This window comes from Protobothrops mucrosquamatus, unplaced genomic scaffold, assembly GCF_001527695.2.
Source record: "Protobothrops mucrosquamatus isolate PMUCROS unplaced genomic scaffold, P.Mucros_1.0 scaffold549, whole genome shotgun sequence".
Taxonomy (NCBI): Eukaryota; Metazoa; Chordata; class Lepidosauria; order Squamata; family Viperidae; genus Protobothrops; species Protobothrops mucrosquamatus.
In genome coordinates this window covers 5,157-66,295 of record NW_015386853.1, presented here as the reverse complement: position 1 = coordinate 66,295, position 61,139 = coordinate 5,157, and the positions used below count along the sequence as shown (strand labels likewise).

The following is a 61,139-nucleotide window of genomic DNA, read 5'->3' as shown; positions in this document are numbered from 1 at the left end:
CTACAACTGCTGTTGTACACATACAGTGTTACAGTTCCATTTTCAGATGATCTCGTTAGTTACTGAAAGATGACAAGATCAAACACAGGATCTTTTTTCTCACCTCCCTGCTAGCCCCCAAAGTTGGTAGAAACCCCCAGAGTGGAAATTACAACAGGAGCGACTGAAGAATCCTAAACCCCATTTGACACATCCAAAACCCAATGACAAATTTGGAACAGCTCTAAATACAGAGAGGCAAACATTTCTGCAGCCAATAGAAACACTATGGACAACTGACAATTAGCCTCCTTCTCCTTCTTCTTCTTCCCTGTTTATCCTCCGGGCGAGTCAAATCTCTTGTATCTGTCTCTGGTCTTCTTCTTTTGCCGAGTAATTTTCCACGTTGATGTAATCCACTTACCCAGCAGTTCCTGTATTTTTTTACAAATGTTGTTGGGAATACAAAAGAGGAAGTAAGTAAGATAAATACTTTCTGTCTCCCAAACTTTGATGGTTCTCCTGATAATTCCATTTTTCTTGTTATATCAGAACCTTGAAGATTTTTTTCCTGTTTGTGTCAAATTGTAATTCTTTTCCTTTGTTGTTTCATCAATTTGATCATACTCTTCTAATTTGTAGTCTGCTGTCTGATTTATTTGTCCCTTTGTTGTTATTTCCTGGGTGTTTTTAATTGTAAATTTAGATTGGAAATATGTTTATTTAAATCATCAAAGTTGTTTCGGATTTCCTTGTGGTTTGAGTCTATTGTCATTTGTATTTGTCCTAGCTTTACATATATTTCCTCCTGGAAAGTATTTATCTTGCCTTGAAGTATTGCTTCTGGAGGCCCTTGATTTTCCAGGCTACGTCCTTCAGGAGAAAATATTCAATGTGGCATCCTGTCATTTTTTGATACGTATGTGATATCCATGTTGTGTCCCCCCTTCAAATAATCTTTCATCAATATTTTAATTCAAAAGTCAATTTATCAGTCAGTCAAAATTACAGTTTAGTATGTAAAGCCACTTTAAATCCTTCCTACAGATTCTCCTCTAAAAGATTACCCAAAAAGCCAAGGTTTTTCTTTTCCATAAACAGTTCTTAGATTTAAGCAAAAGTCCAGGTGGGTTTTTTTTTTCCTTTCAAACATTTTTAATCTTACAGCTGGCTTTTCCTTTATTCCCAGCTGTCTTCAAGTTTATTTGCAATTCAAAGGAACAACTTTTTCTTTGTTTCTAGGCATTCTGCCAATTTCTGAGTCCTTACTGTTAGTGTTCTAGACTAGATGTCAGCAGTTATTTCTTTTTTCAGTTTTTCTTTCAATCAAAAAGTTATTTTTGTTATATATTTGTATAATTCCATCAAAAAATTTGTAGGGTATAATCTTGACAGTTTTTTAGTTCCTAAATTTGTCCAGACTGAAGTATTTTAAATCAAATTTTAATATATTTCTTCCTTCCTTTAATATTAATTCGCCGCTTCCATCTGTAAGGGAATGGGGATATAGTCCCTCCCTTCACGTCTGGAGGTTTTCTTGCTTTGGGGATCTTTTCAAGGATTTAGATAGTAAATAGAAGAAAGAAGATCAGTACTCTCACCAATTCCAAGCATGTTGTTCACCAATGTTTAGGTTCGTGCTTTGGGACTTCGGCTGCAAGCAGCTTGGGCTAGACGCTGATCTCACGCTAGCCTTTCTCCTGTCGGGTTCGGAGGGCTTTCCCCAGATCAAACGAAGTGATTGCCATCACTTCGTGATCAACGGGGTACTCCTCCTTCACGGTCACCTCTCCGGGGCAACTTCAGACCCATCTAGGGTCCCCCAAGCAGGAAGAAACTAGCTGTGGGGAGTGGAGGTCCGCTTTCGCATGGCCATGCACTGCGGGTGCAAAACCGGAAGTCTCCTACCATGGATACTTTAGACTTCTTTTCCCGTGTTAAGTTAATTCCTGACAGTCATTTGTAGTAAGATATAAATGTAACAAATAAATTATACAAAATACAAACCCAGAAAAGTAGTTTTAAAAATCACCTTTTCTGTTTTTTTCTTCATTAATTAATGAAGGAGAGGATCTTTGTGATGTCCATTTAACTGAACAAGAAAATAATTATTACAGACAATACTGCTTAACAGTTTCATTTAAACTATCTACTAGATAACTGTGCTTACCTGTTTATCAGTTTGTTCTGTCATACTCTGTTGCTGAGAATGTTTCAGCAGCCAAAACTTGATTTAAGGGAGCAGTGATACTGGAAAGTTCAGGTGATTCTGTCAAGCTTCCAAAATGAGATTTTGTAGATGTGACTACATTTAAATCCTGTTTGTTATCTGAATCCACAGCATCTCTTTCTATATCTAAGGGGCTGAAAAGATGTTCATCTTCTCCCACTAGTTCAGGGTATGATTCAGAGAAAGAAATACTATCACAATATCCTGGTTTTTGGATGAGAGGCCAAGCATCTGAAAGATCTCCACAAGTGGAATGTGAAAGAGAACCAAGAAATGCTGGAATCATTTCTCCAACAGAATTAGAATTCCTGTAAAAAGTTGAGAAAAAAGTCATTAAACAAAGATTCATTTTAATATCATTTTACATCATGCTGTCAGTTACAATTATTGCAAATGACAGGGGAAGGAGAGAAGATCAAAATGCAGGAAATATGCAAAACAAAATCATGCTTTTCAATACTAATCAAAATGCACCAGAACTGAACATTTTAAAAACAACAGTTTCTAGTACAGAGTAGAATATAGTTAGAGAAAAGACACACATAGTAGACATACCCTTATCTTTGATAGAATACAAAGATGAGAGATAAATCTTATTTTAAGATAACATATCTGCATCACTCCCATGAGTAAACTACTCATATTTTTCAGCATGAAAATCAGGAAATAGGCATATAACCTGAATTATCAGTAGTGTTACTTTTAAAATCAATATATATAATCCTGCATGCATACAGCAACAATGAATTCCCACAAGATTTTCAAAGCATAAAATGAATAGATTTTGTATGTGTTCAAGTAGTGTGCGTATAATCCTATGTCTTACAATTTTGTCAATGAAAACTAGTCAAATTCATTTAGATTATCTTTTGAATGAAAGTTATATGATATGGTCATAAAAATTAACTTTTTGGAAATTGCTACTAAACATCTGTCCAATAGCTCAAAGTCATCAATTTATTCTGCTGGGATAAATGGGCTAACTCTCATTTACTTAAATTGGTTTTTGCCTGCATATTGCACAGTCCCCTTTCCCTTTCCAATTAGTGACTGAATCTGTCAGAAAAGTCTATTCCCTTGACTGAAAACTCTATAGAATATACTCCAATGCATCATGTAATAAGGACAAATAAATATTCAGTAGAAAAGTTAGCAAAAGGCAGAAATTTAAAACCTGAAGTACCTTTCATGAAGCGTAGACTGAGAGTGAAAAGGACAGCTATGACAACTATGTTCAAAGCTACAGGACTCGTCACAGCATAATGATGGAATCAAGTGCACTGGGCCTTGAAAAAAGAAAAGCTTAAATAAGAAACAAAGTGCATATTTTTTCTAGAAATGCAAATAATTTATACTTGTTGAGACTATGAGCTCGTTCACATATCCCATAGTGTATAGTCAACACATAGTGAAGAACAGCTGTTGGCCTCTGGCTCTCGCCTCTCTGTTATACAAGAAAATATCAACAACAAAAGGAGTTGTTTAGGTCCCATTAGAATTTAATGCCTAGTCAAACAATCCATCATCCACCCACTTTGGAGAGAGGGGCAAGTGAGGGATGATCGTATGGGATTGTGTTCGACACAACAATCATATGTTTGAGAATGCCATAGCATAGGGCTCATATCTGCTCTTACACAAAATCTTCATAACACATTTAGCCTTTGCAATGGTGGTGTTGCATTTAGCCTTCATATAAAGTTTTAGTCATAGAAACATTTATATAGTTATATTTTTAATTTTGATTTGCTTTATATTACTAAATGCTAGTAATTCTATCACTCTAGCCCTATTGTTTAATGGACTCTATGTTAGTGTAACATCTTGCATATCCATAGTTACTTTTATATGCTTTATTCAAATTTCAGCTTCACTATGTTTCTCCTACTTAGACTAACCCAGCAATTAATTTGAGATCATACTTACCACACATCTGTAATGAATCTTGCTGGCCCTGGCAGCATGTTTTATGTTCATATATATTAAGCTGTGATGTATCAAAACATGCAAGTTCTGAACCTTCATAATGAACATCCTGTGATTGTACAGACCCTTTAGAACAGAGGAGATATTGACACTGGGTGTTAACCCATTTTATTTATATTTAAATTATTCTATAAACATATCTGGTAACATTACACTGTCATTTAACTTAGAGCACTTATTATAAAAGTTTTTGCATAATATGAATTAAACCACTTTCTTGGATCTTGTTGCTTTATGCCTATTTCAACATGATCTACATTCTTGACCCTCATTATTAAGAAAAACAATTAGAAATACTTGACAGAAGATATCTGAAGTTCCCACAAGAGCCTAAATTGTTGTTAAGGGTTTACAATAATCCATAATTCTGAATAATATATCTATTTCTTGTCCATAATTTCCTTACTAAAAAAATCTAAATACGACTTCCGGTTCCGGTACGCGGCAACGCCAGTTGTGTCTGGAGACTTGTCTCCGCACCGTCCGGATTTTCCTTCGCTGGTAGACCCCTAGGGGGTCGAAAGTCGCCCTGGAAGGGCGACCACCGAGGAGGAGGCTTGCTGGTATATATGGGAGGGTGGCAGCTTCTCCCGTGACTCCAGCTATCTCCTTAGGGCCGACGAAGCAAAGATCGTCCTGCAAGATGGCCGATTACCCTGCTGCACCAGCCGAAAATCACACTTACATCTAAGCGTAATAGATCCACCGCGAATGATCCGGGTGAGACCCCTTTTGTTCCTCTCTTCACCCTATGCTGTTTTTGCCTGTAAAAGCTTCGTTGGAATTATCTCCCCGTTTTGATAAAGCGGATTTTGTATGCGTGGGAACAAAGGCATTGTATAAAAGGACAGAATAAATTTTTTTAAAGACTATACTCTATCTTTATTCACATTGAGGTACAGAAAAAATTGTTTTTGGGGAGCGGTATTATTATCTTATATTGGAAGAGTATTTCTTGTTCCACTCTTTCCTTAAAAAATAGAAAAAAGGAAAAAAATGGCATTTGAAAAAGACTTCTTAGCTTACTGAGGACATCTACTGGTTAAAAGTTAATATTGTAATTGTTGACTATTTGGAGATGAGATGGTTTTGGCCTTCAAACTATTTTTCAAGAGAAAAGATAACTTGATCTAGCTGTGGGAATTGTGGGGGTGGATATTCTTCAACTGTTATTAGCTATAGCCTCCACCAAAAGAAAAAAAAGGATTTCTCTTCAACTATTGCTAAAATGGAGAAGCCGCACTCACATTTAAATTGTAAATTTATACTGGAAAAGATCTATGAGGCTAAAGAAGAAATATGTGCTACAATGAAAGAGTTTACTACAGAATTAAGAGCCGGAATCTCTACCTTAAACTTCAAAACTGACTCTCAGATTACACCGGACTATTTTACAAAACAGATTATACAAGAAGAGGACTTAACTGAGAATAAAGAGAAATTTATTTTGCCTTATAAGCAGTTCACTTATGGCTTTGAGGACCAAGAAAAGCAAAGACTGAGATTTGAACTTTTAAAGCAACGAGGCTTTATGGATAAGAGAAACAGAGGGCCAGTGCAGAGGCCAAGATGGTTTTCATCGAATCAAATGATATTACAAGCAACAAAGAGAGATTTGTCAGCTGGAAGGGAAGCCCTGCTATGGAAACCTGCCCGGCATAAGAAGAAGGCTAGAATAAGATTGAAAAGTGAAATTTAAAATTTTATGTAATGGATCAAAGGCAATCTAGAATTATGGATTGATTTAAGGACTAAGATTATGAATTAGAAGTAAGAGAAAAATTGATGGATTAATGGAAGATATATATTAAATTGACTAAGAATGTATCTTTTGGAATGATAGATTTATCTATATGAAAATTACTATGTAATGGAAGGAAGAAAATTGAAGAGATGTATTAGACTTGGATTGAATTAATAATTATTTGAATGTTAATCTAATAAGATGATTTGTTTGTTTGATAACATGGTTGTTATTAGCTATGATAACTAACTGGTTGAAATTTGAATTCTGCCCAATGGATTGAAATGATTTAAGGTTTGATATTATCTTGTCAGCTTAAAGAGATTGATTGATGGATTAGATATGTATAGATCAATATTTTAGCTTAAAAAGGAGATATTTCTATGTAATAGATTAAAGGCAATCTAGAATTATGGACTGATTTAAGGACTAAGATTGTGAGTTAGAAGTAAGAGAAAAATGGGTGATTAATGGAATATATATATTAAATTGAGGTTTATCTATATGAAAATTATTATGTAATGGAATGAAGAAAATTGAAGAGATGTTTTAGATCTGGATTGAATTAATAATTAATTGAGTTAATTTAATAAGATGATATGTTTGTTGATAACGTGGATGTTATTAGTTATGATAATTAACTGGATGAAATTTGAATTCTGTCTAATGGATTGAAATGATTTAAGATCTGATATTATTCTGTCAGCTTAAAAAGATTGATTGATGGATGGATTAGATATGTATAGGATAGATCAATATTTTATTTTAAATAGGGGATATTAGTGGAAGAAGAAATAAATAAGATTTATGATAAAATTAAGGAACTAGAACATATTTGGAAGGGATACCTGAATGTTTTTATTTAAAGTTAATTTGATTACGGTATTGTAAATTTATAAAGCTTTAAAAACAGGTCCAGGCTGAATAAATTTAAGCTAGAATTGGATTATTTTAAATATACTATGCTATTTGAGGGAAAAAGAGAGGGAATACTTGATGTATTGATTAATTATGTATATATGTTTTGTTTTTGGATGTTTGATTACCCCAGCACCACGGTGTGTCTTGAGCACTTTGTCTTAAGAATTAAAAAACCAATAAAATTTGTTCCCCCCCCAAAAAACAACCTAAATACAACTGAATAGCAATGCTTGAAAAGTAGCTGTAGCTAACTGCTACCTTTCTTCTGACTTTCACAATTTTCACACTGCAACATGAATTTGGGATATTAATTTTTGATGTATTTTTGTATGATCTTCTGAATGGTTCACAATATACCAGGCAAATTAAGACAGGTATCGATCAAGTATATATTCAATATATTCACATAAACGTATTTATCCTCTTTGATGTAATTGATCAAAATTACATTCGGGAAACTGAATCAACTCCAGGTTACACTTAACTTACAGTTAGTTAAGCTCAAATAAATCTTTTTTTTTTTTTGCACAGACATTTATTAGGTGGTAAAACTCATCATAAAGGAGACATGGGTAAGCAGTAAATGTAAATGTGGTGGTGGGGGTAGGAGGAGAGAAACTTACAGTTTGGCTTCTTTTCCATGAATTGTCTCTTGCAATAGATAACACACAGGATGAAGAGCGCTGAAAGTACAGTTGCCAGTGCACTGCATATCACAGCAGCGAGTGCAGTGTCTCGTGGACTGGAAACAGTGGATGGGATTTTCACCAAATTCACTTTTGTGGTGCCTATATATAAATAAAAGCATACCTTTTATTGATTATAGGCAGAGAAGAGCAACAATTCAAAGCTTTTTAGGCACAGATAAATTATTTAAAGAATTTTCACTGCACAGCACAAACAGAATTGGAAATGGCCAATGAAGTCAAACCCTACTAAGTGCATGAAACCAAAGAAAAATATCCTTAGTGATTACTACCATTATTCCATTTCACTACTCTTAACAGCAAAATGCTTTTCCCTAACACTCAAATGGAGTTGTCTTGTAACATAAAACTGTTATTCTGTACACTTTACACTTTGAGATGACAGAAGAAAGCTCTTGTCCTTCTTCTCTGTGGCATCTATTCAGATATTTGAAGAATGTTATTGATCTCCTCTCAGTTATCTTTTCTCAAAGGAAATCCTAACCAGTTCCTTCAATCTCTTCTCATATCGGTTAATTTCCAGTCCCTTGATGCTCCCCACTGTTATTCTTTGCTCTTAAAAAAAATAATAATCATAACTGTAGTGCCCAGAACTGAATACTCTGCTTGATATGGTGAAATTGTAATTTTGCCAGCAAGCTATATACTGTAAACATGTTTATTGAAACTAATTCTTATACGGAGTATCAGGTGAAATTGTTTTCTATTACTGTTTCATAAGTGGATAAAGAACAGCAATCCAGACCTATTAATATCATCAAAGGGACACCAATAAGCTCCTCCATTAATTTTATGCTATGCTCTGAGACCATTTAAACAAGGTCAAAGAATCTATCTACTGCTCAATCTGTCCAAAATTCATTAAAAACAGAGTCAACAAGTATCAACTGAAGGTATATTAAATACAATGGATAAAATCCAGTCTTCCAAGAAGTGGTACTATAGTAATTAACTAGTCTTATGAAAAGAGAAGCAATTTTCACCAATTTCCCCAAATATTGTATATCAAATACGTAACAGTTAGGAAAATTTAATAATACATTAAAGACTTTTTAAAATATTTTGGGAACCTTATTTTTTGTCTGATTAGCCTTGTTTATCATTAATGGGGATACATTAAATGTTTGTATAGGCCAGGGATAGGCAATCTTGACTCTTTTATGACTCATGGACTTCAACTCCCAAAATTCCTGAGCCAGCCATACTGGCTCAGGAATTCTGGGAGTTGAAGTCCACGAGTCATAAAAGAACCAAGGTTGCCTACCCCTGGTATAGGCCAAGAAATATGGGAGCTATCTCAAAATGGGTCTATACTATATATGTTTTTTATATAATACATGCATACAATGGCTTTCTACACATTATAGTAAACAAAATGCAAAGGCAGAGCCTATCACTATATGCATTCTTTAGGAATTATGAACATCTATAGATTATAATTATCTGTACTCAAATATGTTTTTTTAAAATTACAGAAATCTACAAAACCTGTTTATCTGAGAAAAAAGTATAATCTGTCTGTAATCCAAAAACCCCCCCAAAGAATGTACAGTATATCTAATGCAACAAATGATATAAAGCATTTAATGCTTATAACGCTACAATTGATTATTCAACAACTATAGATTGCCATATTTATGGAATTGCATAAAAATCACTGGCTTCATCTACAAACATCCACAAATATTTAATGTAATAAAAGATTAAAAGAAACTGTTCCAACTTATTAGCTTCTGAAAAATGTTAAATCTATTACCACAAGTTGGTCTAGACAAAACTAAAAGCGTATAATTTGCTGAAAAATTATATGTAAAGACATAATGGCCAGTTAAAAGACCAAACACTGACAAAGTATCTCCATACATTTCAACAATATTTCTTTAATCTGGGACCTAGATATGTTGGACTCCAATTGCATTATAGCAGCTGAAGTCTAATGAATCTGGAAGGCAAAGGCTGCTCTAACATGTAAATAATGTTACTTCAAATTTCCAAAATATATTTAGTAGAAAAAAAATCAAACAGTTTTCATTATGCTCTCTCCTATTTACTTACTATCACTTTACATGGGGGAGAATAAAGTTTTATATTTGGAGAAAACAAACAGTTCATTTAGTGACCAAAATTACAACAGCACTGAAAAAAAGTGACTTATTTTTCATACTTACGATCATTGTAGCATCCCCATGGTCACATGATCAAAATTCAGATGCTTGGCAACTGACTATTTACTGACTTTACATCGGCTATCAACTGTGGCAATCCCACAATGGAGCTTTTGCTTATTTGATAGGTTTTCAACTGTCATTTCATGTCATTCGATAGACATTGAATGCTAAATACAAAATATTCTGGGCCCACTCTTTTGTCCTGTAGCCACTAGCACAGTGTTTTCTTTTCTTGCCCCCTTATTATTTCTGAAAAGGCAATTTACCCCACTATGGTACATTCATATATTCCAAATACCTTCTATTTTAATTTATTCCTCTATTGCTAGAAGTTTGTTCATCTACAGAGCCTTTCAGATTGCTCTGTTTGTTACACTAGTTCAAGAAATGGGTTGTAAGTTTCACTTTTATTGTGTGCACAATCAACACAGTGGCATATTGAATGGCCAACACAGCAGAAAAGGAAGAGTACACTTAAATGCAAATATGATAAACAATATTTCATCCTTTATCTAATTTTCTGGGAGGTGAGGACATAAGGAATGTAAGCAATGCTTGTTATCGCTTATAAATTGATCTTCTGGTTATAACCTAAATTACTTGATTGTTTACATCTTGAGTAGAATGGGTTTTTTTAAAAAGTATTCTATTTTCTCAAATGGAACAAAAATGAATTACTGAAGTCTATTTTCATTATCTGTTAACAAATTTTGTGTGTCAATAAATTCTGAGCAAAACTAATAAGGCCACCAAAGCATATACAGATCACATTCCTGTAATCTAGTAGTTTAATGAGCTGTAGCCAAATGTTTAGTTAGTAATTAATATCAGGTGTAAATGCTTTCACTGTCCTTAAGAGTTAGCTGTTTTAATAAATATATAAGAGAATCCATTCAGTATAAGTTAATCATTATCTATACACCATTCCCTCTCAGGAATTTCAAGTTCACTTAAATCTGATAACTAAGCAGCTATTTCTTTGTTAATAAAAAGTAATGATTAAGTTAAATATCTTGCAGACATCCTATATGTAAAATAAACACTCATTCAGCCCTTGGCAAAGAAGGATCCTAATTATGGGATTGACTCAAAAGATGAAAGACTGGTTCTAGTATTAACTTGTGTAAAAAAAAACTGGTTAAGAGAAATACTGAAATTATCAAATCTCATGGCTGAAATTAACACTTTCTTTCCTCTCTCCAGAGAATAAAGCTTAACTTGTCTCTAATAAATATGTTAGACAGAAACATACCACAAGTCGAGAAGGAAGTCACCACACGTGTGTGACCACGTCTACACGTGTTATCCATTGACATTCCTTATTCTTTAGAGTGTCATAGAGTGTAGGGGTAAATTGAACAGGACTTCCGTCCTGCTCTTCGTTGCCCACCTTTGACTAGTTCCTCTCTTCGTTGAATCGACTAAGGAGAAACTTCCTGACAGTTAGAACAATTAACCAATGGAACAACCTGCCTCCAGAAGTGGTGAATGCTCCAACACTGGAAGTTTTTAAGAAGAGACTGGACAGCCGTTTGTCTGAAATGGTGTAGGGTTCCTGCCTGGGCAGGGGGTTGGACTCGATGACCTACAAGGTCCCTTCCAACTTTTTTATTTTTTTATTTATTTATTTATTTTTATTATTATTATTATTATTATTATTATTATTATTTAACAAGGAAGTGCAGCTCCATGATTTTTCAAGAGAGAACAGGAGGCCCACACAAAACATACTTGCTTTATAACCATTCAGCATAACTAGGCAGGTAGAAAGGGAGAAAAAACAGGTGAATATTCCCATGGAACTTAAAGGTAAAGGTTTTCCTGTCCAGTTGTATCGGACTAGGATGCAGTGCTCATCTCCGTTTCTTGGCTGAGGGAGCCAGCATTGTCTGAAGATAATTTCTGTGGTCACATGGCCAGTATGGCTATATGCCAGCTTCATTGCCACTGCCATACTGCTAGCTGCAGAACAGCTGATCAGAGATTGGTGCGTTCCAAGACAACTTATAAAAAGTAAATGCAAACTCAAAACAGAAATAATAAAAATGATCTATCTTATGACTTGATTAAAAAGAGCATTATTTTTTCTCTACACCAACTTTTCTATAGTTGATAAACAGAGAAAACCCATCGGTGGATTCTCCATCTCCTGTACTGGAGAAAGAGCATTATTTTTTCTCTACACCAACTTTTCTATAGTTGATAAACAAATGCTAAAAATGCAAAATATTTGATTTGTGTAATGGAATAATGAACCCTGAGTTTTACTCATTAGGTGTTTGTTCAGAAAGGACGCCCAGTTAAAGAAAAAAAACCACCAAGAAGCATCTTAAAATAAATTATAAGCAGAGATTGATTAAACAATATCTCTTAAATTAGCTAGCAAGTTCAACCATAGGAGGGTATCTCCAACTTATGAGCCTGGATAGCAATAAGGTAAGTAAAAAGTATATTTGACTACTGGAGTCAACAGTTTAAAAATACAGCTTTTAAAAGGTTAGTCTTGCTGAATATGCCCAAATGTCATTTTTTTGTGTAGAGAATAAACTAATTTTGATATTTTAAAAAAACTGGCCAGGGGTGAACCAGGACTTCATAAAAGAAATGCTGGTATAATCAATACCGAGACACAGTTCATTAAGTATGTCTAGAAACTTGTTTTGTTTCATATAATATACTGCAATCAATATTTGTGGTAAAAAAATGAAATAACGATTCCCATCCCATTTCCTTGAAAAATAAAACCAGGAACAGAGGGAACATAAGAAGATCCTGGAACAGAATTTATTAAACAAATGTTTAAGGGCCAAATTATGGTCAGCAAAGAAGCAGTTCAATTCCTTTAATCAATATCTTAGTGTATACTGAGTTGGCATCTGCCTCTATAGCCGTACGCGAGGTTAAAAGTAATATGAGAATGCCTTCAATATCACAGTTTTAGATTCTCTGTTATAAAGAGTAGAAAAATAGTTATGTTTTTAATAAATTTGTATTTATTATACAAGTGCAGTACAGTATTTCGTCTGTAATATCCCTTGAACTATCTTTCTGCCTATTGGCTCTGAGGGACCAGACAGTCTACTCTAGGCATTACCACTTTGTCTGGACATGAAGAAGACAAATTACTATTGAGACAAAATGTAAATGGAAAATTACTTTAAATCTTATTATGAATCCTCCTGATTTAAAATAACTACTCCATTCTTGAAAGGCTGTTTTTAGGCGTATGCATCTTCCAAATGTAGAAATACATTTTCCATATTTCATCTAGCTACTTTATCTAGTGATAAAAAAGACTCAATATGTGCTGTTTTGGCATAAATGTTATATTTGATAATGTTAAAGAGTCATGTTTTTTTTAAATATAGTATTAGAAACTAGTTTGACAGTTGATGAATATGTGATATATACAGTATAATTAGTTTCCCTTTTGTTGTTTTGGTATTTTTTTAAGTTAGTTGCTGATTCAGAATTTAAAGTATTTTCTGTTTTATTGTTTTTTGTAAAATTTGTTGAGGCAAATAAAATAAAAAATAAAAAGTCTTAGCAGTGATTTAAATTGCATTTTCACAAGAGCTAAAACTTATTATTCTCCTGAAATAGTAATCGTAAATATACAGGTAGTCCTCAACTTACAACCATTCGTTTAGCAACCATTTAAAGTTATGACAGCATTGAAAAAAGTGATTTACCAATGGTCCTCACAATTGTTGCATCTTTCCCATGATCACATAATCTACATTTGGCTGCTTGGCAATCAGCATGTATTTATAATGGTTACAGCGTCCCAGGATCATATAATTGCCATTTGTGACCTTCCCAGTTGGCTTCTGACAAGCAAAGTCAATCAGGGAAGCCAGTTTTGTCTATTGACCATTTGATTCACTTAATCACCACAGTGATTTGCTTAATGAATGTAATAAAAAAGATTCTAAAATTGGCCATGACTTACTTAACAACCACTTAACTTAGTGATGGAAGTTCCGATCCTAATTGTGATCATAATTCAAGGACTACCTGTACTTCATGCTGATTCATATATTTTACTTTTTTATTCTAAATCTATAACTAAAATTTATTTACATGCTTTTTTTTCCAGGCCTTCAAATTTCTGAAAATCCAGTACATTATATCCAGAATACAGTATTCAGAAGTGCTTCATTTAATTTCTGCAGATTTATTTGTTCTTGATTCCATTTCAACATATGCAACAGCATTATTTGCTATTACTGAATAATGCAGAATTCAGTGTTTATCATAAATGTTTACTCAAGAATGATTTCTCTTCTTTTGCTTTTTATTCCCCTTTTAAAAAAACTTTTTAACTTTCTGATGGTCTTTTTACAATCCACAACCAGCTTTTTCATGAGTAAATATTTAAACCATAACTCTGTTTTAAAAGGTCTACTGATGGAGAATAGATTAAAGCAGCCCTGAAATTTATAGCTAGCTAGGTAATAATCAACTGCTATCAACATTCTCTGATCGTTATTAATGTTGCTATCACATTATATGATCATAGGATTTTAGCCTGGGCAGTTTATAGAGCCAATTTAGCATTCAAGAGAAAAACAGTAATTTGCCAAAACACACTTAATATAGTGTATCAGTGTACATATTTTATTTGGAGAAGTTCTAAGAAATTGAACATGCTTATTAAACGTTTAGAATTTTGTCCACATAATTATTGTGACAGTTTTATTTACAATATGCTAAAGTTTCAAAAAACTGGAATAAATTAGTTAATTTGTGAGGCAATTCACCTAGTATTAAAGTATTATAAAAACAGCTTAATATCAGTATTCAGCAATACACATAATTACCTACAGATGTAGGGAAATCTTCAAGCAACATATTTCTACTTGATGAGAACAGCAATAAGTTTCATATTACTAAGTCCTGATTGTTGTTATCCATATGGGATCTTTCATTAAATCCTTCAGTTTGAAGAGCTACTGTTTTACTCTCCCAATTAGCAAAGTTATTTGTCACAATATTCCTCTCTTCACCGAGTTGTTAAAATGTCTCTTTCAATTATTTAAACACTTAAAAATATGCATTTCTGCTAAAACTGAGGTTTTGTGAGTCTAATAATATTTATTTATTTATTTCATTTATTTATTTATTTATTTATATACCTTATTATATACCTAATTTATTTATATACCTTATTATATACCTAATATACCTCTTCCTCAGTTTGTTTAAAAGGCTTTCACATTTTGTTGAGCAAAAAACTATATTGACATAAAATTTATTACCCTTATTGCCAGTCCCTAACCTATCACACACAAATAATGTCAAATTGGTCAGTCTTATTTACTATGTAAATAGAATGTTTTAAATCAGCACCCCCCCAAACTTTCCAGCTTGGCGGTTTGGGGGGGTGCGGGGGGAGAGGAGATGCTTCCATGTGAGTGGCTGGTGTGTGCTTAAGTGTGCACAGCTCCGATTGTGCAAGTGGCATGTGTGCTGCCCACTGTTCGCACAAATGGAACTTCGCATATGAGTGTGAGTGCCTGCTGCTCATGCAAATGGAGCTGCGCACAGATGTGTTTGGCCACAGCATGCGTGAGCTTCATGCGCTCGGCTGCTGCTTGTGAGGCCTGGTTCCGAAGCACAAATGGAGCTTTGCATGTGTGCACTTGCCCGTTTGCGCTATCCGGTTCTGAACAGGCTGTGGCACGGTAGTGAGCCGTGTCCCAGAGTTGGGGACCCTGTTTTAAATAAAGATATGGGTAGATTCCATTAATTTTGCTCCTTCATTTTCCATAAAAATCACTTCTTTCATGTATTTCCTGTACCTACATCTATTAGTCAGGCTATTATAGTAACAGTACTACATTATGCTTAAAAATAGTATGACTTAAGAGCTGCCACAAAATGAAAACCATGCCATATCATGCAAATATCTCACTTATTATAGCAGACAGATGCATAGGGAACTATGCATAGTGCAATAAAGAGCTGACCCCCCAAACTGGAAAACCCTCAATATGTATGTCAGCTGTTCCAAATAACACACCCATGGGAGATTCATGATGCATTAGCAATAACCTCAGCTGAACACTTCATGAGAGAGATTATGTGGAACAGTAGGAGGAAACTTTCACCTTGCACTGCATAACTCTTGAACCTGTCACCTCTTGTTTTACTATGTAACCCATTAGCTATTACAGTAATACTCAACTTATGACCATAATGGAGCCTGCCATTAATGTGCAGGTTGTTAAGTGGAGCATCAGGTGCCTTAGGGCTGGGGCAGACCCTTAAAGGTCTAGTGAAGGCCCAGGCCAACCTGTCCCAGGCCTCCCAAGGCCTATCCCATCCTGTCCCTCGGGAACCCCAGGCCTTATCCTGCTCTCAAGTTGGCCATTCAGCCAGGCAAAGGAGCAAAAGTGACCAGCACATGGAGGGCATTTACAGTCACCTGGCAATCCAAAGGACTTGCAGGACTCACACTGCTCTTCACTCAGGGCCAAGCAGTACCTATCTTATCTTTTTTTGTTTTTTGCAGAGAAGCCTGGCTGATGTGACGCAAGGCTCAATTCTCTTGCACAAATTGCTGGCCTTGTGGAAGCCTTGTGCTATTCTAGCAAGTAGTACTTCTCACAAGAATTGGGGAGCTCTGTTTTTTTAAGGGGGCTTCACAAATCCCACAAGTGGATGGAGCTTCTTCAGAATTACATGTATTGTAGCTCTCCAGAGAATAATTATAGGCATACAGGTAGTCCTGGAACTATAACACCAGTTGGGGATTGGGACTGATGTTGCTAAATGATACAGTGGTAAAATATGACATCATGTGATCACATTGCTTACTGATAGCAATCCAGGCTATCCAGGTTTTCATAGTAACCAGGAAAATGCAGTTTATATCATGAATGTTCTAACATTTTAGTATCAGAAGCACTTACAGTGTGGTTCATAAGGAGGAGGTGGATCACCACAAGGAATACATTCCATATCCTGAAAGCCCCCAAGCTTTGTCTTTCTATAAAATCTGGAAGACAGAAGACAAATATCACATTTCTCATATCTGAAAAAAACAGCTCAATATGGAATTATGCTAATAAAAATCAATAAAATGATATTGAAATAATAGGTGAGATTAAGCAAGAGTTTCAGGTAGTGACACTCTTCTGATGGGCTAGGACACCAATTTAATGCTTTATGGGACAGAAAATTGAGGGCAGTGGTGAGCACAGCACTAATGAAAAAGGAGCAGATTTATATCAAATGCATACGAATGGGCAAGATTTTCCTTTTTCCTAAGTTTTTTGAAGATTCTTTTTAAATATGGTGAACAGTACTGTACAGAACTAACTAAAAAGGGCAGGAAACAGTGTGCCAAATTTTGGCAATCATAACATTGAAATCCAGCACTGCAACCCAGCACATTCTGGGGGAAATAAAAAACAGTTTTTTAGATTCACTGCCCCCACAAATTCAAGCCTTTGGCCTACTATCCTGAGGTGAATTTGGTGAAACTTTTATTTTGTCATCATTTGTTTTACTATAGCTTGTTGTTACTCACTGCTACTTTCTGCCCTTTCATCTGTTCAATTAGAAATCTGATGGGGAACTACACTTGCATTTGCTTGAATGCTAGTGCAATTCTTCATGTGATCTGCAAAATTAATTCATTAGACTCTTAGATCGTGTTGAGAGTTATAGTTAAACTGAAACCAACATAAATTAATTCTGTTTTCAAATTTCCAACTCATCACTGGGAGGTCAGGGAGGTGGGAAGGCTATGTGAGCAACTCTTCTTTGACCATTTTTAAGATCTCCACATTTCCACCTAAACAGAGCTTATGGTATTTCTATCTCTCCTTTACACATACAGGTAATCCCCGAGTTACGAGCATTCACTTAACGCTCGTTCAAAGTTACGTGATGAGCACCCCCTAGTGCTTATGAGCAAGTCCCAAAGTTACAAATATTGCAGCACCATGGTAGTTGTTCGCCCTTATGAGTGACTGCAGTGGCTCTGCAACATTCACCCTAGTTATTCCCTCCCTCCCCTCCCCCACCTGGGTCTCCCTAGGCACCAGGCCTTCAATATTCAGCCTGCGAAGATCGAGATCCTTCGCTTTCTTGGTGCTCCAGGCCTTTGGTGCCTTCGCAGAGAATGGAGGCCTAAAGTAACGCAAGATTACATGAGATCAGTGGGGCGAGATCTCACGCTACTGATCTCGCGTGATCTCATGGTACTTTAGGCCTCTGTTCTCTGCAACAGAGAACGGAACTGAAGCTTGGGGACGCTTCCACGTGCCTCCAGAGGCTGGATTGGGGCTTTTCATTAGAACGCCCTAAAAGCAAGGCTTCAGTACATAATCACCTATCACATCTGGAAGAGATGGTAGGAGGAAAATCTTAATTTAGCAGACTTTGATGTAATAGACTTAATATCCAGTGGACAATTTTACATATCAATTAACATCAGTTGTATAATTAAATTGTATAATGATGTAAACTTCATCATTTAATAAAAAATAAATGTATTTACTATTAATATAAATATTCATAATATTTGGAAACAACAAACATTCCGTCCTCTCAATATAAACAATTAAAGCAAGTTTTCACTGCAGAGTACAGAAGCAATTGAACAATTTCAAGTAGTAGAGCCAGCTAAAACCAAGAATATAAATTATTTACAGTTCTTCATAATTCCTTCTATAACTTACCCAGGCAAGCAGTCTCCACAAACAGCATTGCTAATGGCAGAACAATTGCTTTTCTGAAATCGATTTACTGAAGCACAGTCCAAACATTGTTTGCATTTCTGAAAGCCCCGATCCTCTTTGAATCTGTTTGGCCTGCATGTCATGCACTGGGCATCCTCGCCGTATCCAAAACCGCATTCCTGTGGGATTAACAAACACTACTGTGACACTTAAGAGACATGAATAATGGGAAATGACAAAGATGAAACGAGGTCTCAGTGTAATTATTTCTGAAAATAAAAACTTTCTAGAGATAAAATAATCATCTCAGCAGTTCCTAATGTGCTGTCCATTGTTAATAATCTCCTTTACTTTTATAAGAAATACTAACTTATCCACTTTATCTGAAAAACTTCTAGTATTTGAATGAAAATGGGACTCAGTGGATTCCCACTGCTACATTATTATAATCTTATGGAAATTGCTGACATGTCCATTTTTAAACTATGCCAACAATATCAAAATTTAGAAGCTAGCCTATGAAGTCCTTCAAGCAATTATATGAACATCAGAAAAATAATTTTAATATAAACTTGTTGAGCTAAGCTGAAAGTATACAGTATATGATCAACAAAAATGCTTACAATGATTATTTTATATAAACAATAGAAAAAGCTATAGAATTAAACATAATGTTAAATGTAGTGCAAAATATCTAATTTAATATAATATAATATTCTGCAATATATGGGGGCTCACATAAAAATACTTGACAATTGTACATAACCAAACAAAATATCAGAAAATATAATAGCAGCATAAAATTCTATCAAGTAAAAAAGTGGGAAAACTTAAAAAAATATATTAAAATAACCCTAGTTTCTCTAAAAAATGCTTCCTAATAGCTGTTTACAAGAAGGGAAAATAAATTTGCACAATAAATAAAAATAATCTATTGCTAGACAATTATCATATAGGCAGACCCGGTTGAATATAGAGAAAGAAATATCAGTCTGGTGTCCTGTTACTTATGCAGTGCTACAGGGCTCAGTTCTTTTTACCCTATATGAAGCCACTGGGAGAAGCATCTATCAGTATGGGGTGCAATATCAGCAAATTGTTGATCATATCCAAATGTACATCACAGTCTGACAGTGTGGTCAATGTTTTGATTCGATATCTGAAGATAATTAGAATCTGAATGAGACAAAACAAGTGAAACTAAACTCAAGCAAAATAGAGTTGTTGTTTGTCCACTGAGATTCTCTACCTACTCATATATTGTATTTCCAGGAAGTGATACTAAGAGACAGGACCCATGATCTGGAGATCCTCCTGGATTGCTAGGTACTACTCAATTGGCAAATAGAAACCATGACCAGCTGGTCCAGCTTCAGCCTTAAATGAAATAGAAGCATGATCATGTCTCACCTATTACAATGTACACTAAATGAGGCTGCCTTTAATTGCTGGAAAATGCAGCAACCTGTGCATTAATTTCTATGGGACATCATGAGCACAATTAGCCTATGCTGTGGCCCTGCATTGGCTTAAGTGAGATGGGCGGCCATAGAAATAAAAAAATATGTATGTATGAATAAAAGAATGAAAAAAAATTCTCTAGTAAATAATATTGCAACTTCCAAAATAGTTAATTTATAAGTGCTCTTTCAGTGCTATGTGTAGTAGAGAAATATATTTAGTAATATCATATTTGAAAAATCAAGAGAATAATGTTCAGAATTTTATACGAACATACCTTAGATAATTCCATTCCAGGGCCACACTGTTCACACAATATACAGTTTCCGTCATGATCTCTGTACTCCTGCTCTCTGCACTCTCCAGTTTCACAAATTATAACATTTAACTACAAACAAGAGGGAGGCTGTTAAGATTACGTTATTAAAGGAATGAATCTTTGAAGAATAGTCCTATACATGCTCAGAATTTGCTCCCAAGAAAATACATAGCAACAGAAATGTACTTGGAACTGCTGATTGATGTAATTTCTGTCAATGGCAATAGTATTGAAGTTGTGCTCTAGATGTTTTGAGATTGCACGCAAGTACTATTGGCACTGTCTTTGCTTTCTTTTGCCATAGTCATTTTACTTTTATTTGCAGATTTTTGTATTTTGTGATTTTCTTCAGTTCTTTCTCTTCTCTCCTGAAATGTCCAGGTATTACCATGTTTTTTGTCTTTCTTATCAACAGTTGTTAATTCTGCAGTATTATGAATTCTGATGTCCCATGACATTTTAGCTTCTGCATTTTCTATTACTTTGTCATGTTTTGGTCCCACCAGTACTTGCTTGCAGACAAATAGTATTTTTTGTAAATATCCCAGTACAATGTTATTATGGTTTGTTGCAGTCAGCCAGATGCACCATTATTATTACTACTATTTGTCACACAGTCAGCCAGATGTTTAAATTGGACCTGGCACTTTTTTCAATCCATCAAGTCCTTCCCAAGGACCTGGGGATAGACAGATGTTCTATTATTACAGTAAGATAAATATATATTAACTTAGCTGTCTTTAGGTTAATGCCAACTTGTGTTAAACAACTTGATATTGATCAGATTAATCTGATATAGTATATAATGACATCTGGTCAGTAAGTCAACATTTATAAAAGAGTAGTTCCCTTGCTGCAGTGTAAGAAAACAATACAAACAAATAATACAAACTTTATAGTGCTTCACATACTGGTTTGCAGTCATAAACCAACTACCTAATTATTTAGTTTTTTGAGTGCAAGAATATTTACCAATATGACATATAATACATAAGAAAAATGTTTATCTACTTACAACATATATCAAAAGTATCAGCAATCTAAAGATGAAATACTGCCACTCAAACTTTTGTGTATGCATTTTTCCTTTAAGAAAGAAACTGACCTGTAAAGAAGAAAAAAATTAATTCCTGAGGTTATAAAGTACACATGCCTATGATACATAATAAATAATAGGCAGTAATAATGTTATGCCTGGATTTTATATCCGATTTGAAATTTCAATGAGAAAGTTCTCATAACCACTATTAGAATGCTATCTAAGCATTTACTAATAGAAGAATGGACAAACCCATAATTCTTAATAATAGTAGAAGAATGAAGAGGAAACATTATTGACCAAAATGTCAATGTGCTTGCTTAAAAATCTATTAACTATAACAACATTTACAAAATAACTTATCTACTTTGCAAACTAGCATCATATTACATTTCCTAATTTAGTTTCAACTACAAGTAAACCAGATTAACCTCCACTAGAGAAAGAATGATATAATTTATGAAGATATAAACAAAGACATTTTGATTTCCTAATTCAAAGAACTTTGATTAAACATTAGGTTTCCACCTATTAAAGGCATTTCAAGTAAACTTACTGATAAATCCTCTCTCTCTAATAAAACTCCTGTAGGAAAATTTTTGAATTTGTTTAAATCAGAGACCAGCATACCTTCATTGAAGATACTAATAGTTACTGAGGCAAAGACAAGTCTAAAGAGGAAGAGTTATAACCCTCTTTATAGATGTATGCAATTAATGGGTTTTTAATTATTTATTGACTTAAGCATATGCATGTAATAATATGGTTAGATATGTGAGCTAATGAGCAAATATGTCATCTTTGAATTGAAACAAAGGGCTATATCTGAAACCATGATATTCTTCTAGCCACAATCTAAAGCTAGCCATTAGTTTCCAGTAATATTTGTTATTTCTTAGCTACTCTAGTTAGCATTCTTGCTGTTAACACTTTCACTATCTTGTTACTCAATTCAACTTTCTTTATATCTGAGTTTCCTGGCATTTAATTGAATATATTTGATCTTAGCATTTGTTTTTCTGGAAGATGTACCTAAGCTAAATGTTTTTGCTTGACCCCAAAATCCATTTCGCTCTCCATAAAGTATCAGTTATAATCTGAAGTCACTGTGATATTAATCCTATTGAATCTATCCTTTTCTGTACCAAAAGGTTAACTTTCCGAACTTTTCCAAAATAGAAGATAAGTATATGTACTGTAAGTAAGAAGCCTAGTTTGTGTCAGATATCAAGTTAGTTAAATAAAACAATCAGTTAAATAAAACAATTTAAAACATCTCAAAAGACAACAATAGTAAACTTCTATAATGTTGCCAATAAGATTACATAGATTCAGTCACTTAATTCAACCCAAAATATATTTACTTTCAAATTGGGCTTTCAAATTTGGGAAAAAATATTTTTAAACAATAGCAATGATATATGTAATGGTTAAATCAGAGCTCAAATCTACAAAATCTACAATGTCTCTTCTTTCCTTTTTTCCTCCCTTCTTCCCTCCCTTTCTTTTTGCTATCTGCTAATTCTACTTCCTTAATAATTAACCATTCATTTGTTACCTTCTTAGACCAGGCCTTTATGGCTTTGAAATAAATGGAAGTAAATGGAAAGTTGTTTAGCCTTCTATTTAAGTTCTACATTAAACACATGCAATAGGATTATTACAGACAACAGGTAGTCCTCGATTTACAACAGTTTGTTTAGTGATCATTCAAAGTTACAATGGCACTGAAAAAAGTGATTTAGGACCATTTTTAAAATTTACAACCACTGCAGCATTTTCATGGTCATATAATCACAATTCAAGCACTTGGCAACTGACGCATATTTATGACCGTTGCAGTGTCCTGGGGCCAAGTGATCATCTTTTGCGACTTTTTGAGAAGCAAAGTCAATGGGGAATCCAGTAATGTTACTAACTTAACTGTAGTAATTTATTTAACTGTGGCAAAAAAAGTTGTAAAATGGGGCAAAACTCACTTAACAACTGTCTTGCTCAGCAAAAGAAATGTTGGGCTCAATTGTGGTCATAAGTCAAGGACTACCTGTATGTTAATACTAATTACCCTATTGATATCGCTGGTCATGAGGCAGTTAGGATACTGCAATGCAAAGTAATGTATATCATAACTATGTTATTCCTTTTTCCCAATTTATTTTAATACACTTTTTAAAACCTGAAAAGACAATGAACAGTTTTAGACTATGTAAGTATTTTATAACAAAGTATACCTTCATTCATTGCTCTAAAGAACAAATTAAAGCTACCAACAAGAAAATATTAATGCAATTTAATTTTGTTTTCTTTTTATGACCCTTTAATCCCTTTATTCAGGGTGGAGTTGGGTGACTGAATGGAGCTGAGTGTTTACTGGCCAGAAGTCTTTCTTGACGCCTACACAGAGTTTGCAGCAGATATTTTCTCTTTGTGCCCCGATAAACATCTGCCACTGCCTACGGTTGAACTCTCAGCCTTCCGAGTGGGAGGTGAGCATCTTCACCTCTAGGTTACCACACCGCTTGATAAATGAAATTTAATAAATTACAAAAATCAATTTAGATATACAACATAGAGATTTCTCTCTCATGTCAGTGCACGACTGCCTATAATTGCCTAATACTTTCAGAAAGATACAGCTTTGACAGATCTCAATAAGGAAAGCAGTCAATGTCATGGAAGCAAAACATGCTCCAGAAATATTATCATGGGTTTAATATACTATGGGAATAAAATAATCTGTCAATTATACATTTTATTTATTTATCTCAACTCCCCCAATCTAGCAAGTATCCTTCTATAGCAGTCAAAATTTGCAGTAAGAATTCTTGGAAATTGTAACCCACCATATTTGGACTATGAGGAAAAGCTGGCCTGTATGATCAATTCAGGTAAATAGATAGTTAAATACACTAACAATATTTTAAAGAACTCACCAGGGAAAGTGAATAGATAACACTATGTATATTTTCTAATACAGATTTTCAAATTGGTAGAAAAATATATAAATGTATCTTAACTAGTGTTACCTAGACCTCTCCTCTCAGCCTATATCATATGACAGCTTTCTGTCAACTGTTTTGTCTGGGTTTGCCTTCAGTGACCATTATATATACTTACCCTAAATTACTTTTAACATGTTTTTAGCACCCCAGAACCACATTCATGAGATGGGTAGTAATATAAATTAATTTAATAAATAAAAATAAATATATTTGAGAATCAAAATATAGGCAATAGGAAGAAAAAAGGCAGAGCTGGCTTAACATCACATTAATCATGGTTTACTGACAATAAGTTCATACAAGATCATACTGAGCCAAAATCAAATCAACCATTTTTTTACTTAGCATGTGATATGTGAATCCAGATTTATAGATTCACTTGCATTTTGACATGCATTATCAGTTTTAAAACAGTTTATCAACTGCTAAGAAAAGGATAAAATTGTTATAAATAAAACTGCTATGAAAAGGATATATTTAAGATAAATAAAAATGCACCATTGTAAGCAATTATTCTTGTTTAACAAAAGTAAACCACAATCTATATAAATAAAAATGTAAATGTTTGTTTGTTCAAAATCTTAAATCTCCGAAAGTTCTTCACCGATTGCTTTGAAATTTTCACAGAACGTTGCACTCGAATACGCGCGTGTTTTTATGTACCTATATTATATAGATGTCACACCTGTGACAGGTAAAAACATGTTTTTGAAAAACAGCGCCATCTGTTGGATGTAAAAGCAACACACGCTTTTACCAGACTGAGCCACAGCAACGCGTGGCTGGGTACAGCTAGTACTAAATAAGTTTATTACCATCATGTATATGCAGTATATTATTCTGCATATTTTTGTCAGTTTTTAAAAATATTTTTCCTAACGAAAGCATAGAAGCACTTTCCTACTGTATTCAATAATATAGCCAATATTTTCCTATTTAAATTGCCAAACCGTTTGAGAAATTCAGTAAATTTAAATGTCATACTAGTTTTTAACATTAAACATTTCACTTGAGATGATTCTAGTATTAGTGCAATACATCTTCTCAATTGCTATGATAGAAGTAAGCAGCCTCATTTTTGCAGGAAGAATTATTCAACCTTCTGACAATTGCAATCCATCAAATGGTTCTAAGGTAAATTTACTGCTGTACTTTGAACATCTGGATATTATATTTCAAAGAATATGTAGACCTTCAACAATTGCAAATTCTCTGAACTACTTCATAGTAGATAGAGTTGAACTTTTTCAAAGACCAGACAAATTTCATATGCTTTCCCCATTTTACAAAAATACCCAAAATATAGCTCAGCTAATATAAGTAGAAACAATTATTAAGCTATTGATTTCTCAACCAGATGATGTACTAACACTTTACTTTTCACACAGAAAATTAGATTAAATATTAAAGTTTTGAAACATATAAATAACTGACTTGCCTGGAAGCTAGTCTTGAAAGAAACAAAACTGTGCCAACTGTTTCTGTCTCCAGTACAAATATTTCTGTCTTATAAACAGTCATTACTAAACTTAATTAATAGGCTGTTACTGAGCAAATTCATTCTCTGCTGGTATTAAGAGGCAATGTACTTATCGTATATACATTATCATCTGGAACCAAGCCATTCAACCCTTTTTCTGTGCATACAGAAAAAAGTTATTTCCAATTTGATATATCCAATTGTAGAAATTATTTAACAATTGTAGAAATTATTTCTGAATTGTATGTATTAATGTCTGAGACTTTTTGTACAACAATATGTTATTTAAGAAAAAATATACTGTACTTAATTACAAAATCTTCAATTGAAAAGCATTGTTTAGGGAAATAAAAAACTGTAAATAATAAATATCCTTGCAAATTCTCTCCAATGTCTAATACTTAAACTTTAATTTATTAATTACATTAAAGTGAATATCTGTACAATATATTGTATTCATTCAATAGAAACAGGACAAATAAATGATATAAGTAGTAATGAAAGCTTAAAGTAGGTAACAAATTTGGAGACCTATTAAATATTAGATAATGTTAATCCACATGTATCATCACTACATAGCATCTAACTAGTTGTAGCATATAAGATAATATGCTGTTTTCATATGTAATAATTAAACACATCCTGTTTTGTCAAATAGCCTCTATGAAGTGGGAGACTCATTTCTAATTTTTGTTGTAAAATTATACAAATTAAATAAAATATAACCTTGGAATAACTAAATTTCAATTGACATTTAGGGAAAGAAAATAACTAAAAAGATATAGGTGTTGTTATAAATTACATTAATTAATAATAATAATAATAATAATAATAATAATAATAATAATAATAATAATAATAATAATAATAAAGTTGGAAGGGACCTTGGAGGTCATCGAGTCCAACCCCCTGCCCAGGCAGGAACCCTACACCATTTCAGACAAACGGCTGTCCAGTCTCTTCTTAAAAACTTCCAGTGTTGGAGCATTCACCACTTCTGGAAGCAGGTTATTCCACTGGTTAATTGTTCTAACTGTCAGGAAGTTTCTCCTTAGTTCTAAGTTGCTTCTCTCCTTGATCAGTTTCCATCCGTTGCTTCTCGTCCTGCCTTTAGGCGCCTTGGAGAATAGCTTGACTCCCTCTTCTTTGTGGCAGCCCCTGAGATATTGGAACACTGCTATCATGTCCCCCCTCGTCCTTCTGTTTGTTAAACTAGACATACCCAATTCCAGCAACCGTTCATTATATGTTTTAGCCTCCAGTCCCCTAATCATCTTTGTTGCTCTTCTCTGTACTCTTTCTAGAGTCTCAGCATCTTTTTTACATCGTGGTGACCACGATGTAAAATATATATATATAGTAAATATTTTACTATAAATTTTAATATGTAAACCTAAAGTAAAATAACTAAAATAAGTGATCCCTACTAAAGAAATAGCATAAAATGGTAGTATAAATCACCTTGTCAAATTGTATATCTTGCTCCATTCATCCTGACTGCCTAAAATGAAATTACACTTTGCTGTTACATCTTGATTCCTTCTAATTATTTCTTCTAATTATTTAATAAGTTGATGGAAATAGGGGAAAGATTCAACAGAAACGTGATTGATAGCTATAGATGTAAATTTCTCCATTCATCTAAATGAACTTTGTACTAGATCAGTAGTATTAATATCTACTATATATAAACAAATTTTAAATTTTCTGATTGCACCCACCATATATGGAAAAACATATTATTTTCAACATCAGGATGCTCTGCAAATGGCTGACAGGTGTTAGGCATTTGCTACTAATGCTGCATCACACACTTGTTGATTTATATAAAGATTTGTTCCAAATCTTTCCTTTTCTAGGCTTTCCTTCGTTTTCTAATGAAATGTGTGAATGCATATCAGGTGGAAACAGAAAATCACTAACTTTTCGAAAAAATATTTTACATATCAATGAAATTTACCAAATGTTCAAGTAATGCTGGATTTGGGGTTAAATTAATTTCTTGCTTAATTTTAATATATTAATGAATAGTAGTTGCAGCTTTAGACAGATATATGCCAGCTTCATCTTTAATGTCATCAGATACTGTAGTTAGCTGCCAACTTTAAAATGTTCCACAACGCCTGAGTGACCTGCTATCAAAAAGCTACTTCTGATATGAACTTCCTACACAATTAAAATCTCAAGCTCACTCTTAATTGGCATCTGCATAGCCTTTTTCTATAAATGCTAGCAAGAAGGCTAGGAATATCATGAATTAACATAAATGTTGTGTAAACGAGATCTGGAACACTAGGCTTCTCTCTGACATAAAATTATATCCCACAGCCTGCAAGTAACATAATATCCCCCCCCCCAAAAAAAATGACCTAGAAAGAACAAGAAGGGGCAATGAATAGTGTGAATGACAGGTTTTAGTCATGTCAAATTCCCCTTTAAACATCAAAAATGGCATGAAAAGGTGTCATTTTCATTTTTCCTAAAGACTGAGGAGGCAAACTATTTATAAGATGGGGCAACCACACAAAAGACCTGGTTCCTCATTTTCATTCCTCTCTAGGAGGAAAAATATGGAGCAGCTCTTCCTGATCTGAATTCACAAATTCAACTTGGAGCACACAGTTCCCAGATAACCAGAACCAAAGTGTTTCTTCCAACACCACAAAAAATTTGAATTAGAGTATTCATTCAAAGAATAGGGTAAGGAAATCTTTATGCAATGAAGGCTTAAGTATATGGGATAGAAAAAGTAGCTGAAAGATCATATATGTTTGCCAACAGTTTCATCATACAAGTAAAGCCACAGCAACAGAAGAGAATTATTGAACCAAAACAAAAAAATCCTATTTTATCAACTGAATGCCAGTGTTTCTGGCAAAGAAACCCACTTGCTCCCAACCATCACATGTTGATCTTAGTGTAGTTGCTGAATTTACACATATTTACAGACCAGAGTTTGCAGATGATAAATAATATTAACAATCTCTTTAAGAGGTCTACATTGCAGTCCTATAGAGATATTCTTGGCAACAAACCTATTATTCCAAGGAAGCACAACAGGATTTTAGTCTTTTACTATAATTCATTATTTCACTTGACAGATGCCCTCAGAAAGTACAAAACCTAACAGTAACAGCTAAAAGAATCAAAACAGGAAGACAACAGTTGAATTCAGCAAACATTTAAATGCAGCAGATACAGTTAAATGTAGCAAATATTAATGAAGAAGAGTTTTCTTTAACTCCAAGTTGGATCTTCTTGAAGTTAGATCGGTTTAGAGTAGACAAATGACAGAAAATAGCACTGAGGATTGAAGATCACCCTTAGTAGTCCTGTTGTTCATTCTCTTGAGCTATAGAAGGTGAAAAACTATAATTTCTTTTTTTAGCTGGGATCCGTTCATATGACAGACTGGATCACAAAAACAGTCCACAAAATTAATTTGGGTTATGTATTATATCAGTGGTTCTCAACCTGTGGGTCGGGACCCCATTTGGGGTCGATCGACCATTTCATGGGGGTCGCCAAGCAAGGCTGTCCGCCATTTTTTTTGTCCGCCATTTTTTTTTGTCCGCCATTTTTTTCCCCTTTTCCGGCGGGTGCCTTACCTCCCTTGGGCTGGGCCAGCTGGTGGTCGGCCTGTTCCTTCTCTGCCGCTTGCCAGCTATGCCTCGGCCGGCGCAGGGGGCGGAACCACGCATGTGCGGCACTCCCGGGCAGGGAAAGTCCTCGACTTACGACCAGTTGGGTAGTCCTCAACTTACGACCGGTTTAGTCCTCGACTTACGACCGGTTTAGTCCTTGACGTACGACCAGTTTAGTCCTTGACTTATGACCAGTTGGGGTCACGGCATTAAAAAGGTTGAGAACCACTGTATTATATAAAGCCAGAAAATTGGGATAATCCCCCAAATTGGTTTGGTTTAACAAGGGATAACCGTTTTATGAGGACAATCTAATTCCCCTGATGATACGGAAAGTGGCCCTTCTATGCAGGGGAGCATCATTCGTTTCTTTCTATGTCTAAACACAACATAGGAGTGTTTTTATTATCACTTATTTTAATAAACGTGGATGCTACCCAGCGCAGGAGAGTCTGGTGTGGGTGGGATAATCATGGCAATCCCCACCGAACCTCTCTGGCCGAGAGTCATTGGAAGCCAGGAGCCTCCCACCAAGGGCCCCTCTCCGGCGTCTGAGCCGGGGCGAGCGCCCTGCTGCCTCCGATCAAAGGCCCGTCCGTCTTCTCGCCCATCCTGCCTCCCACAGAAGCGAGCGGGCCAGATGTCTCTGGGAAGCCGCTGGCAAGGAGGACCGGAGCGAAACAGAAATAGCACTCGCCCACTCCAGCTTCCCAGCCCCGCGCATCCTGTTGCCTAAATCCCAGGCATTAGCTCTCCCCGCTTTTGAAAGCCGGCCAGGCTGGCGGCCACCGTTTCTTCGTGCAACCCGCGCCCCCCCCCTCCTTCCCCGGGGTCCCCTCAGCGCAAAGAGGGAGAATCCCCCCGCGCTGCCCAGCCTCGTCCCTCAGGCTCCTTGAGAGATCAACTTCTCCGCTCTCCCCCACAGAACTGCCGCCCCCACAAGACAGCCCACATGCTCGCCACCCCCCCCTCAGTCTCACCGTCGTTCCTGCGTGCAAAGGGCCACAGCGCCCGGGACAAGAGGAAGAAATGGAGCGACGGTCACCGTGCGGAGGAGCTCTCGAGAGTTAAACGTGGCCCCTCGCCCCCGGTGATGGCGGGGCAGCGGCGGCCACCCTCGCCGCCGTGCAAGGTTCCCATCCAGAGCGACGCCGCTTCAGCGGCTCCATCGCTCCCCGGCCTACCCCCGCCTCCCTTCTCGGCCCTGCAGCGCTCTCTCCGTTGCCTAGGCAACGGCCCGCCGCTTTACCTTCCAGCCGGGCTGGCGAGTTCGAACCAATCGCGGGCCGCTACGCCACGTGACCCTCCTCGGAGTAGGCGACGCTTAGAAACGCGGGAATCCAACGGCAGAGAATTGAAAGCTTGGGGTGGGGTGGGGGGGCGGGGATTGATTTTTCTGTGTCTTCTTTTATCTAAAGCACAGAAAGTAGCCTTTGGGTAGGAAGAGAGTGTGAATCGCCTTGGGAGGAATGCCTCATTTTTACATTGGCAATATCCAGCTGATCTTGGATGGAACGGAAAAAAGGTAATCAGATTTGGACCTGGTTAATAGGGGGATCGGGGACCACTAGAAAATCCCAGTGAAAAGGAAAAAGGAAAAAAACAAACAGAAGAAGAAAGAGTGGCATTGTTGCCAAGAAAACTGCATGGGCATATTCTTGTGATCACTAGAAATTCAGCTCGATGAAGACTTTTCATACACCCCAACTTGGATCTCTTCTGGAAAATGGAACTTGGTTTGGGCAAATGATGGAAAATAATACAGGATTGAAGATCACCCCTTGGCAATCTTGTTGTGCATTCCCATGAGCTATAGAAGATGAAAGAGTATTAGTTCTTTAGCTGAGGTGTGTTCTCATGAAAAAATGGCCACAAAAACAGTCCTTGAGATTAAATTGGCTTATGTGTGTATGAACCCCCCAAATTGGAATAATTGATAAAATCATGGTTCACTTTAAAATAAATGTGTTATGTGAAGGCTCTTTGTGTTGTCTGATTCAGATGATGATTAGGAAGGCGGCCCTTCTCTGCAGTGGAAAGACATCCTTTTTTCTATGTCTAATATCAACATAAGTGCGTTTTATTTATTATTGAATTCATTTGGATGCCACTGATCTCCAATTAACTCTCAGTGGCTCACAAGAATAAAATAATGTAAAAATCAACAAAATACCAAAAAATGACCAAAATAAGTAGAAAAACAATTACAAAATAATCACAAGATGGCAATCCAATAACAAAATAAACACAAAACTTTATAAACAAGAGAATCCCATCCGCACTAACCTCAAAGTCTAGATAAATAGCCAGTACTTTAAGACTTCAAAAGCATCATCAAGGTGAGAGCCATACAGATCTCAGGGGCAACTCAATCCACATGCCATTACAGAGAAGGTGTGCTCACTTTTAATTGATGGTGCCCAGAATGTGTCTACTCTTTCAGATCATACTAGAGGGGCAGAAACAAGGGAAGCTCATTGTCCCGCAAAAAGCTGGACCCAATGCCATATAGGGCTTTACAGGTAATTACCAGCACCCTGAATTGTACCCAAAACCATACGGCCAACCAGTGCAACTTGTGAGCAGAAGTATCACATGGTTACACCAAGGAATCTCATCATTGCTTGTACTGCCACATTCTGAACCACTTGAAGCTTCCAAGTGGTCTTCAAGGATAGCCCCTTGTACAGTGTATTAAAATTATTGACCCTGAGAGGACAACGGCATGAATGAATGGAGGACCAACCAATTCAAGAAAGAATATAATCAGAAGGATGTAATAGAAAGAGTTAGGCAAAAGTCCTCTTATCCACAGCTGCCACTCATCATTCAAGCAGGAGCTGTGAGTCCAAGAAAACCCACAAGTTGCCACCACACCTGACGAGGAAGTGCAATCCCATCCAGGAATAAAAATGGAAAATCCCTGGATCTGAGCAGTTTCAACACCCACTCAGTTTTAGTAGGATTGAGCCAGAATTGGTTTCTTCCCATCCAGGCACTGCAACAGGTTGTTACTAGGTGGCATGGAGTGGAAAGATGTAATTGGACATCATCAACAAACTGATAATACTGGACCCAAAACTAATGGATGACTTCGTCCAGTATTTTTATGTAGAGATTAAACAGAAGGGGAGAGAGTGGGGTGCCCTGTAGCACCCCTACAGAGGAGGGAATTATCTCCTTCTCCCTCCACTAACACCAAATGGAAGTAACTACAAAGGAAGAGAACCACTGGAGTTTGTTCAGAAAGATACTCTGGTTGATGGTACTGAAAACTGTTGAGAGATCAAAGAGCACAAAAATGAATGTACCATCCCCATCCTGGATCTGTCATCAACAAGCACGACCATGGCTGTCCCATACTAAATCTCAACTGGAATGGGTCTAGACCAGGGGTAGGCAACCTTGGCTCTTTTATGACTCGTGGACTTCAACTCCCAGAATTCCTGAACCAGCATTGTTAGCTCAGGAATTCTGGGAGTTGAAGTCCACGAGTCATAAAAGAGCCAAGGTTGCCTACCCCTGGTCTAGACAATCTGCTTTCTTCAGGGTCCTCTGTAACTGCAGCCTGACCACCTTTTCAATCACTTTCCTTAAAATCTAGAATAGTTGAGACAGTCTCTTGAGGAGGGATACACCACAGACTCCTTCAAGGCCATTGCATGCACCACCACCACCACCCAGACTACCTCCGCCCAAAAAAGCCAAGGTCACTGTATGGACTCAATTACAGGCAAGCTGCTAAGTTGCTTAATAAGCCATAAAAGGTCTGGATCCAACAAATAGGTGGCTGAGCTAACCACACAGGTATCTTTCACCATTTCCATGAGAGTCAGTGACTTGAATTCATCCCAGATCACACCATCAGATTGTGCCTATACCTTGGTTAGGCCTGCCAGTCAGAGTCCAATTCAGAACAGATTTGACCAACTGTATCTGCTAAATAGCCAGAATATTTTCATAGCAGCCCTGCAGATGATCTGTTCCTACCCAACAGACTGGATCATGATAAACAGGGCCTCTGGACAAGGTATCTGGACAGCTGTCAGCATATGCAATTAGGATGGAGAAATATAGGTAGTCTCTTCTGGTGCTTTATCTCCCAGAGCTTCTTGGTAAACCACATGGCAACCAAGGCTTCACCTGAATCACCCATATGTTCCTTGGAGAAAACCCCAACCTCCATCTGGAATCCAGTAGGAGCTATTAGTTAATCAACTCAATCAAGCCAATCGAATAAGCCCTATCTTCCCACAGAGGAGGGTGGCAATCAGTGATGTGTGATTTAGTTGGGTTAAAACATGACTTTTGATGTTGGCCTTTCTCAGCCACTAAAGTACCCTAAGATTATCATCATCAAGATTTATTTTATTTGGTTACACACAGCTAAAGCATACAGTACTAGGTTGCATTAGCTAACTACCATTTCCTCTCTCTTGTACAAGTGACTGCAGGCAGAGAAAAACAGATCTACTTCTGAGTAGGAGTAAGATGTACATAACAATGAAAATATTAGCATGCCCATGCTTTTGAAAGAGAACATTTCTTGTTGCATCTGCTGTAATTAAAGACTTAGTCATAACATTAGTGTTAATTTAACAGCATTAGTACATTTGGAAAGATTTGCTGAATATTTGTGATGAATTAGCTTTTCTATAAGATGCAAATGAGCAAAGAATTCCTTATACTCTCCCTTTAGCGCAGGCAGTAGAAAAAAATTACAAGGAGGCAATATATTCAAGAAATACCACTTAAATTCTACAGAAACTATCTCTCGTAGCATAATCTGAGCCTACCATTTTAATATTACTGCATCAAATGATTGTGTACAGGAAGTCTTTTCAGGTTGCTTAATAGAATAAAACATTTGTTGTATTTATATAGCACTTTTAGTAAAGCTGCTGCTGCTTAGAAGTAAGTCTTGCTGAATTCAAGTTAAATGCTTACAGGTAGTCCTCGACTTACAACAGTTCATTTAGTGACCATTCAGAGTTACAACAGCACTGAAAAAAGTGACTTATGACAGTTTTTCACACTTACGACCATTGAAGCATCCCCATGGTCATGTGATCAAAATTCAGACACTTGGCAACTGACTCATATTTATGACGGTTGCAGTGTCCTGGGGTCATGTGATCACATTTGCGACCTTCTGTTATGCAAAATCAATGGGGAAGCCAGATTCACTTAACAACTATGTTACTAACTTAACAACTGCAGTAATTCACTTAACAAATGTGGCAAGAATGGTCGTAAAATGGGACAAAACTCACAACAAATGTCTTGCTCAGCAATATAAATGTTGGGCTCAATTGTGGTCATAAGTCAAGGACTACCTGTATTTGCAATCTCAATTTATTGAAATAAATGAGCTGAACTACAGCTGAGTTTGTTTTATTTATTAGATTTTTATTCTGCCTTTCTTATATTTAAAAATAACTCAAGGCATATGTAATACTCATTTTTCCCTTTTCCCCCCACAACAACAACTCTGTGAGGTGACTTGGGCTGAGAGAGAGTAACTGGCCCAAAGTCACCCAGCTGGCTTTCATACCTTAAAGCAGGATTAGAACTCAGAGTCTGCTGGTTTCTAGGCCAGCAGCTTAACCACTACATCAAACTGGTTCTTCATAGGACTAAGCTGCTGGAATCTCATCTTCATTTTCAATTCCCACCATACTGATCTCAACTAATTTGTTCTTTCTATGCATCAGGTTTATTATTTAAATTTTTATTCCCAATCTGTTTTGTTACTTTTATTTATCTCCTGGTCCCTTCAGAAATTCCCTGTTTATAATCTGTTTTCAATTTAACAAATATTCCCCTTCTAAATGATATCACTGACTATCCCATTTGTTTTCCTGCTTTTGATCTTCGTTTTATTTACATGGTCAGGTTTTGCATTTCTTAGCCAATATCTTTCCTGGCTATGAAAATGCTTAGTTTTTTTTTTCATTCTTCCCACCCTAAATGTAATGGCATAGATTTCTTTTTCTCGTTAATAGTCCACTCTATAATTATGGATTATTTATTTGAATTCTCAAAACGTTTTAATGCATTTAATACAACTTATATTTGCAGAATTAAAGATTCGTACCAAGCCTAAAAATTAAAAAGATTATGCTCATGTCTTCAATAGCCACTTTTTAAACCCAATACTTTTTTTGTTAACATATATTATATTTTGTGCCAATCTCATGGTTTACTAATACATACAAGTAGTTTCCTCCAGCAAAAGCAATAGTAACTGGGTGTGAGACAATGAAGTTAGTACAACATTAAGCATGACTTTTTTTTTTTTAAAAAAAAGGCATGCTTAATACCACCACTTCTGTTTTCAGGGAAAAGCAATAGAACATTCCCAGGGTTTTTTTCCCCTCTGCAGACCGCTAGAGTAATCCACAACTGAAAGCTGCTGAGGACCATCACGCTTAGTGTTATAAGTGAGGCCCTTGCAGGTGATGAGACAACATCTAAGAAGCCTGAAATTAAATTAACAAATTTAAATGGCTAAAACATCAAGATGATGACAAAGTTGAAGAGGTTTTGGAGTTATCTCCTCAAATGTGGAGTATGAAATGAAGATCAAGTGCACAAAAAAGTGGTCAGATTACGTATGCGATATATACTTTGTCAATTGAATTTTATGGGCATTATAGATACTTTGCATTTACAGCAGTAAATTACAATATATTTCCCCCTAAGTCACAGGTTGGGCAATTTACTGGTTGATCATAACAAGACATTTACTCGCTCCATACTGCTCTCCCTCTAGGAAGCAATGCACTGGGCCCAATAATCTAGTCCCCTTCATCATATTGCGTATTGGTAATTATGCACCTTCTAAGAATTTGCTCTATTCTTGCTGTTGTTTTCTGCAAAGCACAATCAGTAAAACCTTTTGTCAGGCCTCTGTCTCTGAGTGACACACTAGGGCAGTGATGGCGAACCTTTTAGAGACCGAGTGCACAAACTGCAACCCAAAACCCACTTACGCATCGTCGGGTGCCGGGTGGGTGTGGCCCATTGGGTGGGCATGGCCAATTGGGTGGATGTGGCTGCGGTGGTAACGGCAGACTGGGTGGGACTAAAAAGTTCAATCAATCAATTCCAACTTTGCAAGATCTTTTTTTTCCCCCGCAAGAAATTGAAATTGACTGATTGAACTTTTTTTTTTCCACATGGCGGTGGAGGCCTAAAGCAAAAAGGTTTTATAAAACCCAGCTGAAGGCCTAGGACTGGGGCGATGGCGCGCGTGCCCACAGAGAGGGCTCTGAGTGCCGCCTCTGGTACCCGTGCCATAGGTTCACCACCACTGCACTAGGGTGAATGTAATTCACTAGGCTGAATCTTCACAGCTACACAGCAGAGTGCAAGTGTACAAGTTAATGGATTGTGATTGNTCTATCTTATCATTCGTCTTTAATCCCAGCCGTCCTTTTCAAATTCCTCCAGCGGTAAAATTTATCCCAGGTTTCAAAAAAAATTGATCCACATTTATCTTTTAATATCATTGTGAGCCTGTCCATTTCTGCACATGCTAAAATTTTATGTATTAACTCTTCCTCTGTGGGAATTTCCTTACTCTTCCATTTTTGCGCATAGATAGCCAGAATATTTTCATAGCAGCCCTGCAGATGATCTGTTCCTACCCAACAGACTGGATCATGATAAACAGGGCCTCTGGACAAGGTATCTGGACAGCTGTCAGCATATGCAATTAGGATGGAGAAATATAGGTAGTCTCTTCTGGTGCTTTATCTCCCAGAGCTTCTTGGTAAACCACATGGCAACCAAGGCTTCACCTGAATCACCCATATGTTCCTTGGAGAAAACCCCAACCTCCATCTGGAATCCAGTAGGAGCTATTAGTTAATCAACTCAATCAAGCCAATCGAATAAGCCCTATCTTCCCACAAAGGAGGGTGGCACCAGCTGGAAGGCAATCAGTGATGTGTGATTTAGTTGGGTTAAAACATGACTTTTGATGTTGGCCTTTCTCAGCCACTAAAGTACCCTAAGATTATCATCATCAAGATTGATTTTATTTGGTTACACACAGCTAAAGCATACAGTACGAGGTTGCATTAGCTAACTACCATTTCCTCTCTCTTGTACAAGTGACTGCAGGCAGAGAAAAACAGATCTACTTCTGAGTAGGAGTAAGATGTACATAACAATGAAAATATTAGCATGCCCATGCTTTTGAAAGAGAACATTTCTTGTTGCATCTGCTGTAATTAAAGACTTAGTCATAACATTAGTGTTAATTTAACAGCATTAGTACATTTGGAAAGATTTGCTGAATATTTGTGATGAATTAGCTTTTCTATAAGATGCAAATGAGCAAAGAATTCCTTATACTCTCCCTTTAGCGCAGGCAGTAGAAAAAAATTACAAGGAGGTAATATATTCAAGAAATACCACTTAAATTCTACAGAAACTATCTCTCGTAACATAATCTGAGCCTACCATTTTAATATTACTGCATCAAATGATTGTGTACAGGAAGTCTTCTCAGGTTGCTTAATAGAATGAAACATTTGTTGTATTTATATAGCACTTTTAGTAAAGCTGCTGCTGCTTAGAAGTAAGTCCTGCTGAATTCAAGTTAAATGCTTACAGGTAGTCCTCGACTTACAACAGTTCATTTAGTGACCGTTCAGAGTTACAACAGCACTGGAAAAAGTGACTTATGACCGTTTTTCACACTTACGACCATTGCAGCATCCCCATGGTCATGTGATCAAAATTCAGACACTTGGCAACTGACTCATATTTATGACGGTTGCAGTGTCCTGGGGTCATGTGATCACATTTGCGACCTTCTGTTATGCAAAATCAATGGGGAAGCCAGACTCACTTAACAACTATGTTACTAACTTAACAACTGCAGTAATTCACTTAACAAATGTGGCAAGAATGGTTTTAAAATGGGACAAAACTCACAACAAATGTCTTGCTTAGCAATATAAATGTTGGGCTCAATTGTGGTCATAAGTCAAGGACTACCTGTATTTGCAGTCTCAATTTATTAAAATAAATGAGCTGAACTACAGCTGAGTTTGTCTTATTTATTAGATTTTTATTCTGCCTTTCTTATATTTATAAATAACTCAAGGCAGCAAACATATGTAATACTCATTTTTTCCCTTTTCCCCCCACAACAACAACCCTGTGAGGTGACTTGGGCTGAGAGAGAGTAACTGGCCCAAAGTCACCCAGCTGGCTTTCATACCTTAAAGCAGGATTAGAACTCAGAGTCTGCTGGTTTCTAGGCCAGCAGCTTAACCACTACATCAAACTGGCTCTTCATAGGACTAAGCTGCTGGAATCTCATCTTCATTTTCAATTCCCACCATACTGATCTCAACTAATTTGTTCTTTCTATGCATCAGGTTTATTATTTTAATTTTTATTCCCAATCTGTTTTGTTACTTTTATTTATCTCCTTGGTCCCTTCAGAAGTTCCCTGTTTATAATCTGTTTTCAATTTAACAAATATTCCCCTTCTAAATGATATCACTGACTATCCCATTTGTTTTCCTGCTTTTGATCTTCGTTTTATTTACATGGTCAGGTTTTGCATTTCTTAGCCAATATCTTTCCTGGCTATGAAAATGCTTAGGTTTTTTTTTTTCATTCTTCCCACCCTAAATGTAATGGCATAGATTTCTTTTTCTCGTTAATAGTCCACTCTATAATTATGGATTATTTATTTGAATTCTCAAAACGTTTTAATGCATTTAATACAACTTATATTTGCAGAATTAAAGATTCGTACCAAGCCTAAAAATTAAAAAGGTTATGCTCGTGTCTTCAATAGCCACTTTTTAAACCCAATACTTTTTTTGTTAACATATATTATATTTTGTGCCAATCTCATGGTTTACTAATACATACAAGTACTTTCCTCCAGCAAAAGCAATAGTAACAGGGTGTGAGACAATGAAGTTAGTACAACATTTAGCATGACTTTTTTTTTTTAAAAAAAGGCATGCTTAATACCACCACTTCTATTTTCAGGGAAAAGCAATAGAACATTCCCAGAGTTTTTTCCTTTCTGCAGACTGCTAGAGTAATCCACAACTGAAAGCTATTGAAGACCATCACGCTTAGTGTTATAAGTGAGGCCCCTGCAGGTGATGAGACAACATCTAAGAATCCTGAAATTAAATTAACAAATTTAAATGGCTAAAACATCAAGATGATGACAAAGTTGAAGAGGTTTTGGAGTTATCTCCTCAAATGTGGAGTATGAAATGAAGTGCACAAAAAAGTGGTGAGATTACGTATGCGATATATACTTCGTCAATTGAATTTTATGGGCATTATAGATACTTTGCATTTACAGCAGTAAATTACAATATATTTCCCCCTAAGTCACAGGTTGGGCAATTTACTGGTTGATCATAACAAGACATTTACTCGCTCCATACTGCTCTCCCTCTAGGAAGCAATGCACTGGGCCCAATAATCTAGTCCCCTTCATCATATTGCGTATTGGTAATTATGCACCTTCTAAGAATTTGCTCTATTCTTGCTGTTGTTTTCTGCAAAGCACAATCAGTAAAACCTTTTGTCAGGCCTCTGTCTCTGAGTGACACACTAGGGCAGTGATGGCGAACCTTTTAGAGACCAAGTGCACAAACTGCAACCCAAAACCCACTTACGCATCGTCGGGTGCCGGGTGGGTGTGGCCCATTGGGTGGGCGTGGCCAATTGGGTGGACGTGGCTGCGGTGGTAACGGCAGACTGGGTGGGACTAAAAGGTTCAATCAATCAATTCCAACTTTGCAAGATCTTTTTTTCCCCCCGCAAGAAATTGAAATTGACTGATTGAACTTTTTTTTTTCCACATGGCGGTGGAGGCCTAAAGCGTTTTCCAAAATATTTTGGGTCGACTTCCGGATCCTGACCCCGCTACCGCGCGCACGGGTGTCTCTCCCGAGACTCACGGCGGAGACCATGGGCACGGTATCCAAGTGGTGGTGACGTGATCCCACTTACATTAAGTGATCCGACTTAGAAGTGTCGATGTGTCGTCTCACGTTCACATGTTCAATTACCTAACACTAACGGTGATCCACCTTCTCTGTTTCACAGCTCAAAAAAAACTGTTAAGCAGGATTGCTTCCTGTTTCTCTCTATGTACAGTTTCCCATGCCATTCTGAGAAAGAGAGAAAAAAGAGATATTAACAGCTGCTGCCAATCCCTCAATTTCCCAATCAACAGAATTTGTGGGAGGACAAGTTACTGAGGGACAGGCCCAGGATATTCCCAAATCCGAGCAGAAGGAAGAAGTTGCTATGGTCTGTTTCGTCTTTCATCATCTCATATTTTATAGTCTACTTATTTGATACTTTTTCTTCAGATTAAATGCTTTCTTTTTAAGCATGTTTATTGAATATAAAAAACATTATCTTGATAATTTCACATACAGATATTCTCTCAGTGGTATTCTTTAGAATTTGAGCAAAGTTTCTTTTAATATTGTTTTAATAATAATAATCTCTCTCTCTCTCCTTCTCTCTCTCTCTCACACACACACAGACACCAAAACAGTTTAGCATTGTAGTACATTGTTGTAGGATGTTTTTTCAATTATTCCAGTTAAGCCTATATTTCTGTCATTATCTGGAGGTCCTCTCATCCAAGTATTCCCCATTTCTGACCATTCCTAGTCTTTAAGCCCAGGCAAGATGGGCAGATATTGCTGTTACATTCTCCTCTATGGATGTTTTTAAAAAGCTTGTAATTTATGACTATCAAAGATGTGAACTGGGATATCCTAATTGTATAATAGCCAAGATGAAAAATACTTTTTCTTCCTAAAATAGGCTGCTGACATGAATGCTGGCGTGTGGAAGGGGAGACATTTATGTAAAAAGACTTTGAACTCAGTGCAATTCTGAAAACAATACTTGGACTGAACAATTGCCTCGGAGTCACTTTCCTCCTTAATTCTAACTATTTGTGTTTCATTCTGAGCATCTTGAACAAAACAGTGGTTTTACTCAAGAGTAAACAATAAGTTCTTCAAAAATAAAAAGACATTAGATCTCAATTATAAGTTTATAAACAGCATTAAGCAAAGATGTGTAACGATTTAGGACAAAAATGCCAATGTAAATAAACCCCCTTTTCAAGAATTGTTCAAGACTTACTATTATGAGGTAGCAAATACAGAAGATAGCTACCAGGAGAACTGCTGAAGAATTTGCTTTTACAGGTAGTTCTTGATTTACAACCATTCATTTAATGATCATATGAAGTTACAACACATTGAAAAAAGTGACTTATAGCCAGTCCTCACAATGTTTTTATGACATGAGTAGCAGCTTTTATCCTGAAGTTTAGAAACCAAGGGGTTTTGATTTCTGAGAATCAAACCAGATGTTCTTAATAGCACAATAGACTTACTAGCATTACATAACTGATGATGTCCCATTATATTTTGGAAGAATACCATATAATGACCACTTTTTATATATTCTCTTTTATCCTTCCACTTATTAATTTCAATCACTTGTTGAAAAGTAAAATCTATCTATTTGGGAAGTTAACTGAAGTGACTCTTATGATAAAGCAGAAATATCTACACTAGCTTGATAACTGGAGCAGATCTGCACAGCTATTGGCAACAGATGCTTATAGTATAATAGTAACATTAACTTTCTATACTAGTATTCTCCCAAATATATCATTGTATCATATTGGATGATCTCTTTGTAGAAAGAAATTGACGATCACTTAACTCTGACCAATATATTTCCATGCATCTCTTGCTGAAAGCTTTGTGCCCGAATGATTGATTGACTGAGTGAATGGATGTTTATAAAGTAGAACACTAAAACAGCTCAATGCAAGTATTACTAAATTACTAAAGCAAAGTCAATGGGGAAGTCAAATTCATTTAATAACAATGTTACTAACTTAACAACGATTTACTTAACAACTGTGGCAAGAAAGGTCATAAAATGGGGCAAAACTCACTTAACAAATGTTTCACTTAGCAACAAAAATTTTGGGCTCAAATGTTGTAAGACGAGGACCACCTGTCGTCTCACACTGTAGAAGAATATCACAGTTCCCATCTTGCAGTTGCAGTGTCCTGGGGTCATGTGACCATCTTTTGTTACCTTCTGACAACCAAAGTCAATGGGGAAGCCAGAGTCAATTAATAACTGTGTTACTAGTTCAACAAGTGCAGTGATTCACTTCACAAATGTGGCAAGAAAAGTCATAAAATGGGATAAAACACCCTTAACAAATTTCTCACTTAACAACATAAATTCTGGACTCAGTTGTGGTCATAAGTTGAGGACTACCTGTATCCTTTACAACACAAACACTTTGTTTTAAGCCATTTTAAACATATCACAATTCCTCCGTGCCAAGTATGAGCAATCCTGACATCTCTTCCTGTAAGATTTCCAAGCTTCCATATCAGTTTTAGGAATAGCAACAAAGATTTTAACTTTCATTATGGAAGAATTTTGTTGCAGGCAACAGTTTGGCATATTATTAAAATCATTAGACAATAAACATGGATTTAATTAACTAAATGATCAGCGTTGTGTTTCCAGTAACAAAAAATTACCCTACTGTTTCATGTTAAAATTTACTGTGGGACTCTAAAGTAATATTAATTAGATGAATCAACAAAGGTATTCGTTAATTAATAAAGATGGGCCAGCTACAAATCCATTATTTTTATGGTCATCAGGTTTTGCTGTATTGAAACAGACATTAAAGATAACTTTTTCATGTAATAACTAATAGAAAGTATTGGCTGAAATCCTAGACCAAAGTTCAAGTGCTCTTGAATGCAGTAAGAATTATTTTTGAATAGATATGTACAGTATAGGATTGCCTTGTAAGTGACTGACAAGTTACATTTCTTATATTAGCAATACAAACAAGATAATCCCATAAACCGAACAACAGAAACAGAAAACTTGGTTAGTGATGGGACAATGGGAGAAAAAATATATTATTCATTTAATGTATTACATTTATATCTTACTTTTCATTTAGGGAAGTTTTATCCATATAAGTTGGTTGGGTGTGGAGATAAATAAGGCCCTATAGCAGGGATTCCCAACCAGAAATGCTCCCACCCCCTGGGGGTGCGAAATGATATTCCAGGGAATGTGAAAACTTGGATTTTCAAAATTATAGTGTATATACATAATTCATTGCCGTTATTTTGAACTTTTGTAAGGGATGCGAGAATATATCAGAAGCGTTCTAGGGGTGCGGGGTATAGAAAAGGTTGGGAACCACTGCCCTATAGTTTTAGTTAGCTTTGTGACTTGAGGTTTTCCCAAACCTAGTCCACATGCTGATTACAATATACTTATTTAGAGAACAATTAATATTATTGAATAAAAATAATAATAAAAGGATTAAAATATTGCATGTATATACTTGGACTTAACAGTAGCTTTCTTTGTTATTTGCCCAAGGCAAATGATTTACATTACTTTATAGTAGTTTCTTTGAAGTGTGAATTAATTGGAAAGAATATTAATTACAGTTGAGCTTAGGCATAGCAAGTCCATGCCTGATTTCTAATATCCTGAGAAATGCCACCTTAATTTGTAAGAAAATGAAGCCTTCTCCGCTGATATGGCTAGTGATTCTTTTTGTTCAATCAACGAAAAAGTAAACTTTTACATATAGCACCTTTAGTTAGCCCAGATATTCCACATCTATAGAAGAGTTTATGTAATTCCAGTTGCAGTTAATGATGCAAAGGTAGCTGCCTTAACAGAGTTATAGATTTGCAAACGTTCAATAACCAAATTATTTACCTCTATAACACCATCCATGCACTTGTTTTTATTCTGTCTCTTGGTTCCATCCACCCATGACTTTCCCTTCCTTTCAGTCCATTCTTTTTTATATACCGTATTTGTTTTATGACTCAGGTTTCATTCATTCTCTTTATAAAACCGAATCATTTCAATGAACTTTTGTCATGATCACTAACTTTTGTATTTCAACCACTTTCATACTTCACTCATTTATCCTTGACCCTTTCTCTTCTTGTTTTATTATATACACTTTTAAATTATCCCTTTCCTTTTGCATTCCACGTAATTTTATGTTTCTCCTGACATATTCAGCTCCCACTTTGATATTATAAATCTCAGAATCATCAATCAGGACTGATTTTTAATGTCAAAAGGACAAATATATATATATATATATATATATATATATATATAAAGCAGGAAAAGCTGATTTAATAAAATAGATAAGTGGACTGAACTTGAATTAGTACAGCAAAGCTAGTTTAGATGAAAGTTGATAATTCAGAGAAAATCTAATTAGGCACAATGCCTATATCTTTAAATTATGGCAATTAAAGAGAAGATGGTTTTAGTGGAATTTTAATTCTTCTCTGAGGGACTAAACATACCAAAGAAGCTACTACAACATATGTAACTGATTGTACTTTTTTAAATGATCTTAAATTATCAGCATAAGAGTGGCTCCAGATTTTGTTGAAAGAGAACATAAATTAGAGCCACTCCTTGCGCTGATCATTTGTCTTGGATGAGGTGGATATGGTTACAAGCATAAAGATATGCTTTAGATTTAAGAGTAAGGCATATGATATGGATTTAAGTGTTAAATAAAAAGAAAAATATTTATTTTTAATGATTAATTTTATCTTGGGACTCTTACATCAATATATTAAAGGTTAAATAGTTTACTATATCCAATGAATTTATTACACTATTGATCTGCTAGTGTTTTCATGTGCATATAGAACCAATAGAAGCCTTTTGGGTTTTGCATTTCTTTTTTTATTAAGAAATCAACAAATGTTCTTCAGAGTATTTGCTTACTACTATGAGTCAAAGGTCTCATAGTTGATGGCTATGGATTTCACAAAATATGGTGATGATCTCACATTGAGAGGCTGGATTTTGAAACATAACAACTGAAACCCTTTAACAGATGTTCATCACTAAAACCTGTTAAGAGCAGTTAATCCTCAGTTAACATGTTCTGAGTATTAGCTGCTTAAACAAATCTTATTTTGATTTGGTTTTTAACAGATTAAAATTTCAGTGTTTGGCCAGATTATTAAAAACTGAGATTTGTTTAAAATATTTTTAATCTCCTTTTTTAAAACAATGTCAGTTTTAAAATTAGGATATGAACAAAAAGTCTATACTATATTTTGCACAATTTAGTAAATTTTTGAAAAGTATACAGTGGGACTCAACATCTAAGTAAACATGCACAGAATTATGCAGATTATAAAATGAAAAAATATATATTATAATAAAATAGCCATTAGTGTATGTGTACTTCACCCTAGATACTTTCGTAGCTTGTGTGCAGAGGAATATCATTGTTCACTCAGATTTCACATGCATGAAAGCTCTTACTCCTTGAGTTTAGCATCTGTAGCACCTCTAAACACACCTCTAATTATAAGTGGCAAATCTGCCCCTTAGCAAATCTGATTCAAGAACACACATATTTGGACAGGAGCCAGAGGCAGAGTTTACCATCCTAAACATATTAACCAGTGAATCAATGAATCAAACACAGTAGAACTTATTTCATGATATACATGCTTAGCGTTGTAGGGATGAAGTACTGAGCAGTGTATTTTCTGGTGTAGTTTACAAGCTAGTTCATTGCCTTCACTGAGGCAAGCAATTCAATTGTAAAGACCGATTCCCAGTTTGTATGTAACTAGCAATGGGTTGCAAGTTACACACCATGAGTCTCAAGTCTTTAAATCCAACACATATCATTTATTTTGAAGAGGTTGCACAATGTAGCATTTAAATGGGGGGGCAGTTTTTGTACTTATTAAGTAAATCTGATCAACTCTTAAAGTCACACATTTCTAATTACTTTTTTTTTAAACAAAGACTTCTGATTGTAAAAAGTGCTGCAGTTATTATTCTTTTCTGAGAACAATTTTTATTCTAATAGTATACCATAGATTCGGTAAACCAAAATATTCCTAAAATGTTTCCTAGGAATGCAGTAGATTTAAGTAAACTAACGTTTTCCTTTCAAATCACTAGCAAAACAAACAAACCCCAAACCAGATAGCATTCAATGGATGACCACTTTTAAACATAATAGTATTAATACAGTACTGTACCTGATTATCCTGATGCCCATCCAACAGCCACGCTTCCTGCAACTGAACTTTACTCTGCCAGAGCTCCTATATTAAACACCTTCATCTTTTCAATTTTTTTAAACGTACAAGCCCAGGCAAACTTTAAATCCAGGAAAATGAAATTAAACACACACATCAAAGGCAGACAAGCAGTGAGACCAAATGCTTGTAATCTGATCAGTGATCTGTTGCCGTACATCAAAGGCTGTGCTTTGGAGACGAGAGAGAGAGAGAGAGAGAGAGAGAGAGAGAGAGAGAGAGAGATTTCTTCTTCAGCGGCTAATAATACTGTAGCTTCCTCTTTTCCTTACATATGTGTAATAAAAACTTATCAGTGTAGGTCAACCTACCCTCCTTCCTTTTTTCTTTGGAAAGGGAAAAAAATCCGTCTTTCTTGGAACTGAGTAGCTGGGTCTGTAGCTGATCTTTTCTTTTTTCCTTTTCCTTTTCCTTTTGTGTGTGTGTGTGTGAGTTTTTTTGTTCTCAAGCTGTGCTCCTCACGGATTGTGTGTTGGAAGTTTTCCCCAGTGCCAGCGGGTTCCGCTTAATGCCTTTCATCTCGCTGAACTGATCCCATGACATCATTCAATGCTGTGGGACTGGTTAGAGAACTATAATACAGCCTGTGGGGAAACACAGCTGAACTGCACAGCAAAGAGTCGGTGTGGTTTTTAATCGAGTTAGCTGTTGTAAACAGGGCAAGAAAGAACGTTCTGCTGTTTGGAATTTTGTATACTTAGACGTTTTCCCAACCGGGTAAAATTTACGGGAGCATCCTACCTCAACAGACAAGTGCAAGTTCGTTCCCGTAATCGACCGTACCACACACTGAAGGTATGTCTAAAGGGTGTGTCTGGTTTTCCTATTTGAACAGTCTCGTAAACGTTGTCGACGGTTTTTTTTATGATGACGTTGGTCGTTTTCTTAAAAAAAAAAACCCAAATACGTATGTAAATTCCCACCCTTAACTCCAGTACTCATATGACTTTTATAACTATAACTAACTATAACTATAACACTTCAGATGTTTATGCTTCTTTAAATTTGGTAGGGGGATTTGTTCAGAATAAGTATCATAACCAAATTCTATGCATATCAATTCAGAGATGTCCTGTCCCCCAGGAAATGCACATTGAATTACTAAGCTTTGTTAGAGAGCTCATGGGAAGCCTTCCATTCTTTTGCTTATCAATGCAATTGGTGCAAAATGATTATTTTTTTTCTATAAACAGAGACCGTATGTTGATCTAACTGCTCTTCTTGCTGATTTGTGGCAAGGAAACCTGATCTGGCTACTGGTTTATTTTCTCTCCTTCAAGCTTTATTGCGACGGGGAAGTGTTCTGTTGTGTTTGCCTGTGCACTTCTGCCAAGTGTGGTTTGGAATGGAATGTTTGCTTTGGTTCTTCCTCTGGTGATGCCCAAATGGCCTTTGCACAAAGGAGCAGCATCTGGATAGGAAAGTACTAATTTTGGCCATAGAGTAATAAGCACAGGGACAGGAAACATGTGATATCTTTGTCTGTAGCTGTTCTAAGCCCCGCCTTCTCAAGAATGGAAAAAAAAAAATGTCCATTCTTCCTTCTTGGAGAAGGAAATTACATGAGCCATAAATCTCTCTGCACATTGAAGTGTGAGGATCTATCCTTTTTAAGAAGGCACCCTAGGTTTGCATTATATGTTGAACGTTATTTATGATTCGTCAGTCTGCTGGATTGATTTATTTTTATTTTATTTATTTATTAAACAAATGTATGTGGCCACTCAACTCACACATGGTGACTCCAGGCAGCTTACAACATTAACATTTCACATTGTAAGAATCCATAATCCCCCACCCTGGTTGTGGGCAGCTACACAATCATACCAGACACTTAGTCGGCTCTATATTCCCCTGGAGTTCCTGTCTCACTGAGAGAGCCATGTCTTTAGGGCCTTCTGTAAAAATGTCAATGTGGAGGCCAATCTTGTGTTCCAATATCTCAGGGGCTGCCACAAAGAAGAGGGAGTCAAGCTATTCTCCAAGGCGCCTGAAGGCAGGATGAGAAGCAACGGATCGAAACTGATCAAGGAGAGAAGCAACTTAGAACTAAGGAGAAACTTCCTGACAGTTAGAACAATTAACCAATGGAACAATCTGCCTCCAGAAGCGGTGAATGCTCCAACACTGGAAGTTTTTAAGAAGAGACTGGACAGCCATTTGTCCGAAATGGTGTAGGGTTTCCTGCCTGAGCAGGGGGTTGGACTCAATGACCTCCAAGGTCCCTTCCAACTTTATTATTATTATTATTATTATTATTATTATTATTATTATTGTTGTTGTTGTTGTTGTTGTTGTTGTTGTTATTATTATTATTATTATTATTATTATTATTATTATTATTATCTCCCAGGGGATGGTATTCTGAAGGGAGTTAGCCACCATAGGAAGGGCCTTTTCTTTGGTCCAATTAAATATATTTTCCTAATAGATGGGACTTGCAATTTATCTTTCTTTTCTGCTCTGGTGGAGTGGGTAGATGTAACTGGGGAGAGATGGTCTTTCAAATAGTTTAGATTTTGGATCAAATAATTTAGATCAGGGGTCTTCAAACATGGCCCTTTTATGACTTGTGGACTTCAACTCCCAGAATTCCTCAGCCAGGTACCTTGGCTGAGGAATTCTGGGAGTTGAAGTCCACAACTCATAAAAGGGCCAAGTTTGAAGACCCCTGATTTAGATTATTTGGAAATGTTGATTCAGTCTCACCATAAAGTCTAAAGAAAGAGAGCTAAAAGGCCACATACAATATGTAAAACAGATTATCATTAGAATTGGATTACAGAATAATATTTCTGATGGAACTGTACATATATAAGATCATATTTGAAACACTGTGTATTGTTTTGGTCATTTTGTCTAATTAAATGCATTATAGTGATAGGAAAGAAAATGAAAGCACACTGTGGACATCATAAACATAAACACTTTATTGTCACTTTAAATGTACACTAATCAGCATGTATTAAAATGAAATTTCATTGCATACCATTATGCATATACTCACATACACACACATATGACACATATGTATACATATACAAGGCTTTTTTTTTCTTAGGACGCTTAAATGTTCTACCTACCGTATTCCTTGTTTCGACTACGTCTTAGATCATTAAGACTATATTTATGAAACTTTGGAGGAGGGTCTACTCTCGTTGTCTTTGTCTGACACTTCACCCCCACAACCTCATAGATTGTTACGAAGCTCGAGACTCGTGTATCTCGAATATTCGTCATAGGACTATAACAGGAAGTGAGCTTCCTAGAATCTTCTCAGCTGTCCTTACCACTCTCTGTATGGACCTTCTATCTGAGGCACTGCTGCCACCAAACCAAACACTGATGCAATTTGTTAAAATGCTCTCAGTTGTGCCTCTGTAAAAAGTAGCCAGGACTTAAGGAGAAAGATGTGCTCTCCTCATCCGATGCAAGAAATGCAAACACTGGTTTGCACCCATCACTAAAGATAATGTATGAAGAAACCAAGTAAGATTGTTAGTTATCTGCACCCCCAAGATACTTAATACTATTGATCACCTCCACAGTTGCAGCCTTGATACGAAGTGGAGTATGACTATGATTATGTCATGTAGCATATAAGTAACAAAGTGGTGTCCTATTTATTTTTGGTCCTTTTTCTCAGGTTTGAATCATGGGCAAGTCCCTGTAGTTTTCTTGGCAAGATTTTGGAAGCGGTTTGCCATGGCTTTCTTCCTAGAGCTGAGAGAAAGAGGCCTGAAGTCACCCAGTTGCCTTGTGCCTAAGGCAAGATTAGAACTTATGGTGTCCTGATTTTTAGTCTGGTGCCTTGACCATTACTGGCTCTTGACCTGTTACATTATTGCTCTTATAGTCTCTTAACACTGACTATGCTGGCTAACAATGAGATATAACACGTTTGGAGAGTGGCAGATTGAGTGCCTTCGGTGTAAAGAAAACAAAGCATTTTACTATTTCATTAGGACCACTTGATTAGGCAGTAGATGCTCACAGGCAAAAATAAAGTACTTCTCATGATATGTTAATTAACAGAATTTGCTGCCACAAGATATGAAAATGGTTAGTATTTAATGCCTTGAGAAGATATTACTGAAACTTAAAATTCATCTTTAGATTATGAGGCAGTATGCACTAAGTACTGGGATCGAGCAATATACCATTTGAATGCCAGTGCTTCATATGTTGCTGCATTATTTAAAAAGACTCACAGGTTTCATCAGCATGCGTGCCCATGCACAGATAACATGTTGGGATTCTTCTCAAAGTGGTTTTGTACAGCCCTACAAATAAACAGCTTCTAGTGAACAGCAATGGGATTTAAAACTCTGTTTGTGGTCTTTCTGAGGGTATATGATTGGCTGCTGTGGGAAACAGACTGGGTCTTTAATCTAATCCAGATAGAAATGTAAAACATTCAGATTTTATACTAAGATTATACATTATGCACAGCATTTGTGCTTTGTGCAACAAGTTCATTTTTATGCTGTAAGGAAGTTTTTAATTTTGAAAAGCTATGCTGGGAAGAAGAAAAGCATTTCTAAACAAGAGCTGCATGTATAATTAGAAGAGGCCACGTGCAAGGGAGAACATTCATTTCATCTTCCTAGCTACTTTTTGTAGAATGCTGCCTCCAGATCTTCACGCAGATACCCACAGTCAGAAACTGTCTTTTAAACCAGAATATAAGATAAGATTTGAATTTTGTCTTTTGTATGTTAAAATGTGCTAATGTATTTTCTTAATGGTGCATAATCCTATTAATCAACCAAATACATGAGATTATCTCAATAGCCTGATTGCAGGAATAAGAAACATTTAGGTATGACTGAGCTTCAGTTTTCAGAGGATTCAAACAACATGGCCAATGGTTCAACAATAGATTCCATGTTCCAGTTTCATTTACTTGTGTAATATACTTGATGTGCTTTGTTTTTATTTCAGCATTCATGCATGACTCAACTGAAGAGAGTCCAAAAATGGTTTATTATATTTATTATATCACTAATAAACAAAATGTTCTCTTATATCAGGCTTATATATAGAAGGCATAGCAGATATAATGAAAAAAGAGGAAAATCATCCTTTGTTTCTAAATGTATATATTTATTATAAAAAAAACCTATTTGAATCAAAGCTATTCAACAAAGGAAGGAACTAGATAAAGCTAATCTTAAAGCTGAAATGAACTGGTGCTTTTTCTTACCATCTTTTCCCTTTTTTCAGACCGTCTAAACTCTAAGTATTATCTTATAGTGATTAAGGCATCAGTAATTTTAATTGTTACAGATTTCTTAGCTCTTCCAAGATTGTGTAGATTGTATATGAGAAATTAGAGATACAAAAGTTCATACATTCTTCATAGAAATAAGCTTTTAACGGAAGTTGAATTTAAGGATTATAACATATTTGTCAATAATTTGCTCAACGGCAAATATACCATCTGCAATACTTGTGCCTGACAGAAAGCTGCACTACTTTACACATATTTTTTTTCATTGTCACCTCTTTAGTAATAGCCCGTCAGTTAGAATTTTTTATCAAAAAACCTTCTCCAAAACAGTTAACAAACTATTCCCCCCAGTATTTTTAATATTTCCTCTTGTTAGTTTTCATTCAGTTTAGCAGAACTATGGGTGTGGGTGGCTTATGGAGTGTCTGTACAGATTGTTCAACATGCATGTGCAGATTGAATCTTCATGAAGATTGCATAAATGGCATTTATCAGGCACAGATGCAATCTTCATACGCATGTTGAACAATCTGCATGCCCGCTCCATAAGCCAACCAAACCCAGAGTTTAATATGTCTCCAGTTATACCATATACACCTGCAGACCTAGCATTTTTTCAATACTTTTCATAGTTTTTACCCTTTCCTTGATTTTTTATTTGGATACTAAATTTTATAGTGTTCTGCTAAGCGCCATGCAGCTGAGCAAGATTTAAGGAAGGAAGGAAGGAAGGAAGGAAGGAAGGAAGGAAGGAAGGAAGGAAGGGAGAGAGGACTATATGGATTTAAGTAAAGATTTTTATGCTAGTCTGGGATAAATACAAAATCTTGGAAGGTTATATTTTATATTCAACATATCTTTATCATTCCCAATCTTTTAAAATATTCTTTCAGTATTCCATTCTTCCCCCATTCCTTTATTTTAATTTCATCTCCAATTATTCGGTTGTTTTTACTTCTAATTTTGGAAACTCCTTGCTCTACTTCACCCATTTCCAAAGTAATGTTTTACTTCCATCAAAGCACAGTATTTTCCCTGCCTCTTTTATCTTAACCATCTCTTGCTTTCTTTGACATTGTGGAGGGAATTTCTATGATCCATATGTCTCTTACATGTTGATATATAAGTCATTGATGGTTTCTGAATATTTCTACCTTTGTTTGTGTGTTGAATTAAATATCATTGAATCTAGACACAATAGCCTTAATTAAAATTATTAAGCCTTAAACCAGCTGTCTAATATAAATGCCACCATTTTTCTTTCATGACATTTATCTTTCTGGCATTGTAACATGTGCTATATTGATGAATGGCCTTTGATTCACTAACTGGTATGTCTCCATCTACAGTTACATTTTCATGGGTGTTTTTATAACTTTTCCTATTAAGTGAAATGCAGGGTCAAAGCATTAGAGTAACAATCATTTCAACTTATTTCTCAAAGTTCAAGTATCCTGCATTACATAGTGTTCTCTTTGAGACACCCAGATTCCTGTGTATCCCTATCGGTACTCTTTATCAATTGTAAAACAATTTTTTGTTTATGGTCAGATATGTATTATTCTCATCTTCATTCTTTGTAACTCTGTGTAAGCACTTTGCTGACAAGTCCCTTGCAGCCTTTACTTTTAACTGTAGGAGACCAGCAACTCACTGTACATCTAGTTCTTGACTTATGGCCACAATTGGGACTGAAATTTCCATTATAAGTGCAGTCATAAAGCAAGGCATCATGTGATTGGATCCGATTTTATGACCATTTTACCACTGTCATTAAGTGAACCACATGGTTGTTATGCAAATCCAGCTTCCCAATTGATTTTGTTGTTAGAAGCTGGCTGGGAAGGTAGCAAATCACAATCACATGACCATAAAATTTTGCAACGATGCCTGAATTACAATCCCATGACTGTGGGAGTGGTGAGATGGTCATAAGTTCAAGGACAGATTGCAAGTCACTTTTTCCAAGGCTATTGTAATGAATGATTGTAAGTTGAGGACTACCTTCACTTATTTCATCTGGCAGGACTGGTGCTCTTCATGTTAGCAAATCCTTAGATAATTTCTTTCTCCATCACATTTAGCTGTAATTCCTTTTCTTATGTTATGACTTTCTTTGTTTTACTAATTTTTTTTTAACTTTTTTCCTATGCTCTTGCTTATCCAGAAATGGAATAGCATGATGGATATGTATGTTTGCCAATGTTGTGGTCTTCCATTTAATTATAATGATTTAGCCAAATAATTTCTAGAAGGACAATGTAAACATTTGCATTGCTCTCAAAGTTTTTAGCATCAATATTTTTTCTCCATAGAATTGCAGTACATCATATCTATCAAAGTGCTAGTTCTGCTCTTGTTTATTTATTTTCTTTATTATTTATTTATTTATTTATTTATTTATTTATTTATTTATTTATTTATTTATTTATGTGCAGTAGATGTCCACAGGTAGCCCTGATGCCAGAAAAAACGACCACTTATGTGATGACAATACAATGCAAATCCTGCCCTTAGGTACTTTGTCCTGATATCTGATCCAAGTACATAAGTGATGGAATTTGCTTACAATGTCATGTGCATTTTTCTTGCTTGCCTCTCTTGCACAAACAGCAACAAGCAAGCCATAAAGCAATATTTACAGAAGATCAGATGTTTCCAAAATCTAAATAGAGAAATATCTTTGAGTTTTGAATTCATCTCCCCACCTTTAACATGAGGTACTGGGGAGGAGGACATTATATACTATAGAATGCTCTTAATGCATCCAGAGAATGCAAAAATGGCGTAAGTCCACAGGTTCCCAAGGAGTTTACAAGTGAGCTGTTTTATAAATGTGAAGGGCTCCATAATTTAATAATTTTGAAGAAATAAAAAATTCTGTTTCAAAAGACCCTGTACCAGCATGCAAAACTTTAATAAGGTAACATTCTTCCTGAGAAATTTGATTGACTCTATGAAACATTTTCCCCAGGCTATTGGAGTTAAATCAAGAGTATTAATATATCTAAAAAAGATTAGGATAAGGTTTTGTTTTTGGAAATGATTTACTGGATTTTTTTTTAAATGCCTCCGCTCAATTTTTTTTTATAATGACACAAACCTCTTTAGGGTCCACCTTTCACAAGACAACACCAATATTTGCCATACAATTGTTATTTTTTCCTCTTGCTCAAAAATAGAACATGAAAGAAGAGAAAGAAAAAGAAAATAAAATAGGTAAAAACATGAAAGCTTGAAAAGAAGAAATACTGTTCTGACGTCTGTCTTTTCATAGCTAAGTTTTTCATAGGCAGAAAAAGGAAAGTATTAAAAATATTTTTTAAATTGTTAAAAAATGCTGTGGCTCCCTTGAGGTGAGGTCAGCCCCATCTTTGGTTAGCTTTCCAGAAGGAGCCTAAAATATGATCTTCTCATCAAGCTGCAGGTTGATTGTGTGAGGTCATGTGACTGTTATTCTCTTACAATCTTGGGCTCTACATTTTTTAATGTTATTATGTTTGATATTTTTAAATTGTTATATAATTTTAAATGTTTCTGTGTTTGTATGCCATCCAGAGTCATGAATTCGTGACATGTCTGGTTATATAAATATACTAAATGAATACAGATAACCATATTAACTCTCTTAATTTAATGTTGTTTTTATTTTGGCACCAAATTGATCTCATCCAAAAGGTCAAATGGGGCTTTTGCAGAAAAAAATGTTGAACAGTCATGAAGTAAAGTGTGCCTTCAGATAAATCAATCTATTAAAAAAGGATGCATGATGATTATTTGATAAAATGGCATATTTGTGCTAATGTAGTGCTAAAGAAATTACACAATTTACATACAAAAAACTATTGATGGCATGAAAGACTCTGGCATAACTGAAGCATTGATAACAGAGGACCATACAACAAGTTAACTGAACAATCTCCACAAGAAAGGAAGTAATGGCCTAATTCACATATACTCAGCATCATTTATTTAATTAACCATACTTTTCTGGACTTTTTCTACCATATTAGATCAAAGCCAAGGCAACTATGTTATGACTTAGCATGTATGAACCCAATCTATTTTTTTTCAAAGAAAGAAGATTAGATCTTCTGTTGGTAGCATTAGATTTTATATTTTTTTAAAAAAATCATATTTATTGAGAATTTTACACACACACACAAAAAAAATACAAAGAATAGATAATTACAATTTTGTAATTCCTCCTTATAAGAGGGATTATGCAAATCCCTTCAGCCTTTCATTTAATTTATATCTGTTTTTGTTCTTAAATCCATAAATCATCATATTGCTTTTTTTCTTTCAGCAAAAAATCTATATAAGGATATGGACAATCACAGTTTTTTTTAAAAAAATGTTGTTTTTTCTCTCTGATCAAACAGTTCATCTTTGCCATCTCAGCAAATTTTAACATTTTCGCAATACATTCCTCTACTGTAGGAATTTCATTGTTCTTCCATTTTTGAGCATACAATAATATTGCTACAATTACCATAAACAAAAAGAATGCATCTTGAGACTTTTTTAATTATCTAGAAATGTCAATAAAAAGCTCTATTTTTTTCATAATGTTTAAAATCCTTTACAACTTTATATGAATTTGTACTGAAAACTTCTTAGCTCTTCCACAAGTCCATCATGCATAATAAAATGTTCCTTCATGATTTTCACATGATCTCACATGATTTCAAATACATTTGCACATTTTTGATAATTTCTTATATCATATAACAATATCATTTTATAGAAGTTTTCTCTTTACCATGATACTGTAAATTTAATACCAGTGATCCATGTAATATGTCCAAAATGAATAACTCATTTTGTCATGCAGTCTTTAACCCATTCTTCCTCTATTTCAAATCTTAATAAAATATACATTTTTGCTATTACTGTACATGTGCATTGCTTGTATATAGTTCATAACAACCATTTTATGTTTTTCAGTTCCAATTATCTTTTTATCCATATCAAACCTTTCTTTTAACTGAGCATATGAAAACCATTGAAAATTATATCCTGCAGTCAGTTGTTCTCTTGACTTCATCTTAAATTCTTTGATAGCATCACTAAAATAGTAAACGTTAGACGAATCGTCTACAGTCTAGAAGGTATATGACATATCAATTTTTAGTAAGAAGACACCTTAATATGGTAATTTGATATGTACAACAAGTGAAGGGAAAAGAATTATTACTGAACATTAATTTCAATTATAACAACACAAAACTATTGGACACCTTTCTATAAATTCTTCGGTGTTGTCTCTTAATGGCTGGAGGTCAGGCAGCAGAACTTCTCCTGAAACTGAAGCTAAAAATGCTTTAACTAGAAGTTTAAAGCATTTAAACTGCCCAAAAGAAAATATTGGTTGCTGACACTACTTCCTGGTCAGAGGTTCATTGATAATCACCTTCATCACTGGTGGAATGCATATAGAATCAGCTTTCACAAGTGCATACGTTTCATTAGCATACCTTTGTTTATATATATTTAAATGTATGTTTCTGGCCTAAAGTCATACTATGTCAGGCTTGAAAGTTCAAGACCACACAGGAAGTTCCAATTAAACTGATTTATTACTAATTATGCACAAGAATCCAGTCTACTAACAGTTAGCCTTATGTTGGAATTAGATAATGGAATTCAAGAGGGAGTTGGGGCTATATAGAAAGTCTTGGCTGATTCCTCTTTTGAGTCCCCTCCCCCGGGCTCTGCCACTCCTCCTAATCCTAGGATTTAGGAAATAATCTTTGTATAGTAATTATAATATCCTGTACAAAATTACAGAGTTATTTTAAAAACTCTAAATTTTACTTTAATAATGAAAAGTCTGCTATGGATATATTGTGTAGACCTCTGGTTACCACACCAAAAGGATATTTTTAGGGCTAGAAAAAAAACTGCAGAAAAAACCAAGCAAAATAAGATGTGAGGGTTGGGTTGTTCCTGTATTGGTAACCCTGTATTTGGTTTATTGTACCATGCTTTACAGTATGTGCGACACTTAGTCTAGTAGCTGCATCATAGCTTTTAAGCCATGTTCAAGGTTTTGCTTCTTGCATAGAAGACCTGAAGGACCAACAATATCTATCAGATTGCCTTCCCTATTATAGAGATGGAAGATTGCTATGATCATTAGGCACCATTGCTTGCACTGTGACTGGCAAGACTGCTATTCTTATGAGTGTAACTCAAGCATGCAATCCACATCACTCAAGAGTAAGTTTAGCATTTGGTCATGCAGAGTCAGATTACCCCCAACCACTCCTTCTGTTGCAAAAAACAAAAACAAAAAAAAACCTTTGATCATTCTAATCATAGGCAGAAGTTTCTCTATCCAGGCTGGAAGGAGTGGATTTTATCAAGTCCCACAGACTCTTTTTAAAATTTTGAATCCAAGAAAAAAAAGATGTTTTGGAAGAAGGAAGTAGAGGATCTTTGTGTCTAGAGGATTCTGTGTCTGTAGAAAAAGAAAAAAGAAATTTGACATTAGGTTTTCTGCTTATTTTCTGCTGAACTATATTTTTCAAAGATCCTGGAGCACTGGGGAACTGCCAGAGGACTGGAAAAGAGCTGATGTAGTTCCCATCTTCAAAAAAGGGGAAAAAAATAGATCCACGAAACTACAGACCTATCAGCCTGACCTCAATACCTGGGAAGATTCTGGAAAAGATAATCAAACAACGATAATCAAACAACCTAGAGGCAAACAAAGTCATTACTAAAAGCCAACATGGGTTTGTCAAAAACAGATCATGCCAGACAAATCTTATTGCATTCTTTGACCAAGTGACAAAATTAGTGGACCAGAGGAATGCTGTAATTTACTTGGACTTATAATTTACTGGACTGGATATAATTTACTTTGACTGGATATAATTTACTTGGACTTCAGTAAGGCATTTGATAAAGTAGATCACAACCTACTACTTGACAAGATAGAAAAATGTGGGTTAGACAGCATCATCATCAGATGGATTCGTAGCTGGCTGACCGGCCGTACACAGCGTGTAGTCCTCAATGGAACTGCATCTACATGGAGGGAAGTGTGTAATGGGGTGCCCCAGGGCTCTGTTCTGAGCCCAGTGCTCTTCAACATCTTCATCAATGATTTGGACGAGGGGAAGGATGGAAACTCATCAGATTTGCAGACGACACCAAGCTGGCAGGAATAGCCAACACTCCAGAAGACAGACTTAAGATACAGGAGGATTTGGACAGACTTGAACACTAGGCGCTATCTAACAAAATGAAATTCAGTGGTGAAAAAAGTAAGTTTCTACATTTAGGCAAGAAAAACAAAATGTACAGTTAAAAACAAAATGTACAGTTATAGTATAGGTGGTACCTTACTCAATAGTAGTAACTGTGAGAGGGATCTTGGAGTCCTGGTGGACAATCACTTAAACATGAGCCAGCAGTGTGCTGCAGCTGCCAAAAAAGCCAACACATTGCTAAGCTGCATTAACAGAGGGATAGAATCAAGGTCGCATGAAGTATTACCACTTTATAAGTGGCCTTGGCAAGGCCACACTTGGAATACTGCATCCAGTTTTGGTCACCACGATGTAAAAAAGATGTTGAGACTCTAGAAAGAGTTCAGAGAAGAGCAACAAAGATGATTAGGGGACTGGAGGCTAAAACATATAAAGAATGGTTGCTGGAATTGGGTATGTCTAGCTTAATGAAGAGAAGGACGAAGGGTGACATGATAGCAGTGTTCCAATATCTCAGGGGCTGCCACAAAGAAGAGGGAGTCAAGCTATTCTCCAAAGCACCTGAAGGCAGGACAAGAAGCAACGGATGGAAACTAAGCAAGGAGAGAAGCAACCTAGAACTAAGGAGAATTTCCTGACAGTTAGAACAATTAACCAATGGAACAACTTGCCTCCAGAAGTGGTGAATGATCCAACTCTGGAAGTTTTTATGAAGAGACTGGACAGCCATTTGTCTGAAATGGTATAGGGTTTCCTGCCTACGCAGGGGGTTGGACTAGATGACCTCCAAGGTCCCTTCCAACTTTATTATTATTATTATTATTATTATTATTATTATTATTATTATTATTATTATTATTATTATTATTATTATTATTATTATTATTATTTATTCATTAGACATGAACCTCTTTCAACTGAACATTCAAATTGGCTGGTGCTGATGGTTGACACGGGTTGCTACCGGCATCCTAGGTGTCAACCAGGTACCTCCTTAAAATGTAAGATGTTCCAGTAGCACAGTTTTTTGTAACATTGCTGGAGTTATTGCAGGAAGCTGCAGTTTCTTGATGTATTTTGCAAAGTTTTTGGACATAGTTCCCAGTGCCCTGATGACAATGGGTATCACTGTTACATGTTTCATCCATAATCGCGCAGTTTCGATGGCCAGGTCGCGATATTTTGTAATTTTTTCCAGTTCTTTTTCTTCGACTCTGGCATCTCCTGGTACAGCAATATCAATCAGCTGTACGCTTCGGTTCTCTACAAGCGTACAGCTGATTGATATCGATGTACCAGGAGATGGTATTATTATTATTATTATTATTATTCTATGTAATGCTATGTCTACTTTTCTCTATCATTTTATATAAGCTAGAAAATTGGGTTTTATATAGTCTGGAATCATAATACAGGCTTGAATGAAGACAAAACAATGAAGACATTGTTTTTGTTTAGAATCTTATTTGTAATAACAATTTGGAATAGTTTCTCAATATTTTTCTCATTATCTTTTCAGAGCTCAAGACCAACTTTTTGTCTGTCCAGAGAATAATATTTTCAATTTTTAAATTTTTTTAACCAAGCTGTTGCTTTCTTGTAATCTAGGCAGTTTTATAATTCTTATTTCCCTATGTTAAATATATGCATTTTAATGTTTAAAATTAAAAGGGCTGGGTGGGTTATGTTTTATTCACTTTTCTAAGAATAAAGGTTAATTTTATTTATTTCTTGTGAAATTAATTTCTCTCCCAAGGAAGATCTGATTCCTTTAGACCAGGGGTTGGCAACCTTAAATACTCAAAGTGCCACTTGGACCCGTTTCCCAGAGAAAAGAAAACACTGGGAGCTGTAAAACTTGCACGCCGGATCTTGATTGAAGAGTTTAATTAAAAAGAAATAGAGGCTGTTGTGCATGAGCTCTCTCTCTCTCTCTCTCTCTCTCTCTCTCTCTCTCTCTCTCTCTCTCTCTCTCTCTCTCTCTCTCTCTCTCTCTCCCTCCCTCCCTCTCCCTCCCTCCCTCTCTCTCTCTCCCTCTTTTTGTCTCCCTCCCTCTCTCCCCCCTCTCTCTCCCTCTCTCCAATCTTCTGCTCACCTGGCAAG

The 61,139-nt window shown here is 35.8% G+C and overlaps 1 protein-coding gene across 1 annotated transcript; it reads right to left on the bottom strand.

Moving 5' to 3' along the window:
- Positions 1 to 2,110: 2,110 nt before the first annotated feature.
- TNFRSF19 (TNF receptor superfamily member 19) lies at positions 2,111 to 21,290 on the bottom strand. Its single transcript, XM_015817028.1, has 8 exons — positions 21,224 to 21,290; positions 20,167 to 20,277; positions 18,429 to 18,607; positions 16,653 to 16,738; positions 7,484 to 7,648; positions 4,136 to 4,261; positions 3,393 to 3,495; positions 2,111 to 2,517 (listed from the first exon to the last, which is right to left on the bottom strand). Exons 1-8 carry the CDS (start codon positions 21,287 to 21,289, stop codon positions 2,157 to 2,159), a joined length of 1,197 nt encoding a protein of 398 aa, XP_015672514.1. The 5' UTR covers position 21,290; the 3' UTR covers positions 2,111 to 2,156.
- Between the last annotated feature and the right edge of the window lie 39,849 nt (positions 21,291 to 61,139).

What these genes read in the sequence shown, in the direction of transcription:
- TNFRSF19 (XM_015817028.1), bottom strand. Translation starts at nt 21,289, where the DNA reads ATGCATACACAAAAGTTTGAGTGGCAGTATTTCATCTTTAGATTGCTG. An exon ending in CTGGAATGGAATTATCTAAG is followed by an intron (nt 18,608 to 20,166) that starts GTATGTTCGTAT and finishes TTAATCCCACAG; the next exon opens with GAATGCGGTTTTGGATACGG. An exon ending in CATGGAAAAGAAGCCAAACT is followed by an intron (nt 4,262 to 7,483) that starts GTAAGTTTCTCT and finishes TCTGTTCTAAAG; the next exon opens with GGTCTGTACAATCACAGGAT.